This window comes from Aphis gossypii, chromosome 2, assembly GCF_020184175.1.
Source record: "Aphis gossypii isolate Hap1 chromosome 2, ASM2018417v2, whole genome shotgun sequence".
Taxonomy (NCBI): Eukaryota; Metazoa; Arthropoda; class Insecta; order Hemiptera; family Aphididae; genus Aphis; species Aphis gossypii.
The window spans coordinates 23,737,880-23,804,003 of NC_065531.1; the positions used below are offsets into that span (position 1 = coordinate 23,737,880).

A 66,124-nucleotide genomic window follows, 5' to 3' on the forward strand; every position below is an offset into this window, starting at 1 on the left:
CAAGATTTTGTTTAAATTCACTTAATAAAGTATGTTTTTTAATTCTCATAATTATTATTATATCTTAATGGATACTAAATTTAAAATGTTCAAGACCATAAAAATAAATTAATAACAAATATAATGTTAAAACAAATAAAATACAGATTATACAACCAGTTTATAATATTTTATTATTGGTCAATATATATATATATTTAGTAGTACTATGAATTGTCTGTTATAAACCTAATATTATTTTAGTTAAAAAACTTGCGATATATATTTATATATAATTATAATAACTATTGATACTAAATATTTTGAAATTGCATAAATCAAACATTGAAAAAATATTGCATTACAATATTGTGAAAATATATAGGTAAAATAGTTTGAAAATATATGGCTAAAATGTTGTGAAAACATATAGCTACAATTTTGTTAAAATAAATAGCCAACATTTTGTGAAAATATATCTCAAAAATATTATAAAAATAATTAGTTACAATATTGTGATAATATACAGCTACAATATTGTGACAATTTTTGATCTCCTGCCAAAAAATGTTTCTAAAATTTTTTGAAAATATTTTAAAATATTATGACAGTTTATATCAAATATTTTAATTTGTATTGACAATATTTCCAGAATATTTTGAAAATATAATTTTGCTGTGTGGGATCTTGAGGAACTCTGTCAGCATGAATAATTAACTTAACATTTTGCAACTCATCAAAAGACCTCGACTCCAGATTAGATCTGAAGCTCTGTATGAGGTGATTATTTTCATGCAAAACTGTTTGCAATGATTCAATATTTCAATGAGACCTCTTTTTAAATTTGGAATCATATTTGTTCGAATAGATATTTGATCCGACTCTGACATAAAATATATTTGTAAAAATTTAGCATTATTTCCAATTTCGGGTAATAAACTACCTATTAAATGATGTACTCTACCCTGAATTTTAAAAGAGGGCATGAAGTTCCCTTCAGCTATTTCGTTTGTTCCAAACAATGTCTTTTGAAACAGAGTATTATACCGTCTAGAATTATCAAATAAATGTTTTGATAGAGGGTGAGAATTATCAATTAAAATTTTAATTAGGTCTGGAAGATCCTCAAATTGGTGTAAAACAACTTTACCGTCAGCGCAGACAAGTCCATGGGTTTCATCTTTCCATTTTTTTTGCATGGCACTTAGGACATAATATAGTCATTCGTCCAATTTGAAGCGCTTTAATATTTAAATAATCAATCTCGGATTGATAATTAAACGCTGATTTCATACTCAAAGCTTTACGTTGCTCCTGTGCAAGTGTTTGAGAACGTTCTGGTGTGTTATTTTGTTGCCTTCTGTTATACATTCGAGTTGCATTTGCAGTTCTTCTGCCAATGCATGCTCTTTGCGCTCTCGGCATTTTTTATGCGTAAAATATTCTAAGTGTAAATATTAAAATTATTTAATCGTTGTTTTTCTTTTTTTTTTTTTTTTAATTCTTGCTTCGTTAATTTTTACTTAAATTATTTCTTTAATTTTTTTTTTATTCAAATTATTTTATTTAATTTTCAATGGGAAATATATATATACACCTTCACAATTAAAAGTAGCTTATACGATGGAGTTTTTAATTCCAAAGGAGACGCGAACAGAGTTAGAAGCTTGAAATTATTCTACATTAGAAAAAAAAAATTATGCTTACACAACGATGGTTTGAGACGATGAGTCCATTCTTCTTGATTGCTGAGCCGTGGTGTTACTTGTTGATTCCTTCTCTTTCGGAGTCGCTGAAGTTGACGTTCTGCAGTTGTCCTCTTCAACAGTGATTCGTTGCCGAATGTGCCTCCGTGAATTCATGATGTCGATGTATTTAAACTTCGAAAAATTTTCTAAGTTTGAAAAATAAAATTGTTCGACTAATGAATTCTTATTTGAAAGAATCCTACCGACTACGCCAAAATTTGTAACGTGCCACGTACAAGCAATTGAATGATGTAGTATCGAATGGAATAATTGTAAAAAATGAAGACTGTTGAATTATTTCTAAGTGTTTTATTTTGAAAAAAATATTCTAAGTCCAAATAATTAAATAAATTAAACTGTGAAAATTATTTTAAGTCCAGGAGACATAAATATTGAACTGAGTGCTCGCTCTAACTCTGGTAAATCACGTCTGAAATGTACCTAATCTGGGCCCCCTTATATACCATCTAGGGCAGTGTTTCCCAAAGGGTGTGCCGCGACAACTTGAACTTTTTTTTATAATATTACCTAATAACGATATTATTCGATAAGTAGATAATATTTATCCAAAGTGTGCCGTGACTTATAAAAACTAATAATAATGTGCCGCGATAGGAAAAAGTTTGGGAACCACTGATCTAGGGACTCCCGTGGTACCTGATGGTCAGCGTCACCTACTCCGCTTCTTCCCACGCCTCTGCGTTATCCGCGCGACAGTGTGCGTCGATTGTGTGTCTATAATATTCTACCGGGTGACAATTATGCATCCACACATGTCACCAGATAACAACCATATAGTCATTATTTTTTAGCGGGTGGAAAGCACACGTGTGATGATACTTGATACTTTCCAATTACAACTTCTCTTTTTAGGTCCCAACTTGCTGGTTGTCTAGACTCGATTATTGCTGTCTAGACTCAATCATTGCTTTGCTTGGCTGCCCACCCTTAGCATAATCATAAGGATGTTTGTTATGCCCCTAGTTTTATGGTTATTGTTGGCTACAGTATGTATTCATTTATATATTATATTTAATATAAGTATCAGATGTAGTAAACCCAAAGCTAATATTAAGATACAAATATAATTTAAAATAATAAATTATACATGAAGTATAACAAGACAATGTAGGTATTAATATGTAAGGTGTGTAAAAGCCTACATAACAGGAAATATAGAGCAAAGGTGAAAACAACAAGTTATTTTCACCTAAATTGCATATTAATGCAATTCAACAGAACTAGGGAGTAAAATTAGAATATTATAATATCATACCACTATACGTCATTAGTAGAACCTATATGTATAAATACGGGTAGAGCACTTCCTAGCATTTAGAAGATAGTCAGCACTGATCAATGGCGTAATACGCTTACGATAGTTTATTTTATGTAATAATTGTTTTTTTTTTACTTAAACAATAAATTGTTTTACTTTATGTTATAATAATACGTGTGAAGTGTTCAATTATTACCTATCTTTCTCAACTCAACATCTCAAGACTGACGACAAACGTGCTACGTCGTTTAAATAATTAATTGTAATTGTGTTCAACGTGTCCTGCACGGTGATTACTACACAGATCACGTTGTAAATAAACTAAACACTACAGTCTAACCAACTACTCAGTTGTGTCCACTGTCCATCACTAAAAATTAAATTTAAATTATATTAGGCTTAATCGATTGATAAGAAAATTTTGTATCATGGACTAATCAACGAATAGTATAAATTTCTCCATGATTGCCCCCAACACTATATTGGCGACAATTATTGATACATCATTGCTATGGAAAGAACATTCCATTTGTAAATAGGTCTATGGTAGAGACCAAGCCTGAAACAGCCGGCGAATTGATAAAATAAAAAAAGTTTTAAAATTAAAAATTGAAATTGTAAGTATAAATGTAATAATTATATAATAATATAATATAATTGTATTTTCATACTATTATGTAAAAGTTTAACACACAAATTAAAAAGAAATTACCTAGTCATTTGATTGTTTTTATTTTATTTTATTTATTTATTTTTATTTTATTTGTAAATACGTCAAACGGCTTTTTACATATAACAATAACGATATTACATAAATTAACGTAACTGATAAGAATAGTATACATAAATGATAATGATAACAGTATACTAAGAAATAAGAATAATTATAATTATAATAAGAAAATTACACACGTTAGGTAAAAACAAGATTTAAGGCCATAAATCAAAATCGTTATTATTTAAACTGCGCATAACTCTAACCAAAGAATCGTTAGATAAAAAGTTTGAACGGAAAGTTGGAATGTGAAAGGAGTCGGTTGATCTGTTATTGGCGGAAGGGACTCTAAGGCTAACACGCTCAAGGAGACGCGGAGCATCAAATTTACCCTGGATTAATTTTAAAAGGAAGATACGATCCACAATTAATCGCCTGTCCTCGAGGGAGAGTAGATTAAGCACCTCTATGACAAGTTGGTAAGAATGGTGGGGGTGTTCAATTTTTAATAAGAAACCTGCATAGCTAAGGAAGCGATTCTGAACTCGTTCAATAAGTTTTGTTTCCGTTTTAAGATAAGGATTCCAAATAGCTGACCTATAGTCGAGAATTGAACGTATAAGAGCAGACAAGGTGCTGAGTTGAATTGTTTAATGTGGTGGCGCATGAATCCCAGAAGACGTAAGGCCTTACAAGTGACATAATCAATATGAGGTCTGAAGGAAAGTAAGGAAGTATATATTATACCTAAAAAAGAAGAGATTTGAAAGCGGGGGAAACCCATGATGGGAAGGTTGATCTACGGAATGATTTAAGCGGAACGAACCGTTGAATGGCGTCAAGAATAGATACCTGTAACCTTAATTTATATTAAATAATATATTTATATTTTAATAAACAATTTTTATTACAAATTACCTATTTACTAGTACAAGTAAATATTATTTAGTATGTATTATATTATAGTAGTATAATGTAGTATTATATTTTTACAACATTTTAAAATTATTATTTACAATAAAAATAGCGCATTAATTTAAAATAATTTATTTGGTATATCATGGGTAGAGTCTGGATATATTTGTTTTTATATATTGTTTTTGAGTATATACAGTCTTATAAAAGTAAAAATGTAGATAGTACAGTATAAAGTAGTATAGCCGGCACAGTTCAACGGATAAAAGTCCGTAGTCCGTACTACAGAGTTTGGTCTGCGTAGATAAATTCCCTACTACAATCCAAGTGTGTAAATATATTTGTGCAATCAGAAAAATTCTTTAAAAAAAACCCTGGAGTATGCATTATATATTTTTAACTATTCATATTATTATTTATTAAGTACAGGTAGACAACTCTTATATTTATTAATAAATAAAGCAAAATCATTTACATATTGAAAAGTTTAATAGCTACAATAAAAAATATTATAAATACTACTTAATTTGAACATTATATATCTAATAAAAATTGTTATTTATGTGCATATAATAGAATGCAATTAAAAAAAAATAACAATAACTGTAAAAAATTTACATATAATATTAATTAAAAAAAATAATTAATCTACCTATAGAGTTAATAATTATGAATAATACAAGTATACCTATATAAATGCTTTAAAGTATTAAAAATGAAACCCATTTACTCATTATATACAAAATAAAAAAAATTTGTTTCTATAGATTTTGCTATAAAAAATATAATTTCTTATTTCTTATTAATTTTTCCTTATTTTATTTTCCAAATAATAAAATTATAATAAGTTAGGTATAATTCATAAAATAACTAGATTTCTTCTAGAGACTTCTTAAAGTCACATATGTACCTCCATTGGGCATAACACTAATATTGTTGGGAATATTAGAATAAAACATATGATGATACACAAACACTATCTTATTCTTATGTTTAATTCCATAAGGAAAATAATGTTCATAAAAAAATATTATGGTTTTTATAGACAAATATCAAAACATTATAATTTTATTGTTACAAAAATAAATATACCAAATTTAGGTAAATTATTTTCATCAATGTTAAGTGTAAGAACCATTTTAGACTGATAAATGGTACATTAAATACAAATCTAGATACATTGTTTTAGGAGCTCTAATTAATCTATTTCCATAAATTCTTCTAATTTTTTAAAAATCAGAATAACTAACCTAAATTACATAATTACATAACCTAAAGTTCCTTTAAGGAACAAGTTGTTAAGTTGTAATTGATGCTTGATGGCTAAAGTCTTACAAATATTACATCTATTGCTAGAAGTATTAGCTGATATTTTTGATAGTCTATGTTTGGCTTAGAATCTCATATTCCATGAACTAACAAGAGAGCCTAACTTTTGAATAATAGTATGGTAATATAGCATAAAATGTAATTTTTGTTTCAATTTTTGATGACTATATTTAATGTATAAATCATCGTTTTCTGAAACAAAAGTTTGTAGTAGTTCACAACAACCAACTTTTAATGATATAGAAGTAATTATATCTATAATTTGTCTCAGTATATATAGGCACCATACGGGATCATTGAGAGGTACAAAATGACCAATCAATATGCCAAAATAGCGAATTAAAGACATTGTTTCAGATGCAAAAGTCTTATATTTATTTTTCTTAAATGTTCTATATGATCTATCTATCTATCAGGTAGAGTAAAAATTTTCAAATTTTCAACATAATAAGAAATTAAAAAAAGCCAAATCATACTTACCAACCCCTTTTAATATATCATGCATTATGTCCATTCCAACCTGTTCTAACACATTAAATCCCAAAACCTTATGCCAAAGACAAGCTTCTTTAATTCCAATACTTGAGACATCTACTTCACTTACATCTAAATTATATTGTTCTACAGTCCTTATTAAATTATTATTAATAGAACACTGTTTTTGTATATCTTCTTTCCTCATTTTACATACTCAGCATAAATAATTTAAAGAAAAGCTTTCTACAAATCCAGTTATGCTATGAACTCCCAAATTATCACCCACTATAACACCTAATTCAAATGTGATTGTTCCTTTGAAGTCATCAGTACTAATATAAACACTAGTATTTCTTAAATAATGCAGTTCATCAATAAGCGGTTTAAAAATTATATTGTTCCCAAATTAAACTCAATCAGATGAATGAAACTCTAAAGCCAAGAAAATGGTGTTCAAAGAAGATTGGCGATGAGGAGGTATACAAGGAATTGATATATGCATTGTTCCAAGCTTGTGAATACCAAAATGACTACCTAATGTATTTCCAACTTCGTAATCATCAAAAAATAAGAAAATAAGAAATACAATTTGAGTACCATGATCTATTTCTTTTTTTCCATACAGAGCATTTTTCACAAAGTTTATTTATAAACTGAGCTATGAACTTTTAATTTATAATTTATTAACATTTTCTAATGTATTTAATAGCACATTTTTTATTTAGAAAAAGTTTTTTAAAATATATCTTAATGGTATAAATTGTTCTGTACAATTAACAAGCACAGCAAAGAGTGAGAATTATTTTTTTTAATTTGTGCATTTAACCGCTCACCAATAACATATTCACGGGGAGCAATATATGTTCAAAGGTCTGTCAAATATTTGATTCTTTTATACTCTGTGCCAAAAGTCAGTAAAAGGTTCCTAAAGTACTTAAAAAATATTGTAAAAATGATTAAACGGCTCATTAGAAATATTTTCTTCTAAAAGCAATTTGATCACTAAATATGTTTTTCATATCTTTGACAACTGTTTGCAAAACATTTCGTGGAACTTGGGGGTTTGCATATAATGAAGCCAAGATATTGCCTAAATTTATAAAAAAAACAATTGTCAGTAACCGGTATAGATTCAGGCAACATTGAACTCGTATTGTCTAAGAAAGTATTTATAATATTGTTATCACTTTTTCTGGTAAATTATTCATAACACAATTTGAATTAATATGCTTAGTTTGAGTAGATATTTCTTCTATTAATATGTGAGAGGCAAAATGCTTCTTAAAAGAATTTAGTAAATGAAATGACCTAAGACAATTAACTTTTGCACAATCGAAAAAAGTAAAGTTATGATCGTAGTGTTTAGTTTGAAAATGTTACATAATAATGAGAGAAATAGAGAAGAATGAGTAGGATGAGAAAATTGAATTTACAAGTAAAACAATTAGGCATATTTGAAAAATTGAATACTTATAATTTATTAAATGATAACAGCTTACAATTTTTAAGTATAACTTTAGTAACAAACAAGTATAATCATTATTAACTAATAAATTTTTATAACTTTACATAACTTAATTTATGTGCGAATCGCTTAAAAGGAATTTACAGAAACATACTCGGTATCCCATATAGTTTTAATTTTGTAAAATACTCCTTAAATGAATGTCCAAATTAACATACATTCAATTGGATACTGAAGGTTTAAAGAGTGAATTATTTTGAAATAACAATCAACAAAATAAACTATTGAGTATAACATATAACACGTTCCATCAACGAGAACAAAATATTGCAAAATTTCATTTATGTTAGGTTCAACAATAAGGGGCTGTAATGTAACGCCTAACTAAGCATACTTTTTTTGCGTCTTGTTATATTCTCCTAAAGCTCCGAGTGAGACACCGTAAATGAGAGATGAAACCGTCTTTAGCTTCCAATTTTAAAGGCTTCCAGGTAGATTTACCTTTTTTCCTTTTTGTTGTGACAGCAAAGAAAAGAAATGGAAGAATAAAAAATGCTACCAAGGAAGAAAATTCTTCACTTTCTATAACATAAAAAAATAACAAAAGACTATATTTTATAGAAATTTTAAGTATAAAAGTATGAATTATAATTACGTTGTGCTAAATCTCGGTATTCATCTATAATGCACTTTAAAGTAGTCCTTCAGAGTTTTTGATATATTTTTTCTAAAATTCATTTATCCTTAAATACATTCCATATTTTTGTACAGAATAACAGAATAAATAGAGTTAGTCTTCAATCAATTATTACAAAACAATAACAAAAAAACAAAAATTTTATTTTAACATCATAAAAATTTTTTAATACACTTTCATAAGTACTAAACTCTACTTCAAACCACCTTAAGCAATTAACTAATGGTTAGAGGGTAGATACTATTAATTTTAACTTACAAATATTATGACGGGATGGCTTTTTTAAAGCAGGAAATTTCTTCATATAATCACAGAGTTCATCTTTAACATTTGAACCCGATATATTTTTGACATTTGTCTCTAGTAATGGCCCAGTACTTTTCTATTAAGCTCCAAAGATCCGATGAATAATTCAGCTGTAACGATTGTTACATAATTATTTATAAACATAATAATATGCAACTTTAGTTACATATTATATACTTACACATATAATATATTATATATAGATTGATTTTTTTATCAAAATTAAATTAATTAATTTGATTTTCAATTGCTAATAAAAAAAGTTAGACCTATGTATTCTTATAATTTTTTAATCACTATAAGAATATCATATGAGGAACTTTGTATACAATTTTCAAGTATTTTTATTGGGCCAAAAAAATGTTATCGATACTTCAAAAAAAAAATTTGCATAAAAATCGAAATTTTCATTGGTCTATAAATAACTCAAAAAAAGTCAAAAATGTTTGAAAATTTAATATAGATAACACTAACATAAACATTTGGTGAAAATGTCAAGTATTTACAGTGATTAGTTTTTGAATTACAACCATATAAAAAAATCGATTCGGTCGAAAACTGGTTTTGCGTAAAAATTTCCATTTTTCCGTCATTTTTTTTTTTTTTGGTTTTCTCGATTTTTTTGAAAACTGTTGGAAAATGTTTACTTTTTACCTCTATAATGCACGAAGGATATTCACTTTTCCATCGGAAACCACCTCTGAAGTTTGAAATTGAAGCATTATTTCGACTAATTATGCTGTACACGACACACACACACACACACACACACAAAAAAAAACATACATCATTGTAAAATTAATACATTCATCACTCCGTTCAGAATCTTAAGTATAAAAATTAAAATTAATCCTTAAGATACGTTTATTTAGAACAAATTTTAAAAAATGTACCAAAAATGCCCAAAAAACCATAAATATACAAAAAACGCAAAATAAAATGTTGTGCATGGCAATCTAAATCGAATTTGTAGCTGACATAACTTCGTTTTAGAGCAATAGAAAATAAAGGTAAATTATGCCTTCAAAATCTGTACTTTAGTTATCATACTCAAATAAAATATTTAAATTTATTTTATTGTACACTTTTATAATTTTAAAGAATTGTTTTCACTGATGGTGGACCATAACTATGTATTGGCCCCTGGGCCCCTGAAGATTTTAATCCGGGCTTGAATGTAAAAGGCTTTAAATAAAAATATACCTATATAAATGGCTACTTATTGTAAACTATATATTTTAGGCACCAAGTTTCCGCCGGCCTATACCCGTGGTCAACTGTAGAGAATTTATAGCATTTTTCTAGTAGATTCTCGCTATCTTCTTTTCCCCATAAATTACACGAGTTATCCATAAAATTTGATAATGGGAAGTTATTAAGATACTCATGGTGTGGTTCTTCCATATTTAGTGGATGTGTGCAAGATCCTGAAGGTAAAATAATAGTATTAGTTTATAGTTACATCAATAAATCTTAAAATATTTAAAATTTAGGCTTTTATAACAAATACCTATTATCGTATATGTCACCATCATAGATTAAGCCATATTAAATTAGTGAAAATTATTCATTGCAACAAGGCCATATACTTAAAATCGTAAAGGAGGATTTATAAATTGATGATTAAGTATTATTAACACTTGATCACACGGTATTTTAGTATTTAATATATTTTTATATTTAAGTTAAATAATGTTAGTATATAAAATAATAACAAATTTTTAATAACTTTAGTAATAATAATTGAAAAATGTAATTGGATTTTTAGCTTGCATTGATGAAATGTAATGTTGAACAGTTGAAGACTGAAGAGTGTATATTGTAAACAAATAATACATTAAATAAAAATAAAATAATCAGGCTCAAATAAGATATATTTACAGGATGGGTTATGGAGATATATAATTATCATTAAATATAATTGAAAAAAAATATTTTAATTATTAACAGATATATGCATTTGTTACGGATCTATACTGTCCGTACTAATAATTACATACACATAAGATTGTGCAATGTCACAATTTTCATATTTTATAATTAATACTGCAGGCATACGAATACAAGACACAAAAGTGTGGATTATTATATTAATATATTAATTTAACGATTAAAGTAAAACCCACGTCTCCTTACAAAAATCAAAACTCGATGTCACTGCGATTCGATAAGAATCATGTCTTAGAATACACAAGCAGTCTTTTCGGACCCCTCGTATGACGGAGTCACTACCCACTCTTCGTAAGAAATCATATACAGTCGAGTCTCGATAACTCGAATTTTTTTTTTTGTCCTTAGGAAATTCCTATACACTCAATGCAATATTTGTCGTGATAAGTCAAATATAAAAATAGTTGAGCATAGATAACTCGAAGTCATTTCTTACATTTTATCGTTAGAATAACCGGTTTACAATCACAAATGTACAAATGAAATTATCCTATGTACAACTGTTGTGCTGTAAAATAATCGGCAGTTGCCGTATATCTTCGCTGTGTAGCGTGTACAATTTGTAATTATGTCTCTTAAACGTAAATTGGTTACATTAACAATTGCTGAAAAAGTGAACATTATAAGTGAGGTGACAAAAAGTTGTAAACAGAAAAATGAAATTGCCAATTAATTTAATATTCCACCCAGTACACTTTCAACTATTCTGAAAAATAAAGACGATATTTTACAAAAATACGAAACTTATAAAGGGTCCATGAAAAGAATGAAGATTTGTGAGTATCCCGATATAGAGGTTAGTTTACTCAATTGGTTTATTCAATGTAGAGATTTAAACATTCCAATAAATGGACCAATTTTAAAGGAGAAGACCGAATTTTTTGCTACTAAACTCGGCCATAAACAATTTAAAGCTAGTCAAGGTTGGTTAAGCAACTGGAAAATTAGGAATAACGTCGTTTTTCGTAAAATATGTGGTGAAAACGCTTCAGTTGACCAATCAATACGTTCTGACTGGTTAGTAAAATACCTACCAATTATAAATCAATATTCCCCCGATGACGTTTATAATGTTGACGAAACAGGTTTATTTTATAAATGTTTACCGAGTCAAAAATTTGTATTAAAAGGAGAGAACTGTGCAGGGGGAAAAGACAGTAAAGAAAGAGTTACAATTCTTTTAGGATCAAATATGACTGGCACAGATAAAATTAAACCACTATTAATTGGAAAATCGGCAAGGTTAGCATTTGCCATTATTACAAAAAACTGCGGCACCGATGAAGAAGGCCAAGACGACGTCGACAGCATTTGCCAATATTCCGCTGCTACAAATTCAGGCTGCTATGGAGATAGAGAAGTTGAGTGTGGACAATCTGGTTCACGTCACACAGCTGTTGACGGATTTCAAACTGAAGGTGGGATCGCAATTTCACATTTCAGTTTGGATAGTTTTGATATCAATATGGCACCCGGAACATTTTTCCACACTGATGAACCCAAAGAAATGGACGACTACGAATCTGGCCCGCGACGAGCTACTGGAGGAATGCAATATGGAGGATACTCCAATGAGAGACAGAATCAAGGCCTTGTTGCTCGTGGCTCGCCAATTTATGAGCACATGCTTAGAAGAATTGTCGATAGAATTTGTGACATCGATTTTCGAGGAAATGATCGATACATCAGCGACGTTATTGTCCCCCGTGGACCTAACGGAGTTGATGAAGTTACTAAAGAGTTACAAAATATGTTGCGACAATACCCATCAAAGCTCCCAGCCATCGTCACAGCCCATGGCGACCATGTCCATTGCGTCCACGTCTGCCGACAGTCAAACTCGACTTGTCGGTGTTTATGGTTGCAACGATCCGTCCTCTATCGCCAACATGGACGACGACGCCTTCGAAGACGCGTTTGGGCGATACGCCTCACGTCATCGGACTGGGAAAGTATCGTGCGATATTTTTCTACAGACGGCCGGGAACCCCAACAAATTGACGGCGTCGGTTCCTATGGAGGATTACGTGGTGGACGCAATTTTATACAAGTATGTAGTACAAAATTATTTGCAATATGTTCGTAAATCGTATCTAAAAGAAGTGTTCATATCAAGCATGAGAAAAAAATACGGGCCATCGTATCAATTTAACGTCGTTCACTATAAAAAATATAAATTTCAAACTACAGAAGTTGACATTTTGTACAACAGACATTTGCCCAGTGTACGCAATTACGAAAATAAAACTAAATTTAGGAATCATAAAAACTATTATGAACCGTTTGAACCTAAACCATTCAGTATTCATTTAAACCAACTCATTTATAATATGTCTGAAAAATTAAAAATATATAATGGCACTAGAAAAATGATTGCTCCGGAAAAATGTCAATTTTGTTTGTATCAGCACTTTAGGGAAAATACACATCGTAATAGAAATTTGGTAAAATTATCCTATCCGTTTTTAAATCAAGCCACTTATGATGATATATTCGACCACATGTACGATCCTAATTATATGGATAATATTGACTTTTCGTAAATTTAGGAAGTCAGATCTCGAAGGACTCAGGGAAATGAAGGAAATGTGGAAGTATGCGTCAATGAAATGCCGAACGACGTTCCCAGAGAGCTCGGTGCATTTGCAGAATATCAAGACGGCAATGCGATCCACTCTTCCTTTGATGAAGACTTCGGACACGTTGAGGGAGGTTCCAGTGTCAAACCAGTATGCGTGTACCCAACGTCGCTGAAAAATTTGTTGTACCACTATCCTTGTTGCCCACCCGACGCGTTCACGAATATCAAAGAATTTTATTTGAATAGTTAATTAAATAGTATATTGGAAGAGGATAAAAAGTGTAAAGTAGCTCTTAGGAATTGGTGCGCTATTATACGGGACTGGAGTATCAACGAATTTGTAGAATACTATAATAAACCCAATGTAAAACCGTATTTCAACGCATATGCTAGGGGGCTTGGAACAGTTTATTATGATATCGAAAAATCCGTTTCAATAGCTTCCGAATTATTGATGTATCAATTTGAAAATAACGACGGTCTTGTTTGTCGATTTTTGCAAACTCTAGTCAATATATTGGATACAAAAATTCCAAAAAGAAATAGCATGCTAATACATTCTCCTCCGAGCGCGGGCAAAAATTTTTTTTTCGACGCCGTAGCCGCCTTTTTTTTGAATTACGGTATGTTCGGAACTGCCAACAAAACGAATAATTTTAGTTTTTCCGATGGCGACGGCAAACGTCTCGTCATATGGAACGAACCCAATTACGAGGTGTATCATTTGGAAAAAATGAAGGAGCTATTAGGAGGGGATATTACCAGAGTGCATGTTAAATATAAAAACGATGTCCCCCTACAAGGCCCCCCGATAATATTATTGACCAATCACTATTTGTCAATAATCAATGACCCGTCATTCGAAAGGTGTTTCAAAAGTATTAAAACATATCCATTAGATTATGAATCAAATAAAAAAGCGTGGATGACGAGTGCATGGTTTGAAAAATGACTGTCTAATTTTGATAAAAAAATGAGTTTAAAAAGGAAAAAAGTACTCCTCTTAATTGACAATTGTACTGCTCATAATACAAAAAAGAAATTCAATTCTATTAAAGTAGAATTTCTTCCACCAAATACGACATCACTACTTCAGCCAATGGACCAAGGCAGGGCCGGACCGAGAGCCTGGCAAGGTGGGCGCTTGCCAGGGGCGCAAAATATCGAGTAGAAATGGGAGTGCAAAATTTGATATCATCAAATTAGAATTTTAAAATCCAAACCAAAATATTTTAATGTGTTAATATCTATAGATATGTTAGTTGCGACCTGATTAATACTGCGATAATTGTGTTGTAAATATAAATTTATATTTTTATGATTAAACAACACATTTATTATTGAAAAAAAATAGTTTTAATTTACGACGATCGACGATAACTGTTACCGAATGATATCGTATAGGCCATAGGGAATATAGTTTATTTGTAATAATGTATATATTTCTACATATTGTATTGAAATCAGTAAGACATATTAATACGTTTCCCTCGGCCGACAATAATGAAAATAGAACAACTATGATAATATTATGTGTATCTATGTGAAATGGTAATCAGTTTTAAATTGACCAAACTAATATTATTAAAGACTAAAATAAACTATATACAACAATACCCACACACTGTAACGTAAAAAATCTTATTATTATAATACGATTATGATTATACTGTTATTTTAATAATATCGACAGTCGATTGAGTGAGTTATACTAAATCTACGCTCTAAAGCAGTGAAGTCTTAAAAAGAACAAGGTAAATATTTTTAATATCTAATAGAATATATTGAAAATTTAACGATTCTGAATATTTTTTAGTATTAAAAAATTGATCATTTTTCTTGTTAGATTTTATTATTTTATTTTTATTTATGCAGAATTGCTCAAATTTGTATACTTTAAATTTAAGAACATAAATAATATAATTACACATTTTATTGATTTAATTAGTAAAACAAATATACAAAATTACAAACTAATAGTTGAGTTCTTGAGTTTAAATAGAAAATATAAAACTGACATAGTATTTAATTATCTAATTTTATTAGTTGAGCTATTGTCGTATTGACTGTTTTTATTATTTTAACATTAGGTTACCTATTAAATATGCCCCCCACAAAAAAAATCCTTCTGGAGCGTGGTTTGAGAAAAAAAGGCAAGAAAGAGAGAAAAACAATATCAAATCATCCGTAATGTTAAGTAGCTGGATAAATAAAAATACCAAACAAAAAAAAGACAATGCACCGTCAACTAGTTTATTAATTCACAATGTTGAAAAAGACGAATATTTAAATGATAATTTGAAAAGTATTGAAATTGAAAGTTTAATTGATGACTGTTTTAATTTAACTGAAGATAGTACACAGAATAATGATAATAATGAACCTATAACTAACCAAGAAAATAATGAACTTGACGTAAATTTTAATGATCCTGGATGTTGGCCGACTATGACTTCTAGATTTAGAGATTTCATTGTCGAAAGAGGACCATATCTTATGGATCAAAATAATTATTTTCCAGTAAATGATGATGGCAGACATTTTGACGGTAAATGGTTTTATAAATTTTTAAATAACGGAGAAAAAGTTCGAAGACAATGGCTATTATACACATAGGCGAATCTAGGAATTCATAGCAGGGTGTGCCTTTACCTCAAAAAGGCCCTCTGTAGTTCAAAATACCTCTCAGTTATCACACGTTTAAAATATGTTTCCCATTTGAAATCACAATATTAATAATATTAAATAATATTAAGATGAATTTTTATTATCTAGTTTAGATGCTATTTTTCGTGCTGTAAAATATACATGTTATGTTTCAAAATTATTCAATTTAATAAACTACAACTATTGCAAAGTTCAATATATGTTACTCAGTTATTTTTTTTGGACATATGTCTACCAACAATTAAATTGTTAATCAATTATGAAATTCTTTGAAGTTTAATACCTATAACATCTTAATTTTATTATCATTAATAACAAAGAAATGCATTAATATATAACTTAATTTTATTATAATTTAAAAAAGAATTGTATCAAATATATAATATAACTGGTAGTAATTAACAACTATTTTTATAGGTACATTTTATAAAATTAGTCTTCTTTGGTTAGGAGTCATAACTTTGAACTCTTCAATTACATTATTTATGTCCACTGAGTTAGTTAATTCCTGCTCCACAAATAAAAATAAGAGAGATTCTAAGCGATCTTGAGACATAGTGGACCTTAACTTAGACTTAACAATAGTCATTTTTGAAAAAATACGCTCACATCCACAACTAGTTACGGGTATCACTACAAACATTGATAATAAGTAGTATATATTTGTATGTTCTGAGCACTTTTTTTACAGGGAGATTTCTTCATTTCAAGGGGGCATTTCTACATGCTCCACCGTGTAACAAAAATCTCAAAAAACCTTAATGTATGTTCTGAGCACTTTTTCACGGTAGTCAATTTTTTTTTTAGATGGAATAATATCGCTAACTCAGATTTAATGTGTAACATAATACGGTGTTAACACAATACGGTACCTATAACAATCTGACTACTAAAAGTAACAATTTACAATTTATTTATTACTTATACATGTTGGCTACACTGAGCTGTAATTCTTTAGTAACAAAATTATTTTTTCTTTACATTTTAATAACTAATTAACCATCGTTAAACCAAGTTGTGTTTTATGTTTATTTTTTCTATCTCTTAAGAATATATTTTTTATAGTAATACATTTTGATTTTCAATGCCATTTAAAAAAATGAACTTACAAAAAACTAGCAATGACATTTCTTCATTAGTTTCTTTAGTACGAAACAAATCATTCCCAACATATCCGGAATACATTACATTTACATCCAGATTAAAAACGTATGATATATTACCATCAAAAATACCTCAAAATAAATATTTATTGGCTGATTGTGGTTTCATATACAGAGGAGTAAAAGACGTTGTAGAATGTTTTTCCTGCGGACTTGTCTTACACGATTGGAAAAAAGATGATATACCATGGATTGAACACTCGAGACATAATCCGGAATGTGTATATGTATTATTATCAAAAGGAAATCACTTTGTTGAATATGTAAAAACCAAATGCGGAAAAGCTAAATGTAATTGTGAAATTGAATCATATGATACCACTTGTTAGTATATTAAGATTTATAAAAAAAAAAAATGTTATATAATAGGTATCGAATAAATTATCGAATTCTATTAAACAACTTAAATGTGTTATTATTCAATCCTTTATCTTGTAAATACGTGACCTAATGGATAAGGCGTGAAGTTCTGTTTAAATAATATAAGGTTTAATTTCAGGTTTGATGCAAATTAATGTAAGTATATAATAATTAATAATTCTTCTCACCCACCCTCCACACTTATCAATTAGGTCACGTATTTACTTTACATTTTTTTTTTTTTTTTTTTTTTTTTAAATTTTAGTCATAGAGTATAATTTATAGGGGGGACGTCTCTATATACTCTATGATTTTAGTATAAAATGTTGTTATATTTAGCAATATTATCAGTATATGATAAACACTCTAACAATCATAACACTACTTCAACAAACGTAATTCATTAGAATAAAAAAAAAAAAAAATCTATAAGAATTTAAAGACCGCTAGCTACAATATGATTTCACCAGTTGTTTCAAAGTCAGTATTCGAAATTCGACTGTATGGTAAAAAAAGTGTAACAGTTGGATTGCTTGTTAACAAAAAGATTTCAATCGTTATATTATTAGAATGTAAAATAACTAAAAAGATTTTAAACCTTGATCTTGAACAATGGCTTACATTAATGTGTGAAAATAATTACAATACAATTATCGATAATCTGCAAACTCGATGTAAAGTGTAAGAATAACTGACAATTTAAGTTATTCTGTTAATGTGAAACAGTCTTCAATTATATTACATTCTAATGAAAATTATATTACTTTATCACATACCGATTTACACCGTTTGAAACAATTGCAACACTGTATTGATTTATATATTATTGAAAAACAAAAAAAAATTGTTAAGTTATCAAAAGACTTTTGACACGGCATATTCACTAATTATGGCAGATGTAAATGGGTTACCTTTTTCTTGTCGTCGGAATGAATTTACAAACCAATATATTCAGAATTATGACTTAAGTTATAGTAATATGGAGTCTAACGATATTTCTTTTATGTATGAATTATTACAGTATCATTATAACTCACTATCAGATATGATATTACAAGACTTAGTAGTCTAATTTTTTTTTTTTTTTTTCAATCAGCTGTTAACCAGTAATTATATATAGTTTTTGTTTTATATACATAAATAAAATATAATATAATATAATATTTAATTGATATACGATGTGAGATGATGGTATAAAAAAAATAAAACAAGTATATTTAAACTGAAAATTTTTTTTTTTATTTTACATAGTACCACCTATTATATATTCAAATTTTTTTTCTACTGTCATTAATAAATACATTATTATGTCTTTGATAATTTAGATCTTGTTATCTTCCTCTTTGGATCAGTCATAAAGCGCGTGAATTTTTTGTACAACCTCTGTTAAATTATTCTTAAGTTCTTGATCTTTTGTTTGATCGGTTATCGTTACTTTAAGGCTACATTCAGCATGTTTCCATCTATAAAAAAAAAAATAAAAAAAAAAAAAATAAATAATTTTTTTTTATTTTTTTAATCTTACTGTAATATGATTATTAAAAAAAAAATGTATTACAAGTATATTATATTAGACTCTGGGTAAAGCGGATAACTGTACATAGTGAATAATGTTAATACATTTTTGAATATTGGTGATTAAATAATAAAGAGCATATAAGTTGTCAACAATGTGTACCGTCTTTGTATGGATAATGATTTAATATCATTCACTAGTTTACATTCGTTATAAAAGCGTTTATCCGAAAATAGTCCTGGTCTCTCCGTATATAAATAATATAATATATTATATTACCTGTTCTTGCTATCAACATTCTTAATATTTTTGATCTTATAGTGACTGATGGTCCAGTACTCGGAACTTCTTTCATCAGTTGGGATTTAACATTTATCAGATCATCATCTTGTTTTACCGTAATAGTATTTATGATATCAGTTTCAATCTTTTCATTTTGTAGTAATTTTTCAATATTATCCAAATATGAAATATTCAAAAAAAAAAAAAAAAAAAAAAATGTAAAATTTACTTTACTGTAAATGTTTTGTTTTACTTACTTTTTTAGCCATTGTTTTATTCTTATTTGATTTGACTTGTTTTATATTTTTATTACGTATGTCTTTTTTCGTCGATTTAAATGATTTAACCTCATCATTTATACTCATATTGTTATAATCGTTCTGAAATAAAATAAAATTTGGTAACTAAAAATCTAATAAAATATATACGCTACACCTATTTATTTATATCTTTAAGTACGAGTATAATACCTCGAACCAACATAGTTCAGTATTATACAAATAAAAAAAAATTGTACTTAGTCATCTTAAAATTTTACCAATAATTATAAATTATATAAAAAACATATTATTTTGTACTTACATCACTATCGTTCATCGATTCTTCGTTACTACTATTTACTGAGCTAACAAATGACATTTTTTTTTTTTATTTTTTTTTATTCAGTTATAACTTGTAGCTATTAAATGGACTTACGTACTTTCTCTAAAAGTGACTTGCTATTTGTATTTAGTGATATATTTTATACATTTCAGTTGAAGCATACTGAAACGGAAAGGGTAAAATTATATTGTTTGATAGAGATGGTAAATTATGTGCGACTATATTTTTTTATTATTTGACACCGAATATAATATTTTTATAAATATGCTAATTATTATAATGAAATCACACCGTTCTAAATCAAATCAAAATTATGATTATTATTTCATAAGACGGAAATAATATGTAGATTATTATAATGAGATCACACCACTCTAAATCAAACCTAAATTATAATAATTATTATTTCGAAAAGTACCGAGAGTAAATGTGCCGTATCATATCATTCACCTCACACTGCTCAGCACATAGACGACACACGGAAATTTTTTAATATTTCAACTTTTCAAAGAACATTGTAAGTATATATCATTAAACGTAAAATATAAAATAGGTAGTTATAAATCTAAGTTAACTTTTTTTTTTTTTTTTTTTTTTTTTTTACTTATATAATATCAACAGTTTTATCGTAAACATTGAACAACGGTCTCACAAACTTATAATATATCATACCACATCACGACGCTCAACACAAACACACACGGAAAAAGTTCATTTTTTTTTTCAAATATTTCAACTTCACAAAATATCAATGTAAGTATATATCATTAGTATAGATATTATTTTTAAAAAAAAATATAGACAGATAGGTGTACGTTACATATAGAATGATTCAAACGAATACATGCACATTATTATTGTAGGTATACGTGTACAATATTCAATTAAAAACTGTTTTTTAAAAATATAAATTACAGTATGTCTTCAATCGTTTCAAACAATACACGGGATAGAAAAATCAACAATATTCTAGAATCTTTAGAATATTATCTTACTAACCCAGAAATCACCTTTAGATATGTAGGAGATTATTACCCATTTATGGTAAAGGATCATATATTAAATATTTTAACCGATCCACTTCGAATTTACATTAGTTGAACTGTGTATACAAAATGTAGAACCCAAAAGTGGTGTAGCAGTGCATGTTATCATGATGAAAGATCTGGCGGTTTTCAAACTTATTACAATTCTATATACCAGTTTGTTCGATTTAAAGATATAGAAGCGTTTAAAGATTATTGTTATTATACAAAATGTATATTATGTGGTCGGTTTTTAACAAAAGGAGTTTGTTTAGAAAGTAACCCATTCCCTGCTAGTATTGACGTCGTACCTGTACCCGTAACATATTCAAGTTTTTTTGTTTTAGATATGATGAGAAATATATCTCATCATTAAAATTTTAACTAACGATAAAACAATTTTTTCTAAGATGTATACATTTTAAAACGTTAATTATATTGTTATTTAGTTTATTGTAAAAACGCTGTTGAATAATGATAGTAAAATAAATATTAAAATCGCTACTATTCTTTTAACGATAAACATTATACACAGTTTAAAATAACATTTATTATTATTATTATTATTATTTTTTTTTTCCTTAATCGAAACCATATTTATCTACCCCTATTATATTTAAACACTTTTAAGGTTATTATTATTATTATAATTATACGCTTTATATATACGAACATTGTTAATATAATTCTTACAAGATATTATATTTTAATTACTACCTACAAAATGTTGTATAAATTTCAAATAATGTATTATATTTCGTAAAAAAAGAATGAAATGACAACTATTAAAACTTATTATGTTTACAAAAACTATGAATTCATATGATTATATTATTAACGTTGAAATCTATAATGTGAAAGATACAATTAATGTTGAACGTGATTATACATTTAATCACATAAGTTTGAAAAAATACTATGTAGGTACTTGTATCTATGTTTACGTTCAACATTCTTTATTAATATTTTAACTGTGCTGTAAAAATTTATCGCATAATACGAGTTGAATATAACATATAAAGGAAGAAAATAATATCGTATCGTTTACCATTATTATCGTTCAACAAGCGTTCGTATAAACCAAATCCGATCACGTTTGATGACTGTGATTTATCGTTGAATTACAAAAGTACAGTAGAAGCCGCTTATTTTAAATAAATAAAAATAAATATTAGAAAGAAACACTTTGAGACCAAAGTGAAATGTGTCAATTAACCGATTGTTTCTAATAAGCGATTTGTTAGATTTGTAGTAAACCTCCAATGCACCTGCATTATATTTTATTACATTATATTATTAATCAGGTAGAAAATGTGTATTAATTTAAGTATATACACCTGCATTGTAAGCAATAGACCAGAGATCAGAAAAACATGTTCTTTCCGCCAAATGTTAGCTTTGATTCAGCGGAAACACCTGGTTATATTTACATAGTTCAAAGATCACCAGAGATACATGTTTTCCGCATGTTTTAGCCACACGCAGCGGAAACAACATGTTAACTAACCTTCGTCTAATTGATTCAAATAACCGATGTACTGTTTCAATAATTCGATTTATTTTAAATGTTCTAATATACGGATGATCCGTCCCGGTATATTTTGTTTCAATAACGTGATTGTATCAATAATCCGTGTTTCTAATAATAGGCTTCTACTGTATATTAATTATTGAATAAAATATTACCATTTACAGTTTCAAAAATAAAAATAATAAAATGGAATCATCTACGTTCATCAAACTACGAATTGAAGAAATGTATGAACGGCGTGAAACAAATTTTACCGATGCAGAAGAGGAAGAAAAGATACACAAAGAAAAAATAAGAATAATAAACCAAATTATTAAAAAATTAAAAGATGAAAAAAAACAACTTAAACTTAACTATGAAAAATCACAATATGCATTATTTAAATCTGAATTAAATATACGCAATTGTTTAAATTCGCTGCACAAACAATTAGAATCTTTGAATCTAGACTAAAACTATTCTAAAACTTTGCTATATTTATCATATAATAATATACATTAAATAATATAATGAAATGAATATGAATATGAATATGAATATGAACAATTAATGTATTATTATTATTATTATTTTTTTTTTTTAATATAAATTTATTTACAGTTACATAATGAAAAAGAAATACAATTACTAAACGTAGACGGATGGAATCAGCTGTTAAGGGTGAACTTGTTGAAATTGAACGATTTAAAAACTGTTCGAGAACGTTTATTGTTAAAAACAAGGAAGAAATAATAGACTACTATGTATTTTTTAGTTATGTTTCTGAAATGTTAATTTCTAGGTTAACACAATCAAGCCAGCAGTCGACAATTAAATTTAATTTACATGTTGATAGCATGTATGAACAACTATTAACGAATGAAGTACAAGATATGTCATTTAAAACAACAAACGTATTAGCATGCAAATCATCCAATTTTAATAGCTTATTATAAAAAATGTTTAACAAACTATTATCTGAGGAAGAACAGTTTATATCAAAAAAATCAGGCTGGTCACTTAAATCTATAGATTGTATACAATTACGAATTAATACAGTTAATCCTCTTAAAGGAGGAAAAACATATTTAGATTTACCTAGTCATATTAAAAAAAAAAAGCAGTTATTAATGTAAAAAATAACGATAACGAATGTTTCAAGTATTCAATACTAAGTAAGTACGATAATCGTTTGAATAAATCTCGGTTTAACAAAAAATATTTTGGTATGTTAGAAAAAAAAAGTGGGTTTAATTTTAAATGCATCGATTTTCCAACACCTATAACTCAGTTAAAAAAATTTGAAAAAATAAACAATGTATCAATAAATATTTACAGCTTAGATGATAATAATGTAATTTACCCATTACGTATAACTAATATGAAAAAAAAAAAATCATTTTGATCTTTTTCTATTTGGTGATAATAATACAGCTCATTATTGTTATATTAACAACTTCTCGAGGTTTATTAGAAGCCAAAGAACTAAAAATGTTCAAAATTGATTATATGTAAGAGATGTTTTACAAGTTTTGGAAATAAACCGTGTAAAAGCAAACTTTGGGGTGAAACAGGATTAATTAGACATAAAGAAATGTGTATTAAAAATAAATTAGGAAAACCTATAATGTTTGAAAAAGGAGATGACGATTTCATATATTTCAAAAACTATAAAAATACTCAACGAATCCCAATTGTTATATACGCTGACTTCGAATGTATTTTAAACCCTAAACAACCTGATAAATTCTTTCAAAATAGTAAAAAAAAAAAAAACTCATATCACACATTTACATAAACTTATGAGTTACGGGTTTTATGTAAAAGTTGACTATAATATTATTTCGAAAAAATTAATAAAAAAGTTTGAAATTCCTAGAAAAGTAGTAATATACAGAGGTAAAAATGCCGCAAAAAAAATTTATGAATAGTATGATAATTATAGGAAATAAAATTAATGATATTTATAAAACTAATTTACCAATTAACGAATTGACTTTAAAAGAAGAAAAAAATTTTCAAAAAGCTAAGGTTTGTGAAAAATGTTTATTAACTTTTAAAGATAATAATTTGTTAAAAGTTCGAGATCACTGTCATATAACTGGAAATTATAGACGATGTATTTGTGTAAAATGTAATTTTCAGCTAACTAATCCATCATTGTACCAATCTTCTTTCATAATCTAGCATATGACAGTCACTTTATAATTCGAGAACTTGGATGTAACGATAAAGATATTCATGTTATACCTAATTCATCTGAAAAATATATATCATTTAGTAAAGCAATCGCACCAAAATTTAACATAAAGTTTGTTGATACATACCGTTTTATGGCTGAAAAATAAGTAAACTAGCAAAAAATTTATCGGAAGATAAGTCGAGGTTTAGAGAACTATTAAAATATTTTCTATTGAAGTGTTAGATTTAGTTACACGAAAAGGAGTCTTCCCTTATGAATATGTTGATAGTTGGAGTAAACTTAATGATTCTTTTTTACCTTCAAAGCTTAAATTTTATAGCACTCTAACCGATGAAAATATTACTGATGACGATTATATACATGCGAAAAATGTATGGAACGTGTTTAATATAAAGACATTAGGTGAATACAGTGATCATTATTTAAAAACTGATGTTGCTATACTAGCTGATGTGTTTGAAAATTTCAGAGACTTATGTTTATCTACTCTTGAGCTAGATCCTGCTTATTATATGACTGCTCCAGGATTTGCGTATGACTGTATGCTTAAATATACTAAGATCGAATTAGAAAGGTTAAAATGTCCTAACATGCTTTTGTTTATCGAGAACTCAATTCGTGGGGGAATAACTCAATCAACTAAAAGGTATGCTAAAGCAAATATACCAAATATTGAAGGATTGAATTATAATTCTAACGAACCGATTACATGGTTAACATATCTTGATTGTGTAAATTTATATGGAAAGTCTATGTTAACAGAATTACCTTTTAAAGATTTTGAATGGGTTGATGACTTAAATATAGACGTAACTAAAATTGCTGATGATTCTGAAGTTGGATATATATTAGAAGTTGATGTCGACTACCCTAAAATTTGCATAAAACTCATAATGATTTCCCGTTTTTACCGTTAAACGAATGTCCACAAATTCTAATGTTAAGAAATTGTTAACTACACTATTACCGAAAAAAAACTATATTGTTCATTACAAAAATTTAAAACAAGCGATTTCTCACGGTCTTAAACTTGTAAAAATTCATCGAGCTATCCGATTTTCTCAAAAGAAATGATGGCATCGTACATTGAATTATGTACTAAAATGAGAACAGAAGCTAAAAACGAGTTTGAAAAAGAATTCTGGAAGCTTTTAATTAATAGTGTTTTTGGAAAATGTATGGAGAATGTTCGAACAAGAATTTCTATAAAACTGATTTCGTCAGAAAAAAAGCTAATAAATTAATGGCAAAAACTAATTTTAAAGAGTAGAACTATATACTCTAGGAATCTTATGGCTATTCATCAACATAAGGAAACTATTAAATTCGATAAGGCGATTTATGTAGGATCTGCAATTTTAGACGTTTCAAAAACTTTTATGTATGATTTTCATTATAATGTAATGAAAAAGAAATATGGTAGAAAAATTAGTTCTTTATATTCGGATACAGATTCCTTGGTATATAGCATTCAAACGAAAAATTTTTTCGATGATTTAAAAAATGATTTATTGCCATATTTTGACACATCTAATTATCCTAAAGACCATTATTGCTTTAGTGAAATTCATAAAAGCCAACCAGGATTCTTCAAAGACGAACTTAAATCAATAATTCTTAAAGAATTCATTTCATTGAGACCGAAATTATACGCTTATAAAACCATAGATGATACTGTAGAAAAAAAAGCAAAAGGGTAAAAAAAAATATGTAATAAAAAATCATATGAAATTTGATTACATAGAGATATTAAATGCTTTTATCAACCATAGACCTGTTGAGAAAAAACAATCTCACAGAAAATGAATTTCATTCAATCGAATAAACATGTTGTTCATTCAAAAACATGAACAAGCTTGTTCTCAGTGCTAATGACGATAAAAGATATATAATGAATGATGGGATAAATACATTGGCGTATGGTCATTACAAACTCACAAGATAATTTAATTAAAAACTTAATGATTCAACAATCAGTAGGTATATACAGCGTTATTTAGCGAAATATTATACAAAATTCAACAGCTTTATTATTTTTATTGAATAAATTTAGCACTAGGAGCGGTATTACACAACAGCTTTATTATTTTTTCATTGAATAAATTTATTACTATATAGCGCTTTCTGTTTATATCAATTGTGGATATATTAAGTTTTTTAAAAATAGACTACGGAGTACTAGGAGAGCATGTGAAATAATTAATTTTACTTGATAAAAAAATTTGTATAATATAATATTTTTTTATTATAAAAATGTGTCATACATTAAAAAAAAAAAAAAAAAAAAAAAAAAAATCTTTATTTTAAAATATCTGATGATGTTATCCATGAATTTTGACTCGAATCGAAACCTAGCCATTTAACAAACATTTTATTACCAACTTTTTTTATAATACGTTCAACGAGGAAAGTGTCTGGAAAATCAGTTAATTTAATTTCCTGCTCGTAAAAACCACCTAAGATTATATTGTCTGATCCATCTTTTAGTTGATAAGTTACTGGATTTGTCTGTAAAACTTTTGAAACTGTAAATATTTCCGTTGTCCAATTTGGTGTATATCCTTTACTAAATATATGTTTATACTTAGATATTCTTACTTTGTCATTAACTTTTAATTTTGGTTTGTATAATGTATCATTAAATTGTGTATTAAATTTAATTTTGTTTGTATCCGCTCGAGCTTCATTCGGTGTACATTTGATTGTTCTATGTTTTGTGTTATTATAGTTATACATAATTTTCGATATTGTATTATACCAATTCCATGTACCTGTTGCAGTAAAATGTTTATATATATTATTTTTAAGAGTTTGTATGACACGTTCAGCCATCGAACACTTAATAACACTGTATGAACTGTAATGTTTAATTTTATATTTTTTCATTAAATTTTGAAATTGAATATTATAAAATTCTGTACCATTATCTGTTTGTAACAATTTTGGATGAGCTTTTTTCAATATATTAAACATACCATTTGTACATTCCTTTGATGTTTTATTTTTCAACGCTTCCACCCAAACGTACTTACTATATGTGTCTATGACAACTAAAATATATTTAAAACCATAATTCTGTCTAGAATGAGATTGCATATCCATTAAATCAGCTTGCCAGAGGTCGTCAATAAACCGCGTTACTACACTACGTCTAGGAAATATTTTTCTCGCTGGTCGATGAAGCTCATTAGCTATACTCTCTAAGGTTGTCATTAAACTATAATATTTCTTTCGCGTAATTCTTCTAAAATAGATATTATTTCATTATTAACACCAGTATTACCAACACTTGTGATGATGTTAAAAGATTTAATCTAGTTACTAGTTCATTTGGGTCGTCATATAAACTATTGTGTTTGCGGTATTACATCTTTATATAAACCTGAACCTTTCTTAGGCTGCGGTGTTAAAGTAAAATTAAACATATTTTCAACTGCGGGATCTGTAACCATAGAACTGTTTGCTTCTGGATTAAATAAAATGGTTCGTTTTTCATAGTCGTATCATCATTAACATTACTACGTTTAGCGTTCGAACTAGATAAATGATCCTTAATTGGTGTTAAGTTAATTTGAGGAGATCTAAGGTTATTAATTTTAGCTATATGTTCGTTTAACTGTTTTTCTTCATGTTTCATTCGATCATACAGAGGTTTTACAACGACTGACCATTTATGATACCTTGAGGTTTTAGGTTTCCCATCTTCTTTTAAATGAACTCCAGTAGTTTTAAAATGTTGTAATAGTTTTCTATATCTTCTATAGTTGTTTTTTTCGGTTTCTTCTCACTAATAAGACCATAGTCCTATAGTCTCATGGATAGTATATCGATTCAGCAGCGAGCTGTAAGAAGCTAGTAGTTATAGTATGTTTCAATATTAATCACTGACTTTATCATAATACATACCGTAGGATTTATCGTATCGTTTATTGTAGAACGTTTGTTATTGAAAAAATGTTCAAATGATGAATTTAATTCATCGTCATCATCTTCGTTACTAGAGCATATGGTTTCTATTTTTTTTAATTTAGTTGGTTGTGAGTTACATAAAGTATTTTTTTCTGTCCGTGTGTACTTAATGGTTCGATTATTGGCTTAAATACATCACGGTAATAGTTGTCAGAATCTATAACACCACGTTTCATTTCCATTATTTTCCGTTTAATATTTTTTTTGATGCTATTAAATTTTCTAACAAAGCTTTTTCTTTGTTCATTGTAAATTATAAACCCAATACAACTGTATCGGATGACTATTGATAGCACTATGTACGGAATAACAGTACTACACTGTATATATATATATATATATATATATAAAAATTATTTTATTTTAATAAACGTATGGAAACCGCATCTATATCTTCCTTCATTCATTTCCCGAGTTTTATCGATAACCAAAAACCCATAATCACTGTGATTCCAACAGAAATGGGACATTTTCCGATATCATTTCTCCGTGATATCTGTAGTAGGTTCACTATAATCGCAGGTATGGTAGCCCGGGATACTTTCTACGATGTGTGTAAGTTTCAAAACGATCGGTAAAAGGGTTGATTTTATACGATTTTTGGAATTTTTAAAACACGATTATACGTAATTTAGCATAAAAGGTACCGTACGCGGATTGCTGTACCAACAATACACAATGAGAACGCCGTCTCCGTGATATTTGTAGTTGTTTACGCACCACGGTCTACCTATATGATGGAATTTTCTCCGTATAGTTATTCAACTATTTTACAATTATTATACCTGTACATCGATCGGCATATTCAGTACCGGTACGGTATATACTTTTGTTCTAATTAATATTTTAAAAAAAATTGCTTTTAAATATAATTCACAGACAATGGAGCTACATTTTTAGAATACATTTTTTATTTTTTTTAAATATTAAATAAAACAAAAGTTATTTTATTTGTCAGATACCCGTGGGATACGATGTATACCTAATTGGTTACACATTTTTATTGGATAATTGCATTTTCATACATTAAAATTTTTTTCCTTATATATGTCTTTGTAGTTTTGGTACTAATTTTATTGATTTGAATATCCCATTTTCGAATTGTGATCGAAAAGGTATAATATTTGTTTTTTCGTATATGTATGATCCTTTCCCTGGAAATTGTACTGTCACCACTTCCCCTTCAACACTGGTTACTAGACCAGCTAGGTAAGGTTCTCCTCTTGATGTTGCTAGAAATGGAATTCCAACTGTTGGCTGCTACAAAAAAGAAAAAAAACAACATTTACTTTATATGTTGATAGAAGTTATCGTTTGTATTAGAAACCCAATTTTCCATTATGCCATGAGAGTAGTTCGAACAGGATGGTACATTTTTGTGGTCCACTGCAGGTTCAGGCTATGAAAAATTAAATCATACATATTATGGATTTTAATTTTTATTATTTTTTTTTTTTCATAAAATTAACGTTCCAAACACATCTAGTCTCGAGAAACTATTGAGTTCTATTTAAAACGTGTTCTATAATTTCAACTCACCAAATCTATTGACGACGGTACTCCACAGGCAGCCGAATAAGAACAACATGGCTGTAAATGGAAATCTTCTGCTGTGGGCTGATGTGGAATGTACTTTGACGGCTGCGATTCCACAACATCATTTTCGCGTCGACGTTTAGGGGTCATTATTTTGGACATAAGGTTTATGGGGTTGTGATATACTTCGAAAATAGAGTAAATATCAGCTAACGTCTGTTGTGAGGGCGTGAAAGGGTCATAGCTGGAAGTATCTGTTAATGTTATACATATGATTGGAAATCATTCTCCGTAAAATTTGGCAATTTATTGTTTATCCTATGCGTTGAAATATTTAAAACCTACAAAAAATGTCATATAATGTTAAATAATACCATTTTAAATCGTCCATTAAGACCGTTAGCTACAAACTCACCCCGATCAATGGTTCACAGTTTCGGATGCACGTTGCGACGTAAGTCGCTACCTCTTGGTACACTGGATTCGTCTGAAATAACGCCTGAAAAATGCATTTCACTGTGTCTGCTTGCCTATTTCTTTTAAGTCTCAATGACGCCGAGTATACCAATATCTCTTCGCTCGTCACCACAATGAGGTGAGATATTCAATAAGTGTGCTACGAACTCTCGGTAAACGATCACCACCAGTTTTCGAAAATGCATGTAGAGTGTAAAATTCGTGTTAATATTGTGTTATTCAAATAGTGGAAAAAATAAATAATGCATGTATTAAGTAACTAAGAAAAATTTAATTAGCCAGATATAAGGTATAAAACGTCTTGATGTGTACAAAAACACTTCAGAACGATAGTAAATGCACCCAGGAATGCACTCATTTCACTTACAAAGCTCTAAGTCCAAAGCCTGATTTTACACGATTTTCCAAGTACGAGTACTATCGTTTAACCAATAAATTATATATCCCCCCCAGAACAAAATCATAACTACGGCACCGAGGCTAACCATACCTACGAGTTTGATGAACCTACTACAAATATCACGGAGATGGCGATCTCATTGTGCATTGTTGGTACAGCAATCCGCGTACTGTATCCGTGATATTTGTATTAGGCTCCCCAAACTGGCAATCACTCTGTAAATATATTTTTAATTTGCCTTTTATTTACATAATATTAAATTAATATATTCTTATTTTTTAGTTAATTTGGTTGCAATAAACGAAACTAAATAACTAATAAATTACGTGTGTGAAGTTGGGTGACCAAAGCTAGGTGACTGTTTTTCAGACGAATAGTGATAAGAAACCTTGTATGTGTTGCTGCATTATGTTTAATTCCAGGCGCCAAACATTTATATTGCCATTTCTAAGTTACTTCACCGTTATAAAACACAAGATGTCGCACTATGTCATGTAATAATTATCTGTTTTAAAAGTATATTATAAATAAATATTACCACGATAATTATACCGAACATATTGTCATCATACCATTATGATTTGTAACAAACCAATAATAATAGAAACTAGAAAGTTAGGTTATAACTTATTAATCTCTCCATAGTCCATAATATAATACACGTACTAAGTTCTAACAAATATACGTTGACACGTTGTTTAAAAGTTTAAAGATACTGTGGTATAACCATTATTTGAAAATGTAAGTATTTTCTTAGTTATTTAATTATCTAGTTGTATTTTATTTAAGTGCATTGTAATATTTCGTTTAACTATCCACTAGTGATGGGTCGAACTGTTCGAATGTCGAACCGAACCGAACCGAACCCTTGATGTTCGGTTCTGTTCGAAATTTGAACTCGGCATGAAAAAAATTCGAACCGAACTATCAAGCATCTCTTACTGTTCGAAAATCGAACTTGGAAATATTTGTCTCGAACCAGACTTATTGGCCATAATAGTTCAAACTTAAAAATAAATAAAAATTGATAATTATTATTTAGAAATAATCAGACTATAAATTGGCGATAGAAAGTTATAGCTGTAATAGCACGACATGTATTATTTATAATAATAATGTTATTGTTCCTCGCCCGTTACACGTCCACCCTCCTCCCCCCGCTGACCCATGGCTAAGTTGTTTATCACCCATAGAGGCCGGGTGCCTACATTCATAATAATAATATGAAATGCTATTTTTATTTTTATCATATTTATTGTAAAAGTTAAAATCTATTTTGTGTAGACCCATGGTAATTATAGCCAGTTAATAAAAACATGTTTACAACTTCATTCTAAATTCTAATCATTCTATATTTGTGAATTATAGTTAATATTATTTATTTTATTTATAATTATAATGTACTGATTGCATCGTCATATTGTACTCAGTCAGTACTCATTTATTATTTTATAAGCTACGAGACAACAAAACACTGGTTCAAAGGTTTTGATTTTCGACATTCAACGTTAAAAGTGAGTATTCATAGTATATAAGCTATATTTTCAATATTATTTATTAATTATTATTTATTATTTATTATTAATAAATTAATATAATGTAGGAGAATATTGATGCATTTAAAACAATATTGAACAGATTTCATTAATTATCTTTGCAATACATGTTAATAATAATATAACACCATAAAGTTGCATCAAAATTAAATAATATTTAAATTTTAAATCATTGTTGATCAAATCATTATTGTTATTAATTTATTATAAATGGTATACTGACTATACTGTTTTAACAATAAAAAATAAATTAGATAGGTAATTGACTAATGTCAGTGTGATTTCTTAGAGCTCAAGGCAAAGATTTTTTTTAATTATAGCTACATGTACACCCGTACACCCTCTTATTAAAATACATTAATTTACTTTCATATTATATAACATAATACAATATATTTTGCCTATGTACAGGTATTAATAAATAATAATTCAGTTACCTATTTCATTAAATTATCAAAAAAAAAGTGTAATTATAAGTGTGATTTACTTAATGGTTAACAATTATTTAGGTGTATTATTTTATTAATTTATTATTTGTTTAATACTTTATGAAACTGTAAAGAACATTTAATTATTAAAAATTGATTACTAAAATGTCTTTAGTTTTTGAGATAATATCAAATTAGTTATTACTAAAAAGAACAAAGCACAAATCAATGGTGAGTAAATACTAAATACTAAATAGCAAAATATTAATTAATAATTAAAACTCACTGTACCTATATTACTTTTAATTTTAAATTTAATATAATAATATCATTATTTTTCTGAAGTTTAGTCTATAACAAACTATAAAAGTTAATACATTGTTAAAAACTTAAAAGTTAAAACTAATAATATTGTATATTGTATAATAACAATAAGCAATTATTAATAAATAATTATATATACATATATATTTTATATATTAATTATTATACTCATGTTTTAGGATGACCAATACACCTAATGCGTTTGATTACCTGATGAAAACCAGGTCCAGTACCACTAGTACTAGTAACACTGATAGTGAGGATATTGACAATCCTGATGACAGATCTATAATAAATCATGGCCAAGAAGAAGAAACACCACATTATTTTCAACAAAATCTTCTTTATAATTTTTTTATAAAAGTTAGTCCGGATACATCTAAGTGTGTTACTTGTAATAAAATCTTACAAACTCCGAAATCCACTACTACAACATTAAAAAGGCACCTTAAAACACATTCAAAACAATTTTTAATGTACCAAAAATCTTTGGAAGAAAAATTATTGAAGAAAAAAGAAACTGAAGTTATAAAAAGAAAAATTGAAGAGACACAACTCAATATTGAAAATGCATTTAAGAAAAAATCATTTTTTCCACCAAATAGTTCTAATGCTTCTAAAATTACAAAAAAAATTGCAGAAATGATTGCCATAGACTATCAACCATATTCAATAGTGGAAGATCGTGGATTTAAAAATTTGATGGAAACTATTGAATGCAGATACCAACTTCCAACAAGAAAATATTTGTCTACAAAAGAGATCCCTCAACTTTATTTAAATCAAGTAGCCACACTTAAAACAGAAATTGATACAGATTTAATTGATGTTCAATCAATTTCGTTTACCTTTGACATTTGGACAAGTTTGTCTCAGCAACCTTATATGTCACTCACCATGCATTATCTCATTAAACATTTTGAGCTGAAAAACAAAACTTTGGGCTGTACATATTTCCCAGGAGAACACACTGGGCAAACAATATTTCTCAAAATTAAAAATATGGTTTCAAAATGGGGCATAGATGCTGAAAACTCTAATACTCCAATCTACATTGTGACTGATAATGCTAGAAATATTGGTAATGGATTTACACACTTCAATGAAAACCAACATTTGCATCACATTCTGTGTACAGCGCACACATTACAGTTAGCAATTAATGATGCAGTAAAAGAAAATAATATGGGAGATGTTTTGAAGAAATGTCGTTCTTTGGTCTCACATTATAACCACAGTGCCAAATCATATGAACGATTGTATGACATCCAAACAAGATTAAATTTACCTCAGCATAAACTTATTCAATCTATTGATATCAGGTGGAACAGTATATATTTAATGCTTGATCGTATACTAGAACAAAAAAGTGCAATAACATTAGATTTACAAAATATTAAAAAAAATGGATTTGTACCTAGAGATTGGAAATTAATTGAAGGTTACGTAGAAGTGCTAAAGCCCATTTTTGAAGCCACCAAGGAACTTTGTCAAGAAAAAATTCCTACTTTATCTATGGTTAACCCAATCTTATGTACTATAGAAACCAAATTGAAAAATTTCATTTCCAAAAATAATGACTTAATCAGTGGAATATCATTTGCAAGAAGTGTGCACAAATCAATGAATACAAGATTTCAAGTATGTAAAACTAATACTGTATACATGTTGGCTACAATTATAGATCCAAGATTCAAAATTGTTATGTTGGAACCACATGAAGTAGATACAGCAAAAGAAATACTTAAAACAGAAGTTGAAGCTCTTAGAACACCACCATCCAATTTACAAATTACAAATGAAACAACAGAGCATACATTAGAGCCAAGTAAATCTTCATTATGGGATATTCTTAATGAGCGATCAGCCACTATAAAACATATGGAGGGCCAGATAGATTATGTTTTGAGAGAAGTGAGCTTAATTATTTATTTTTATGATAACTTAAATGAGACTAATTTAAAATTAAAATATTTTTTTTTAGATTCAGGAATATTTAAAACTACCACTGATTTCTCCAACTTCAAATCCCTTAACTTGGTGGAGCTCTAACCAAACTACATTCCCAAATTTAGTACCAGTTGCTATGAAATATCTAGGTATTCCTGCCACGTCTGTTTGCTCTGAGCGCATGTTCTCTAAAGCAGGACAAATTGTTAGCAAGAGGAGACAGAGACTTAGTCCTGAATCAGTAGAAAAATTAGTATTTCTACATGATAATTTATAATTATCATGATATTTTATATACATATATTTTAAAAATAAATAATAAATATGTATTATGTATATTTCAATTTTCAATTTTATTTTTTTTCTTAATAATTAATAAAATTATTATTATTTATTGCGTACTTGTGTAAAAAAAAATAATAAGAAATCATCTAAACAGTAAATTTATTATAAATACAATTACATAAACTTTAAAAGTTTAAATGTAAAATAGGTAATACAAACATTTTAAATACAATAGTAATTACTAATTAATAATTGTGGTTGATTTAATTTGAAGTCTGGTACAATGTACACGATAAAAAGTATTGAGTTCGAGTTCGAGTTCGACTTAAAATGATTCTAAGTTCGGTTCGGTTCGGTTCGGTAGAAAATATTACTGTTCGGTTCGGTTCGAGTTCGAAAAAATAATTTAAAGTTCGGTTCAAGTTCGGTTCGATTTAAAAAATCAGGGTTCGACCCATCACTACTATCCACATAATGATTGTTAGTGCAAACGAAAAATATCCACAACTACATTATCTGTTTGATACCAATTATTTGAGCCTCCCTCAATATTTTACACAGATATATGTAGTTATTAGATATATTGTAGGCACATTAAGAAGATGGATGGACATTTTGAGCTTAGAAAACTAATGTATTACATATTCAAGTTATATTCTATAAACTTAAAAAAATAATCTTAATGATTTTAACAGGTTTAAAAATAACAGAACCTGTTTCTTTATGTTTTAAGGTAATATTGTATTTGATTTATATTTTTCAATATTAATTACTAATTATATTAGATACACTCAAACAATTAAAAATATTATAATAAATTATTTTTAAAATCAATACCTACATTATTTAAATAGTTAATGCATTTAATTATTAAGATTGATTCTGGATTTTAATTGGCTTCAATATTAACATCTCATATAAAAGTACTTATGTATTTCTCTGTCAATAAATAGCTATAGAAATAATAAAATTAATATTTTATACATATAAACATTATTGTAGGTGCTGATAAATTTTTATATAATATAATAAAATAATGCTTAAGTGTATGTCGTCATATCCAGACGTATGATTGTTTATATTTGAAATACCTTTGTTATTGTAAAAAAAATTGGTACTGCCGAGTACCAGAAGTAATGACAAAAATATTTATATAAAGTTTATTATTTGATAGGTATGAATCATAATATCTAGTCACAGTTCTAATCATTGAAGGAGTGTTTATGTTTTGAGTATTTCAATCCACAAAGCTGTTGCAAAATAAGTTGAATGACAAGATTTCCATTTATGAAGGGTCTAGAAACAAGTAAATATAATCTGTTCTCTTAGAATATAATTTCTCAATATATTTATTTTTCTCATCTGTTTTCAGGTGGCATGCAGTCTACTGTCTACATTCACTATTATACACAAGATAGCAATATTTAATTTATCATCACTCAGTGTTATTGGATCCTTTTTAGGCTTAAATCCTTATTTTAATTATTAAAATCATACCTGTCTAATATTTTTTGTTTAAATATGCAATATTTGAAAAAGTGACAATCGTCAGCACATGTATTACAATATTTGTACAATATAAAGATTTTTATTAAAATTAGTGTTTGTTTTTTCCTAGTAATAATAATTTGTTAACGATTCATACTTTTTTTCAATTTAAAATAATCATGTCTTTAATATGTTTGTATTTTTATAATATTGTGTTTTATTTGTACATGTGTGTCAGTGTCGCATTGTCACAAGTTTAATGATGATTTCTTAAAGTGTAAAATATTATTGTATGCAGTAATATTTATTGTTAATAACATTAATTAAAATGTATGTATTTTCAGGCGCAAGTGATCCAGGTTTTTATTCAAGTTTTCTATTCTGTATTTCTCCGATTTTTTCCTCTCGCTTTCAATTTGGTTTTCCGCAGTTTTTTCCTTGCGAATTCACTTCGGTGTTTCTGCGGTATTCTTCAAGTGTTAATTCTAAACATTTAATTGTTATAAATATATAATATTGTTAATTTTTTATTGTGTTTTATTTTTAACATTGTTTTTATTTCATTTAATTTTAATTTTTTTATTTCATTTAATTTTAATTTTTTAATTTCGTTTAATTTTAATTTTTTAGTTTTAGTTGTAGTTTGTTGTAGCTGTCCAAGGAGTATAGACTCTGACAGCTTTAAGTGTCGACGAATTACTGTTTCAGACACAAAACTGTCGACGAATTACTGTTTCAGACAATTAAAAGTGTCTAAGAATTACTGTTTCAGACAATCAAAAGTGTCTAAGAATTACTGTTTCAGACAATCAAAAGTGTCTAAGAATTACTGTTTCAGACACTGTAAGTAATTACAACTAATTACACAACTCTATCTAACATATTATGTAGACACATTAAAGTTACAATAAATAAAGTTAACAGATATAAAGTGTACAAACAATGTAAAAAGTATTTCAATCTGTCATCGTGTTTACAAATGGATAACGCAGACAATATAATTGATACAAATAGTTTTTGTTTTAATGAAAACTCTGATAATGATGATGATATTTTTAAAAATTGTACTTCTTATACTGTGCACACAGAGTCTGAACTTTTGCATAATGACAATGATATATCATTTGAATATACAAATTCATCGGCAGAAATTGATTTCATTCAAACTAAGAGAGATCCATTAATACCTAGTAGTACTCCAATTCTACCAGAAAACATGAATGATGAATCTGTGTTTGTTACCCCAAGTAAAATAACAAACGGAAAACATCATGTACCAAGCCCCCTCAGGAATGCTTATTATAAGAAAACACCTGTAAAGTCTGGCATTGTTCTACCTTTAAAAACAAAAAATCAATTTCCTAAACAGTATGAAAACCATGATTTTGTGTTTTTTGAAGGATCTTTCAAATTTTCATTTGAAGAATGGTCCCTTATGAATTATACAAACTTCAAAAGTCAAACCCGTTTGGACAAAACAAAATATCCTATTATGTTCAGAAAGCGCATTAGAACTGTGAACAATACATGTGTTATTAATGCGAAAATGGTCAGATATTTTAAAAGTCATTGCAATGTGTACATGTATTGTAGCCATGAGGGGTGTAAGACTTTTAGGATTAAAGTCCAGCTTGCAAATGGAACGTTCGTAGCAAATGTCTATAGTTCTGGTTTGAATTATCATCACAATCCAGATGATGATGGTCTCACAAATCACGTAAAAGGGTTTCAGCGAGATTTGAACAAAGAAGTGCTAAAAAAGACTAAAGCGTTTTCCTTCAGGTCAGACACTGTTGACTTGGCATCACCCACTCAATTGAGTTGTGGCAATTTGCAAGGTATTAAATCAGATGATGTCATTAGAAAAATCAGATCAGAGGCCTTGACTGCTGATGATTATGATAAAGATGATTTTCATGATATTCTATTGATGTGTAACGATAAAGAAAGCAACTTTGTACAGCATGTAGGTATACCGTCTGTACACTGCTATAGTAAAGAACAGTTGGACATACTAAAAAAACTAATTAAAAATCAAAAATCAGTAACTGGTTATTTGGATGCAACTAGTACATTGGTCAGGAAAATTGACAAGAACACCAAAAGAGTACTTTACTATGTTCTAGTGGTAAATGTACCTTTACCTAGGAATTCGAGTGTAACGTGTCCCGTTGTAGAGATGATTAGTTCAGCACACGATATAGTTGCAATTTCACAATGGTTGAACGCTTTCAAAGCATTTGTTTTGAAACAAAAACTGCCTTGGCCTGTATTCACAAACATAGTGACAGATTTCAGTTATGCACAAATGAATGCATTGTGTATAGGATGGAATGGTTTTACTTCCATATTTGATTATCTTAACTGGTGTTACAGAGTATTGGTTGAAAATTTTGATGGGTCTAATGTCACTATCATTAACATCTGTGTAAATCATTACACAAAAATCATAGTAAACCATGTATATACATACTTTCAATCTGAGACAAATCACAATAAGACTGTAGAAAAGATGAAAAGAAATAATGTTATAGATTGGATATGTTTACTGTTTAATGCAAAGAGTTTGGAGGATATTGAAAATTGGTTTAAAATATTTTCATTAATATTGTTGTCTCCATGTAGCAGAGAGAAACTAAAAATGCTATTAATACAATGAGAGACAAGTGTAATGTTAACCACCAACTGTTGAATGAATCAAACAACGAAGGCAAAGATTATTCAGATGAAATAAATAAATTTCTATGCGAATCCGACACAAATAAGTCTATGATGTACTGCAGATTTCAGTCTATCAAAGAACATGTAAAATCTAGCGTCTTGCCCCATTGTTCTGTAAATAATGAAAATATAAGCAATGAATATTACGATGAATCATATTTACACGAGTTTATATTCAAGTGTGTACCTTTCTTAGCACTGTGGACACCTATTATGAATAATAAACTCAACAATGGCATTGAAATCCGCCAGAGTAATGCTACCGTTGAATCTTGGTTTAAAACTGTAAAAGTTGACATACTTGATGGTGACCGAAGGTGGAAGTGCGGTCGGTTTTTAAGACTTATGAGAGAGCGTGTGATGAATGCACACAAACAAATAAAGTATAATATTAGAAAAAAACTTGTACGCGTGCATTAGATTTTGACAATGAATCTAGGCAGATAAATACCAAAGTGAATAGGAAAAGAAAAATCTCAGAAATTTCTAGCCATAACCATTTGGACGCAATAGAAAGTTGGGGAAAAAAAGAGAAACAACACAAACATCTCCAACCCACTAAGTACCGTCCTTTCACAGCCTTGTCGTTAAAAATCCCAAGGTCTTCGATCTCTGTAGCTGATGAAAATAACCTTTCACCCAAAGTGGTCGATGGTATTGAAAGCATTGTGGTCATCAAATGTGACAATGAGACTAGGTTCACTGTTGATGAGCCTTTTAACAACGACGTGGTTGTACATGATTTAAGTAAGCCATTCGACGAAAGATTTTCACCAAAATATGCTCCCTAAAGATTTGACATACTATAAACGAATAAAGATGCCAAAAAATAAAGACTATCTAGTTGGAAAATATAGTTATTTATTATCTAGTGATAAAAATTGTAACATCATGACCGATCTGCACATCTCAGATTTTGATTCATTATCTGGAAAAAATTGGTTGTGTAACTTTGTTATAGATATTTGTTTGTTGTCGTATGCTTTTAAGCTGGATTTAAAAAACACTCATATTTTATCGTGCAATGATGTGACATGGCTGATGGAAAAAAAAGAAATTGGAGAAGAGTATAACAAAATTACTTTCACTAAGGATAGTATGGTTATTCTGCCATGGTTAGTTAAAAATTCTCACTGGATTATAGTCTTTATAAATTTTAAAGTCAGACAGTGTTATATCATGGACCCGATTAATCCATATGACACAGATGGTCGAATATCTAAAGGTCGTTTCAATAGGGTATTTGAAATATTGAAATCAGATGTTATCTACGGTGATGATACACAACAATGTCCTTTATTAACACCTATTCCATGCCCTGTTGAAAACGTTCCAAAACAAGAAGATGCATTTAATTGTGGAGTTTATATTATATATTATGCATTTAAAATTATGGACAGTTCTAAGTTCAGTTTAGAGTTTGATCCTAACCTTCACAGAGAATATTTAAAAACTTATCTCTTAGAGAATTCTGAAGATATGACAAATATATGTTTATACTGTAACTGGCACTCTGTCAACCGGATGATGAATATGTAGAATGGGTATCATGTTCTCTGTGTTGTCGCTGGATAGCCATTAATTGCATTCCTAAAGAAAACAGAATTGTTGATTATGCAATTAATGATTTCTTTTGTTTATTGTGTCAAAAATGATGTAACATAAAACAAAAAAAAATAGATAAAATGGATTGAAAAATTATATACAACATATAGACTATAGAGTAATAGCATGTTACAAATTGCTTATGAATATTATAACTAAATTACTAATTTTGATTAGCTTGACTATTAAGAAAAATTACCTTGTTAAGAACATTAGCTAAATCATAATAAGATAAATAATGATAATGACAAATGTCTGGTACAGTATTGTCTTAATCGCTCGAATCTCAAAGGAAATAAAAATGTATATTTTGAGTATTATACGACACAATTATTATACACAGAATATAATATAAATAATATTATATAGACTTCAAGGGGTAAACAAAAATTTCAGTATTCAGTTATCGAGATTTGACTGCACTAGAAAAATTATATAACAGATAGCGTAATAAGTAATATTATACGCGTTAAGAAAAAAAAAAACATGGTTTTGTCAAAAACTCAATTTGTTATTACAACATTTTAAATTGGTTCTAAGATTTAATGTGGAAAAAAAACTAATCATTTGACGAAATTAGCACCAAAAGTTTCTTAAACTAGATATCAAACTAATTTTATTTCAGGTACTTTTAATATAAGGTGAGTCAAACCTAAACAGTAATTTGTATGTCTTTTGATCACAGTCAACAGATATAGCTTTAAAACACAATTTGTAACCACACCAGTCATGCATTTAATTGTTTATGCATAACTGACAGTCCGCAGTCTGATATTTTAAAGTGGGACGGCATTTAGTGTTTTAATTATTAATTTATAATTTATTAATATGTAAGAAGAATTAGTTATTAAAAAAGAACAAAATACCTATATGTTCATATGAAAAAGATAACCTATGGAGAATAACTAAGACCAAGTACTAGACTACAAACTCACTTATAATTAAAAGCTATGGACATCCATTAAATAATTAATTACTTTCTACAGGCCATGACTGTGTATTTAACAAAAATACTTATTGCTCCTCTGAATTTTCATGAATGTGAGGCCTTCTACAATTGTGGGTCAGTAGACTTTTACAGGCTCCAGGGCTCCTTTTACCTTAAACCAATACATCATTAACTAATCAAACGGTTTTGAACACATGCATTTTAAGCACATACAACTTCTGTAAAAGATGGGTAATATAATATCAATACTCAATAATTTAAACTGCATAATGACTAGTTTGTTCTGATGAACACCAACCAGAAGTTTGATAAAAAAAATAACTCAAGTTGTGGGTTACAAATAGCAGGTCTTGTATGCAATTAAGCGTTGATTTTCTTTGTTGTTCAGGCCCAAGCAATTTTTTAGCTTATTTTATTTTAGAAGTCATCAGTTATAGGTTTAACATATAAATATTAATAAACATTGTAACTGCTATTAAAATAATAATAGTATTCATAAGTAAATTAACTTGCCTATGATTATTTGATTTAGAATTTAGAATTTGCGTTGTCATCATACATGTTACAGAATGGTTCAACATATGGTCGATTTAGCACAACTGTTTTGACTATAGGATCAGCTATAATTGTTTTGGTTTACCTCCTCCTGTAAAAACGACACATTTGTTTACATCGATATGTTCATAGTGTATGTACCTGTGTCATATAGGTTATCCGTTTTCGCAGCAATTGCCACCTCATCCTTCCTCTTAAGGTTCTCCCACAGCGTTTTTAAACTCAGAGAGTCTACATGACAGATTGAGGATGCTGCGGCAAATTACCCTGCAACATTTATCAACTTCTGGTTTTTTAGTCTAATATTTACCCTGTCAGTCTTTGGAATCAATTGTACTGAAGTGTCGAGTGATGATCTCTAAAAGTACACATTTTTCGGAGTACTCAAAACTAAGTTTATTCGCTTTAAAATGTTTAGTTTCCATATTTAAAACAAATAAAGAAAAGTAAATATGTGCGGACTGATTCAAATCTCAAACAAAACAATTGATAACCGAAATTGATAAATAAAAATGTTGATTGTTGGCGTCACTGTTATCACACTATCGTAGGCCATCAAGGTTTATAGATTATACTATAATCTATAAATCTATAAACCTTGGTAGGCCATAGCTGTTTGATAGTACCTCTAATAAATAACGGATATTCACATTGAACTATGTAGTAGATAATAATATTATTATATAGTTCAACGGTGGAACCGTGTTTAGCATGAAAATCCAATCGGGAACGGATTCAAATACACTTAAAGCCATACAAATAAGCTCTTAAAAATAGCCTAAAATATCCTTAAAAAAAATTCATTTTACCATAAAAATGCCATTAACAATATTTTTTTTTATACAATTTGGTATTTTAATTTGTAATTAAAAAATAAAATATATTTATTATTTTATTAAAAAAAAAAAAAATGAAAATTGGAAAAATTGAATTGATGCAGCTACAATATCGACACGCATATGTTTTAGGTCAATATTATTCATTTTTAACATAAATAGGTACTTAAATTACATTAATAAATACGCTAAATTTGTTTAATATTTACTATTTTGAACAAATATGTATTAAATCCATAAAAATGACCCAATAATGCTACAAATACTCTGAAAATTAAAAAACGTCAATATATGCAAAATAAAATATTTCTTTGAAACAATCGTTATATGAAACGAATCATGTAATTGGAAAGCATTGTCTCTATGATCAACCAAAAAAAGTATACCCTTTGCATTGAAATCAGGGCCCTACTAATAACCATAACCATAAATAAAAGCATTTATTATTTTAAAAGTTACTCTTTGATATTGATGAATGTTGGTTATGACTATTTTGATTATCATATAATGATTAATGATTATATTAACCATGACAAACACTAATGTTAAATTTAAATTTATGACCAGGAAATAAAAACATATATTTTATATTAAAATTTTTTTTTTTTATTTTTTTTTTTTATTAAAAATAAAAAACAAAAATTAATTTATTTGTTGTTGTTGTGGTAGTGGTGCTGGTGGTGCTGCTGCTGCCAGCAGAGACAGCAGAGGCAGCATTAGCCTCGGCTTCAAGCTTTGCAGCCTCAGATTGAAGCTTTTCAGCCAAGGCTAAAGCTGCCTCTGCTGCCTTTTTTGCCCTCTCTGCCTTTTTTGCAGCCACATTGGCAGCATCTTCTTTTGTTGTTGCTGCTGCTGCTGGCCGATTATGCCAGCAGTCAGCAGCTTTGTGTCCAACTTTTTGGCAAAAATTGCATTCTAGAAGATCAAAAGATTTGAAATTAAAACATATCCATGATAAATTTAAATACCTAATTTCAGGAAGCCCATATTTTGCTGGGAGACATAATTTTGCTCAGTAGATTTTGAGCAATAAAGTTATTTTAAAACAAGACATTATATCTAATATATTAAAGCTATGTAACTAAATCCTAAAATAACATCACTAACTGTTTAATTTATAATACGAGTAATAAGTATGAAAAACAAACAAAATCAGTAGTTTTTTAAATTGAAATTAATACAAAGTGAACGCAATAAATGGTATATACCAAATGAAAATGTTGAACAAGTTCTTTTCTATAGGTGGACTGAAAAATGGACAATCACAAATAGACACACCCCTAATATCTTTGTCTGGTTACATTGATTACACATTAATAGGTATAAATTATATATTAAGTTAAAAAAAGAGCTTTATCATTATTGGTTCAAATCAATAAAGTACTTAAAGAGTATTTTAATAGCGAAGTATAAAAGAAAAAATGTATACACTTGCGTTTTAGTTAATTTGTTGTTATTACACGAGTAAGGTTTGATACACTTGACACAAATATTGACTTGATACAACCATTACATTTACAATACAATATATTAAGATAGAACTAAATCAAAACCATAAAAAGAGAGTAAGTGAATTAGAGCTGTGTAGTAGGTTATAAGTGAATTACCCTAATGGATGGTATTAAATTTGAACAAAGAAGTAAACAACCAGCATATATGTATATCTACCACTGTATACGCCAATATATTATATATTATTATTTGTTAGCGGCGGTGTTGGGCAATTGTGGCTCTGTGGGTGTCGCGCATTTTAAACATGATACGTGAAGTTTGCGTGGTGGCTGTTGGTCTGTAAGGAACACGCCTTTGCCTACGCGTGTTTTTAGTGTTACCGGTCCCCACCACTTGGGTGCGAAGCCGGCGTTTAACTTGGCGTGCGCTCTCGACAGGTGGTGCGCTTTGTAGTACACTTTGTCACCTGTTTTATAGGCCGTGCACGTCTGGTCACCTGTCACAGGTGTTGTTTCCAGTACGTGTTTCTCGCGGCTTTCCCTACCCACATTGATCTGTTCGTTCGGGCTGTCCGTTATCCGAGTCAGTGCCCATTCGCCCGGCCGCTTCATCTCTCTGCCGAGGACGAGTACCGAGGGAGGGAATCCTGTCTGGTCGTTCCGTCGGTTCCTAATCGAAAATATCATGGGGGGGGGGGGGGTATTTTGGCGTCCCACGTGTTGTGGTTGCCGCCGGCGAGTAGTTTCGCGCAAACCTTTTTTTATGTCCTGGTTGCGCCGTTCGACGGGGTTGGCCCTCGGGTGGTATGTCGGGGTTGTCCACTAGTTTTTCGTCCAAACAATACATTATTATTATAAAACATTAAAATTATATAAAAAGTACATATTAAATTATTTACTATACGAAAAGATCATTTTTATAAATATCACATTTTAAACATCACTAGTTTTTCGTCCAAACAATACATTATTATTATAAAACATTAAAATTATATACCCCGGTATAGACCCCGACGTGTCCGGAATGCCGTGTATTTTCGCGAGTTTGGGTTAAGTGGTACTTGCCAGTATCCCGACTTAAGGTCCAAAATGCTAAAAATTTTCGCGCCTCGCATTTGCCGTATGTAATAAAATAAAAGGCTTAAACTAAGGTATAGGGAATGAGGTAACTGTAATTATTAATTAGACCTCCTAGAATGCCTGCACCTTATGTTGGTATACCTATATTTATTTTATTACCTTTTCCTATTAGAGGAAGTATTGTTATTGGGGTCGTGAGTCCTATTACAATAAACTATAAAATTACCTATGAAGAACACAACTGTTCTTCTGTGAAACCTGGCTAATTACATATATAAATATAATATAACACCTTACAAAACTCATCAATATATATGATTGAATTTTGCTAAATTACCAATATAGAGAGATTGGATCTGTAAGTAATATAACCTTTTACCTTTTGTGAAGATGGATGCGCATTTGCTTCGCGTTGCACCGATGATGAAGATTGACAAAGTAAGTATTTTAATAGCGAAGTATAAAAGAAAAAATGTATACACTTGCGTTTTAGTTAATTTGTTGTTATTACACGAGTAAGGTTTGATACACTTGACACAGATATTGACTTGATACAACCATTACATTTACAATACAATATATTAAGATAGAACTAAATCAAAACCATAAAAAGAGAGTAAGTGAATTAGAGCTGTGTAGTAGGTTATAAGTGAATTACCCTAATGGATGGTATTAAATTTGAAATCAATGATAATATAATTGTATACCTACGAAAAGCGATTCTGAGTGAAGACGATTTGTCAGTGAAGGATATTTTAACTAAATAATCTGAAAATTTTCAATTTAGTGCGTTTTGTCAAAATTTGAACTTAAACAGTTCTAAAAAAAAAACCATGCATATATTTTTAATATTTTCCAACCGCTATTATATCAATTTATAGTGAACCGTGTATTAAATACATTTTCAAACTTTTTGACCCAAAGAATAGAATTGTATTGACAGCTTGAAGTAACTAAAACATTTGGAAAATTTTAAGATTTGTAGCAAACGCTAATATAAACATTCAGTGAAAATGTTATGAATCAACAGTGATTTGATTTAGGTTACAAAATCCAAAATCAATTATGCTAAAAGTTACCGATTATCCTGAATTTTTTTTTTTTGGCACCTAAGAAAATTACAGAGAATTTTAATTTTGACCTCCCCAATACATTAATTTCACCTTTCTATCGAAAAAGCTACTGAAGTTGGAAATCAAAGTGTCTACTATTTTGAAAGAATAAAAATAAAATTTTGCTATTTATCATGTACACGGACAAAAAAAAATTTAAAAATACATATTGTAAAATCAATACATTCAGTGGCGTCATTTCAGGTTTTGAAAGGGGGGGGGGGCAAAAGTTTTGACCGGCCCATAATTAAAAAAAAAAACCGCTAGCTAATAATTACATTTTTATCTCAATATAAACAGCCTTCTTACATAGTTATATACATACAAGTTGGTTATCTGAGATAACTGTGGTTCCTCTAGGCATAAATAACACACATTTTTGAAAGATAACAATGACTAATTAATACATAGGTATATAAAATATAATATGTAGAGGGATACCCAATATTACCTATTAGTATTTAGTATTAAGCATTGAGTAAACAATATATACCCATTGCTATCAGCTACTATATGATGACATATTTTAAGGGGAATTTTACCCCAATTTATGTCCTATTTGCACCAAATATGAGTTTAATGGTATTAACAAAAAATAAAACAAAACATATAGATACAATACATTATTATATATTTATCATTAATTATAGCTTTTTAAAAGTTGCTTAAAATTTAAATGCTAGGCAGTGACAGGATATCTTCTTGTTTTCATAGCTCCAAACATATCAACAGCTTGATTTAAATTTATCAGTGAAGCTGTTTCCTTCTCCACAGCTATCACTAATAAATCACTCAGTCGTTCATCGCCCATTGTTAAGCTTAAATGCGTTTTAACAAGCTTAAGCGAAGAAAAGAAACGTTCATTTGAAGCAGTTGAAACGAGTAAAGTTAAGAGGATAGTTATGATTTTTAAAGTTTCTGGAAAAGCATTAGGAATTTTGTTTAAAATTTTGGAAATAGAAAAAATATCGTTGTTACTTTGGTTTGTGTTAGAATTTTGTATAAGGGCTTTAGCAGATTTAAATTCAGATTCAAGTAAGAGACTATTAATGTTAAAATGTTTATAGTGTTTAAGGAAAGTATTTAAAAAAGAACAATTGTGATTAAAGTAATTAGGACTAGAGGAAAGAAAAACGGAACAAGTTAAAACAATAGCATTATTACAGTCACTGAAGCGTTGATTCAACTCATTTACAAATCTAAAAACAAAAATAAGTGTAAAATTATCACTAACTGCCATACATTACTGTGTAATTTTAGTTTAAAATAACTTAAAACAGTTAAAATTACAAAAATGTTGATACGGTTGAATGTGTTAAAAGTTAATGCTTATTAAATAATGCTTTATAAAGTACAAATTACCTGTCAATTGCAGTATAAAACAAATATTTTGGATTGTTTGATTGTAAATTTTCATCAGTATCAATGCACCGTTTAGAATTATGTCCTATTGTTGATTGCACAAAAAAGTCATTAAGATTTTTATTCAAAGTCAGTGGTCTTCGATTTCTTCTACTATTTTCTATAGCTATTCCATTTTTTTCAGCAATTAATTTTGCTGAATTATTAATATTTTCCCAAAAAGTATCATTGTGCATTTGTTCAATAGACTATTTTGTACTATTTATTAAATTAACTGCCACGGATTGTATCACATTGGAATTTTGGAGTCCTAAAGAGGCACAATGAACTGTTTGTAAAAGAGCTTCCATGGAGAGTGAAGTTAATATGAAGGGTAAAGTAGACATTTCATTTGAAATTCCAATAGCTCTTGCAGTTTGATCACCTGCATTACTTAGAACTGAAAGAACTTCTAACAATTCAGAAAAACGCATATTAATTTTTTTAATTGATGTGTACCAATACGCCCATCTTGTGTCTATCAATCTTTCTAAATGGATAACATCAAGATTTTTATCTTTTTGAGCCTTAACAAAAAGTTCATACCTTATCTTGCTGTTCATTATAAATTTATATAAATCTTGTATAGTGTTAAAAAAATTACTAATATAAGGTATATTTTGAAGTGTTTGAACTAAACATAAGTTCAATCGATGTGCATAACAGTGAATATATATGGCATGAGGAACTTCTGAACGTATTCTTTCTTGAACCCCTGAAAATTCCCCACTCATCACGGAAGCACCATCATAACATTGGCCAATACAATTCATTTTGTCTAGTTTATTTGTTGATAATATTTTAAATATTTCATTTGCTAAACTCTCAGCATTTGAATTTTTCATGTGATAGCACCCAATTGATTTTTCACAAATGTTAAAGTCATTATCCACAAATCTTAACAAAAAACTCATTTGTTCTTTTTTGGATAAATCCTTTGTTTCATCAACCATAATAGTGTAAAAACCAAATGTATTCATTGAACCTAGTATATGTTGTCTTGTTAATGTAGCAATAATTTGAATAAAATCATTTTGATATGATGGACTAGTATAGTAACCATACCGGGACTGTAACCGTAACTTCATCTCATCAGTTGCAAACATTTCTAATATTTCAATAAAATTGCCTTTATTTTTTGATGACACAGACTCAATGTGGCCACGAAAGGCTAAACCTTGTTTAGATAAATAAAGTGCTGCCTTCAGTAAAAAGTGTACATGATTTCTATTTTCATTAATGTTTTGTTGTCTAAAATTAATTAATTGGTTTGCTACCGAATGATTACTATTTGTTTAAACTAATTGATAATCACACCAACGCTGTGTAGAAATAATATGCCTTTCATACCTGCTATGCTTAGCTAAACATTTCGTTATTTCTTTCCAGTTTTTGCATTTAGAACCATAGTTGACAAAACATTTTTGAGCTGTAGTTTGTCCAGATGCTGAAAGGTTAGCAGCAAAGTGACGACATGGGAAACAAAATAACGCATCATTTGACACTGAATACTCTATCCAATTGTACTTTTCATAGAATTTACAAGAAAACCTTCGACCATTGATGGCAGGAAATATCATTTCAGGCTGTACTAGTTTATCACTTTTAGTTAATGATATGTCTTTGGGATTTTCAGGTCTTTGTAGAATACTTGAAGGTAATTGAACCTTTGTATACAAAAATAAAAATAAAACCATAAATTATGATTCATTGTAAGAATAGTATTTAGCCTTAACAATAAATTGAAGTAAACTATAAATTTTAATTTATAAATTTAATATACATTATAATTTAATAAATAAGTATATACTATAATATACCTATAATGGTTATGACCAAAAATTATATTGTAAAATAAAACATGATTTATAATAAGAATAATAAAAAAAATTATATCACATCTAATGATTACATAAAATAGTTCTTGTGCATGTTAAAAATTTACTCACAATATTATCAACGACATTTTCTTGTTTTTCCTTTTCATGAAGTATAGGAATATGAATACTATTTGAAATATTTGAATGCAATTCAACCTGAGCTGATATTAACTCCTCTTCAGCCTCATCCTTAAATATACTTTATGATCAGTGATTTGTCTTATATAATATAACATAATAAACAAATTTTTTTTTAACATTTACATACAGGCTTAGGATCATCAACTAAATATTCTTGATGATCTTCATCTGGCTGCAATTGGCTATTAGGTAATGTAAGCCTACTAGCCTATAAAAAACATTCCAGATTGTTTTATGTATTGTTTACATTAAAAATTAATTATTCTCTATGAGTTACAATAATATCAATGAGATTGGACAATTAATGTCCAATTGTCCTATAAATAATAAATTTATTAATATTACCTGAGGTTCAACTGGTTCAAGTTTTGAAGATTTTTTTGTTATGGCATTAAACATGTTAGAAATGTTTTGTGAACAATTATGAGCAACTTGTTCCAGTTTTATTTTCTTCCTCTCCCTAGCCTTGGCTGCACCACCAAGAGATTTATTCATTTTCAGTCAAAACCTTATTAGGTTGTAAAAATTAATGCGGAATGTATAAATTATAAAATTATAAGGAACGTCAAGCTTGAATGACTAGTCGAACAGTGAACCAATAAACAATAAACAAGGAAGGTTCTTATTACTCTGTTAAATACCCACTTTGATAACATAAAATAATTATTTTCAATTCTATTTTTAAACTTATAACAATGAGTTGTCAACAAGCCCGGACCGGACGAACACAAGCTGGTCACGCATTTTAAATTAATCAGAAATCTGGGTTTTTATGCTGAATAATATTATATACTTATTACATATTAGTTATTCGATAACATTTTAATTACCTAAATATTTCACAATAATATTAATAAATATATATTTTATACGAGCAGCGGCCCACAGGGAAGGCGGGAAACCCGGTATCCCGCTCGAACAGTCCACCACTGCACATACAGAATACAGATGTCAGATACCTTATAATTATTTACGTAATTAGTACAAGCCACGAATCATGTTTATATTTTATTTAGCAATGCCGTGATTGTTATGAATCATGTTTGCGGGCTTGCGGGCCAAAACTAGCACCATATACCCGGCCCTGGCCGGCCGGGTCGACCGACCAGTTAGTAGGCCGCCAGCGGCCCGCTGATGACAAGGGGGGGGGGGCAAATGCCCACCTTGCCCCCCCACAAATGACGCCACTGAATACATTCATCACTTCATTCAGAAATTCAGAATCTAAAACTAATTAGTAGGTGTATTCATTGGTAACTTACTAATCCTGTTGTTGGGCCATTTGCCCCCGCCTCTGCCGCCTCTGCCACCCCTCTGGCCACCGCTATAGTTATAGATATAAGTGGACATCTAAACATAAGTTAAATTTTAGCCTAAAGTTTAAATTATACATATGAAACATCAGTTGAAAATGGCCGTTCTCATTCATTATTCATAATTTAATAAATGTGACAAAATGATTTTAAAAGTTATGCACTAAACAGAATGGGTAGGTAGTAACGTAATGCAAATTACTAATTACTTTTTCAGTAGGTATGTAACGCAGTAGTAATTTCATTACATTTTACTTAAAGTAACGCAATTACTTTTTAAAAGTAATTTCTACGAAGTAACACATAATCGCGTTATCTTCCATGTTAATTATTTATTTATTTGAATGTATTACTAAAACAAGCCGTTAAGATATTCCAGAAAAATTAAAAAAAGACTAATTAATTATTTTCAATTCCGATAATAGTTAACAATACCCAGTGCTAAAAATGGAAAATTTTACGAACTGGAACGTTTATAAAATTAATATGCAGACTATAATATTAATTTTTAATTTTAGTTATTTTAATTCGTGTTTACTTTACAATACAATATAATAATTAGTTAAATATATAATAATAATAAATAATATAAGTAATTTTAAGCTTAAAAAAGTGGGGAAGTGGGTATCGCTCCGTTGTACATTAGGCGCCGCGTGCATCACAATTATATATTATTATAGGAGGGTTAAATTTGAATCCAATGATAATTATCATTGTATACGAAAAACAATTCTGAACGAAGATGATTTGTCAGCCTAGGATATAATTTTCAGTAGTTGGTGAAAAAGGTGGTTTATGTTTTAATGGCCTGAATACATCAAAATTTAAGTTCTTTTATAATTATTATAAGCTTAACTTATGGAAAATATTGTATTGAATTTTCAACTCTTAGCTACTTATACAAACATTTTTATGAATTACACCTACAAAATAATTTAATAATAATGTAACGTGATAAAAATAATTTTAAGTACCTAACCCAAATGTAATTTAAATAAAAATATTTGAAGAAACGATTTTTTTCACTGATTTAAAATACAGCATGTCCCACGAGAAATATTGAAGCAATCAAATAAACTTATAGAAATATAGAATAGTGGAAAAATTATTTAAATTTTGATTTTTAGAACATGTGTTTCGTGAAATTGTAATTTTTTTAACTATAAATAAATCATATTCAAAAATTGTAATTGATGTAACCAAATTAATTATAACCATTAAATTAATTTAATATTGAACATACGTGCAAAGAAACATAAAACATTAAATAAATTAAATACTAGAAGTATTGTACTTACAGTCTTTATTTAAGAATTTTTTTTCTCGTGTCGGTGTGCGAATGTGCGATGCGCCCAGGTCGCAAGCTGATTGAGTAATGAAGGCAGCTGGCAGAAGGCAATAAGGCATTGATTGAGGCTAACGCTATAGCAACATTCTCAACGTTTACGCAGGCACGCGGCATAATGTTTTACTACCACGTACTATTATAAATATTATAATATTATAAATAATCTAAATTTAAAATAAAAATATGGATCAAGTTATTAAATTTATTTAAGCTTTATTATAAATAACATATGTTTTACTGTAGATGTTATTCTGCTTATGCGATAAAGTATAACCATTGATTATAAATACTATAGATTGCTCACTGGCCGTATTTTCCGCGGCGTACAATTAACTCTCGGTAGATGGCGATAAGAACCAATTATACTAATAAATTCGTATTTTATTCCAGCCGCTGTAATATTGGTGGAGTGAGGTGCGGGGATAACTGGTTTTTATACGCTTATCGTCGTAAGTTGTGATGTCCCGCACTCACGCCGCACCAGCGCACAAGCTGGCCGCCTTTTAACCATTGCTCCGTCGTGTTTATATTATAGGATTTTTTATAGGAATTAAAAGATTTAGCCATTTAGGAATGAATTTTGCCGAGTGCGGTGCTGGAGAAAACAGGTGTACATACAGCCCGTATGTAATATAGCCAAATAATTTTTTTTCTATACAGAAAAAATGTGAAATTTTCTAAGTTATAAGCAAATAAACAACATTTACTTTACTCCAACAGTTCAATAGTTTAAACTACACAAAATGTTTCGATAATTTCCGATTGCACATAGGTACCTTTATAAATTCGTGTTATTTAACCATACTGCAGTGGCGGCGTGAACTTTTTTTCCTATGAAGCCAGATTTAAATTCGAAACAGACGAAACATGAAAGTAAACTTGCCATTTATTATTTATTATATTTATATTATATAATTATTATTATACTTTATACTAGGTACTCGTATACATTTCTTAAAATTATTTAAATATTTAGAATACTCACTGCGATTTAATACAAGTTGTGAAATACTAAAATAAACAATTAACATTAATTAATTAATAGTAAACAAAAAATTATCATTTATTCTCTAATATACGTAATTTGTCCATGTTCTGCACTACTCGCTTTCTTATATTAGTATTTTCCATTTTACATTCTTTGTATAATTTTGTTCTAAACAACAACTCAATTATATACATATAGTGATTATGACAAGTTGAGTTCTCGACATCAGAATATTTTTTGTATATTATTGGTAGAGCCTTTTCCTTAAATAAAAATATAATTTTTTTTTCAGTCTTGATTTTTGGAAACAAATTTTGAAATACATCTAAACAAATTTCAACTATTCCTAGAAGTTTATCCGATGGAATTTTGAGACCTTGTGCCAGTCCAACGTTGTCGAATGTTTTTTTTAGGATTAAAATTTGATGTGGTTCGTTTAAATAGTCATTATTGTTTTTAGTCAAATCACAATCTTTACATAAGAACAGGTCCACACACTTTTTTGCTAAATAGCCTGAAAAATAAACTACGGAACAAGATTCTAACGATGATTTTTCGCGGTACACTTTTGAATTGTGTAAAGCTTCCCCGGACGAAGTACTTAAATCAACTTCTGTTTCTTCTTTATTCGTAACTAATTCATCAACAGGATCGATCGAAACATCTTTTAAAACGTCTACCGTAAGAAATTCGGCTTCATCAGTTTCACAATTTTTACACATTGAGGTACATTGCATCAAACTATATGAACATATATGTCCAAAACAGCATCGGAACGTTCTAGCGGTAGGATTCCTATTATAGCTGTAAGAATTTAAATATTGTTATAATCACAATTAATTTTTAACTAAAATATGATTTTTAATACGAATAATATAACTATACACATTGTATAATGACGAATAAGAATGTATTAAATTAAAGTAATAATTTTAAATTTAAATAATTAACAATAATTTATTATATAAATATTATATAATTATTATTATTTATTAATTATTAGGTATAATTACAAATTATATTTTCTACATACCCATTCTTCTGACGCATTATTGAAAAAAAATTTTCTAGAGCATCTTGCGTTAAGCGATTGGTCAACAGAAAGTACTCTGTATTTGTGGAAGGGACTACTGCAGACATTTCTAATTTTTCAGATTCATATAGCTGCTGAATAGCTGTTGTTGTCCAAACAATTCCAATAAAACATGGCGGAATGCTTGTTTTTTTCGTTCTGTGACAAATTTTGATTGTGTTTTTAAATAATTCTTTTGCTTTTTCTAAATTCTCAAATATTTTTGGGTTACGGTTAGACATTGCTCTTCTATTTGGATTTGGATCACACACATTTTTACTGTTAGCTGAATCAAACATTTTGTTAACTACGTCAATGAAATTAGCTGTATTAATAGCTGTTGATGACTTAATCTCACCAGTGGCAATGCAAGTTTTTATTGCTGCAGAAACTGAGTTACTCAATAATTGTATAGCTAATTTGCAATTCATTTTTTGAAAAGGATTTGGATTTAAGTGAGTTGGTGTAATTTTAATCATTGCCCTCACGCAATTATTTGCATCTATTTCATACGCTTTTCTTATATCGTTCATTGACACTTTTCTACTAATGTTTATCTCAAAATCGCCATTTAATAAATTATTTCTCACACTCTTAATAAGGTGTGGCATGTCAAAAATTAAAAATATTTTCTTACCACATATTGTGGTCTAAGGTTGATCTTGGTTTCCTCCGAGTAAAGTATACATACGACGGTTTTGTGCGCCCTGATCGCAAATAATGCATGTTGGTGAGAGACCAAGATCTAAAATTTGTTGAACACAGTCTTTGATTATGTTGACCAAATTATCTCCTTTTACACCACTCCCAGTGAAAAAGTAACATAAAGGAAACTTCCAGTTTAAATAAAGACCGCGAACCATAACAACTAATGCTTGAGAACCTATTTTATTTGTTCTCCCCAAAGTACCCAAGTCTTCATATCCTTCAATTTCATCCAACACCTTATTATACTCCGACGTTTTCATAATAGCTACTTCATCAAGTAAAATTGTACATTTTTTTCATTTTCACTCATTCCGGAAATCTTTAATCTTATTTGATCCATATATGCTTTTGGAAACCCAGTAGAAAAACTTATTGAGTTAAGCCAACGTCTAACAGTAGTCTCACCTGGTAAAATTATACCATTTTTACGCATAAATTTGTAGGTAGACGGTGACTTGTAGTATAATGATAGAGCGATATTTTTTTCAGTTTTTGACCATGGTTTGCGTCTTTTATGTAACAATTGCATTGATATTAGAGCCTTAGAATTAATTGATGGAAACTTTGTCGCTTCAAAAAAACGGTGCACATTAATTTGTTTAAGTTTATTTTTTTCATTGGTTTTTTTTAGTGCAGTAATAATAGCGCGTTTATGCTTGATTAATTTTTTCAAGTTTTGTAACTTATTTTGTAAAATTTTATTTTTTGCAGCGATTTTTTTCGGACTATTTATTATTTCATTATTAGATCTATCTGATGGTTTTTGAGGACTTGGTAGGTCAATTAATTGCGATATCCATTTTTTCGTTGAAGGAGATGTTGCTAATAATTCAGGGCTTTGATTAAAGATTGGAATGTTTGGAGTAGACGTTTTTGGATGTAATCTATTGTATGTATAATTAGGCGTTAATACTTTAAGGTTTTCAGGTGTAGATAATACATTTTCTAAAAACAAAAATACATTTATAATAGTATAGGTAGGTACCCAAGAAATGTTTTTGAATTATAACAATAAATGACTAATAGCCTAACATCATTATTAGGGCCCGGAACTTAATGATCTAAAAATATATAAAATCCACGAAAAAATCCATTAAATGACATAAAAATGTTAAAAAATGAGATGAAAAAAATGATATTAAAAATGTATATTTTACTGTAAAAATTGATAAATATTGTTTTGATACAAATTATAATTATAAATTAATTAAATAAAGCTATACTCCAATTAATCTTTTTTTATATTAGGTACCTAGTTTTTAGTTAAAAAATTTACCTTAAAAATTAATAAAAATGACAACACAGAACTTTACACTCTATACTAAATATTTATTTAAGCATTTGATTCTATAATTTATTGGCTCCATAAGTTTTATCGGTTAATATTATTGATAGATAAATATTAAAAATCGTTGCACAAACCATTATTTATGTTATTATATTGATAATATGAATATGTTGATAACAGCGTTAACAGAAGATATTATTATACAGGGTGATTTTTTTATCGTTGAACACTTTGTATACAAAAAAAATCACCTAGTATAATATATATATATATTATTATTTTCATTAATTTAATTTTATTGAACCAATAATAAAACTTTTTTACCAAAATCCAGCTTATATATAAGTTTAATGAATCAATAGTGGTTTACGAGTAACGATAGATAACTTATTGGTTCCTAAGGTATTATGGCTTTGTGCTACGTATTTTAATTTTTATCGATACAGTGACAATTTTTTTTGATAACCATTCAAGTTCAAATTTTGACAAAATACATAAAAATCGTACAAATAGGTAGAATATATGCCATCTCACCGTATCCCCTTTGATCAATGCAGATTATTTATTTTTGAATTACAACAAAATAGGATATGTAATAAAATTTTATATGTTATTAGACGAATATCTACAACTAAATACATACATTCCTAATATGTGTATTGATTATTTATGTAAATAAAAAATATGTTCTCTTCGTTTTATTATAAAATAAATTTGAATAAATCATACCTTCGTCAGTTTTATTAGTGTGCCTTCGTGGTTTCGTTGGTGTCGTGTTAATTGTCTCATTAACATATACATCTTCGGATAATATTCGTGTGTTACCTCCTTCTTTCGATACACTCCAAGTCCAAGCTCTTGGAGATTTAATTACATCCGTTTCATCTATATATACAATATTAGGTACAATTCAAACAATCATTATATTATTCAAGTATTAGACATTTATTTGATAAAACATAATATTCTTATACTATAAATATTTACCATCGACGGAGTGTATTGGCTTTGGTTGTAGACTGTTTTGTATATTATCCGTACCTATAATTGATGGTATCAATATTAATTCTATATTATATACGAAACATTTTTTTTTTGTTATACATTAATTTGCATTAAATACCCTATATTTTTTATATTATTTATTATGTTTATTTATATAAACCTGAAAATTTTACTGGAACAGCATTTGACATTAGACGGGATTTCGGATCATTAGGATTCATATACATTTGTTTTTCGAAATGATCCGAACAAATGAATCTTTTTTTCAATGTTTTCGGACTTAACCCTTCTAATCGTATATTTCCTTAAAAATGTTTAATACATGAAATATTACTAGCGTATACCATGTTGTAGGTAACAATATATGCTTAGGTTTAGGTACATTATACTTTTTTTTTAGTAATTATTTAGTTTCAAAAATTACTTACCTGAGTTTATTATCCATTTTCTATATACTTCTTGATTAGATGATGGGATTAAATGAAAAACATTATTACTCGTTTTTCGAGTTTTATTACAATTAAAGTAATAACATTTATCACCACCAGACATAGTTAAATATTCACTTTAAATATTAAATTTAAAACAAACGTTAATCAACACAGAAAATAATATTATGCACTAGTCGACAATAGTCAATAATAACTATGTAATAGTCGATTTGATATTTGAATTTAATTAAAATAACAACAGTGCAAGACCCACAAATTCTGCTTGTAAAGTTGTAAATAATACGATATTATTTAGAATCAAGACGTTGATGTGTTCACTGCGACACATAAACGTATACAATTCTACATTTCTACTTTATAAATTTATAATAATAATTATTGTTATTAAATTGTTAAAAATAAATTTTTCTACAACCCATGTCTCATATGAGTGCAGTGTAAGTAAGAAATATCCAAAATAACACTTATAAGTTATAAATAATATATAATTATAATATCATTGACTGCGATAATTCAAAATAATTATTACCATTGATTATAAATACTATATTTATAATCAATGTTATTACTATTTAATACGTCTATACGTATATTATTTTATTTAAGAGGATGTCAGTGCACTATTTATTTTCTCTCTCTGGCCAAAGCACAACATTGACAAATTGCATTTACACAGAATCAGTTTTTCTGTTTTTAAGTACCTTATTTTAAGAGTAAAATCACCCATCACAAAAAAAGATAGAAAATAATATTTTTAATGGAATGACATCGATTTTATATTTTATTGTAATTTGACTTTGTATTCGAGTTTCAAAATCAACAAAAAATTTTTGAAAATTTAAATGTTTAAATTTTTTTGGTATAATATTTAGACAAATCGATATAGGTATCATTGATATATTATTATCTATCAGTTTTTCTGGTTTTCTTTTAGATGGATACCTATTTTAAAGGACCTTCAAAATTTTCCAATGCTTATGTTAACATCATAATATTCTAATATCATATCAAATTATAATTTGTAGATATATCAATAATATAATGATTCTACAAAATTCAGTCATATTTATTAATTTCTGATAGGTTAGGTTAGGTAACTGCCATTAGATATTTGGCGTATTGTAAATTGCGAGTCGCGACTTTCAACTTCATGAAATAACTCGTAAAATAAGTAATTAGTAATTACTAATTAGTAATAAACTATAAACATATTAACATAATAATATTCAATATTGTGCGATAAATGACAATGCGATATATGGCACTGCGCCCGCCCTGCGGTCTGCAGACCACCGCCTAGACTACTACTAGCGATCACAACGTTATCCGATCTAACTAGCCAAGCGTCCGCAGCGCCTTATAGCGGCACCCGATTATTACCACGCCGCCGAAAATACGGCCAGTGAGCAATCTATAGTATTTATAATCAATGGTATAACATTAGGTAACATCTCAAACAGTTTCTTCGAGGTTCTTTTTTATTTACATTACATACATTGTTCACAACAGACTTCTATAGTTCAGCACAGTCCATCTCTATAAAACCATAAAATAGGTATCAAAATGGTTTTTACTTTTTTAGCTTTCAATCAAATAATATTGAAAATTTACTATTTAGTATTTATTAGTTTTCCATAATTAAAAAAAAAAAAACCATTTATTGTTGTCTCCGTCTTACAAGTGGGTAACATAGAAAATTTACGCTCTATAGATCACGTTTAATTCCATTTATATTTAATGTTTCGAAGATAATATGTAGTTATATTAGATTACAACATTGAACATATTTTGTCATGAGGTCAACAATCATAGGCGTACGCAGACTTTTTTTGCAGGGGAGGCCTATATATTTAAAAATATCTCAATTTTTAGTATCTCCCTTCGAAAAACATAAATCAGAATTTTTTTTAAAAAAATATATTATATAACTACAAAGTTTTCAGAATAATAGTATAATAGTAAATATATATAGTATAAAACTATATAAGTAATATAAGTTAAAATATATATTTAAACTTTGCATTTTATTACTAATATATTAATATGAATTTAAGTTAGTTTATTATAATTCTAATCTTCTGTCAAAAGGATGCAAATGTTTAAACTCATCAATTACATCTTCATAATTTACCTGTGATGATAGTTCTTGTTCTACAAATATCAACATCATTGCATCCAATCTTTTTTGCAACACGAGGCTTCTTAATTTTGTTTTTACCAAACTTAGTTTGGAAAAAGCTCTTTCACAAGAGCAACTTGTGACGGGAATGGTAGTAAAAAGTTTCAACACTTTATTTACATTAACAAAATTTTTACTAGTTGATAATTTTTCTAACCACTGATGAATTGTTTTGTTTGATGGTTCTGCTACAAAATCGGGTAAACAACGTAGGAGTCTTAATTCACCTCTTAATTCTTCACTACTAAGTACAAACTTCCGTGAAAGTAATTCTATGTCAAATTCTTCAGTTTTTAGTTCTATTAAACGACCAATTGCACTAATTAAATTTGCATCAGGTTGCAATTGCATCTTATTATTATACGTATTTTCCGTGTCTATGATATTGGTGTTTGATTATTTGTTCTTAATACTTCCCAAACATAATATATGTATTAAAGGGGTTCAATGAGGTATCGGTAAAAATAAAATCGAAATCTCTCTTTTTTTTTAATGTTTAATAACAATTGCATTTCATCGGTGTGCAAAAACTCGAGATAAACCTGTACGTATATAATACAAACACGAAAAACACGTCGAAAATCGGTATTGAATAACCAATCCGCCTAAATTATATAATTACCCATGTATACAATATTGCCGAGTTCAAAAAATAATAAATATACATAAATAGCGTATAGGTAGTAAATATATGGGAAACTATAAAATATATAATATTCCAGTAATATACGTAGGTATGTATAATAATATATTATTAAACGGTGTTTAACTCTCGACAATCAAACGAAAAAACGAAAAAAAAAAATCGGAAAAAAATGCAAAAAATCGAGAGCGTCCGGTCGGCCGTGCGTTTTAAAGCGCCGCCGTCGGATCGACGACGTAACTGCCGGAGCGGGATTCGAACCTGACTACCCTAGCACGGGGACCTAACGCCTAAACCTATCGACTACAGTTTGAGATGGACGGTTAGCTCTTAAGCTCTTAAGCTCTTAAGCCGTTTCCGAACCGCAGAGAACACCGCATTAATCGCATCGATTCGCAGTCTCCGTCCTTAACGATCGTAAAAGAAGAATCGCCGTCGTTATCGTACGTACGACGACTATTTAACAGACGCGCGCGCTATTCCGACGTACCTCTCGCGGTTCGAAAATCAAACACAAACGCCTGTCGTAAAGACCTATAACGTTTATGTCGCGGAAACCGAAACGCGTGCATGAGAATCTCCGTATACGTACGTGTATTTTAAGCGCGGTCGATCAAATATCGAGTCTCCGTATTATATTACGCACAGGTACGATGTACAGTATTATATTTTACGCGTACACCCGCTCCGAGCTCACAAGAGCGCGCGTCGTTATAGACCAATACATAAGACAACAGCATTAAGATAATATTATTATCGCTGTCGAGAACGTTTTAAAGACGTTCACTGTCGAGCTACAATAATAATATATACGTATTAAAGGCGGGAAAAGGTCGAGAAACGGAAAAAAGGTAGAAAAAAACGTTTTCGAAAATAGCGCGGCTGAACGGAATTTTGTGATTGGTAATTGTCTATAATACGGGTGGCGCCGCGCCGGCGGAAGAACGAACGAGAAAGAAAGAACGTTTTATTATATAAGGAGAAGTAGAAGTAGATTTTTGTTGGCTACGTAAGAATGGAAAAAATTATTTTGTTGAATCACTGCCATAATTTTATTGTAATGTGATTGATGTAAAAATTTGATTTTTGATGTGTCATTAATATAATTTGGAATTTGAATATTGCTATTGTTCAAATGCATTTGTATTTTAACATTATAAACACCTTATTTTTGTTAATATTATGCATTTATATTATCAATATTTATAACGGTAGATCCCATGGCATGCAGTTCTTTAACAACTTTGTAAATAATATGTACAACTTTCTAAAAATAATATAATAATTTATTACGTGTGTGAAGTTGGGTGACCAAAGCTAGGTGACTGTTTTTCAGACGAATAGTGATAAGAACCTTGTATGTGTTGCTGCATTATGTTTAATTCCAGGCGCCAAACATTTATATTGCCATTTCTAAGTTACTTCACCGTTATAAAACACAAGATAGCGCAGCTATGTTGCTAATTTTTATAGCACAGTAAATCGCCAGGTGTTCCCCGTGAAGTCGCCAGTAGCTTTAAAGGAGGGCCGATATGTTCAATTGATAATATATATATATAAGTATAACACTTTTGACCCACCTACATATCCTACATATAAACCTACATATCCGGATAATTGTTTTCCGTAGGACGCGTATCGGGTAGTCGTGCGTAGTTTTTAATTTTTTTCGTCGAGTTCCCGGGAGAGTCGAAGAACTTAACCTACATTAGACGACAGCTTTGGTTTTGTTTGTGGGTTTTGTAATTACTTTGTTGCATTCATTTATATTAGCCGCCATTGATTTGCGGCTTCCAAAAATTATTAATGATGATTTACTTAAAGTGCAAATATTATTGAAATATTATACTTACACTTTACGAGAAGTGAATTTGATTATCGTCTATTTTATGTTTAGTTGTATTGGACTGTTCATGTGAGAATTACATTTTAATTGTTTTTGTTTGTTAAGTTTGTTGATGTTTGATATTTGTTCATATTATTTCTTTAGTGTTTGATTTATGTTTAATTCAATTTTGTTTCTTTTGAATTTGTTGGATTTCAGTTTCAGCCTAGGAGGTGTTAATTTATGATGTATGTTTAATGCTTTTATATGACGTCTTTAGTAAGTGCCATCTTTTGTAGAATTATTAAATGCCAGTATTGTAAATACCATATTTTTAACGAAGTCTATTGATGGTTCAGAATCAGTAGATGGCGTCTCACATATCGTTTAAAATTCGAATTTATTTAACCCTTTTGTCGATACTTATTACTCATTGCAGTTATTAGTCATATTATATTTCTGTTAGACTGTTATACTATTTGAATTAGTAGCTTAATTTTATATTGTCGATGACTGACGAGTTTCTGCATCCCCTGCATAGAACATATATAATATCATTATTCATTGTAGAAACTATAAATATATTTGATTATAAAGTTATAACTTGTATAAATAATATTTTAATCTTCTAGATTAAATTCTATTATTATAGACGATAACATTCAGTATAATATTATATATATTAGTATCAAATTATAATTAAAAGTTTTTACATAGAATTCTTGACCTTGTAGGCCAACGGACATATTTTTATAACATATAACGTTTATTTTTAGTTGATTAATGATTTCCCATTAAGTCCATTAGAGGACCCTATACCCGCATTTGGTGTTGTCCGCCTTACACACGCGTAACATAGTAAAAACTGTTTTGCGCGGGACAATTTTACTCCTTGATATTTATATCTAAATTACCAAAATTTTAAATAATTGTATTGAGAATAATTTTATCTGTGTTGTAGTTTTATTTTTTTTTTTTTTTTTGGTAGTGGCAATCAAAGTTTTGAGACTTGTCATAAATTAAGTTATTATGTATGCATAAAAAATAAACATATAACTGCATAAAAATATAAAATAGTCAAGTACAGAGGTTAAAATTTCAGTCACAATATCATTTGCAGCTTGCTTCTGTTAAAATACTGACACGGTCGTGTCGCACGAATACCGCGATCTCACCCGCTAGACCCCCTTGCCTAGGTATCACCACTCGTTCGATAATCAATCGGGACACCCGAGCGATTAATCGAACCAGTTTCTGAGTCGGCAATGAGCCCCGAAGCTCCCGCGGCGTGGGTGACGACCACCGAGAGCTTCGGCGGCGTTTTTGTCTGTCGTTAACCGTTGTTACGATCGATCACCGCCCGCCGCCTTTCTATCATAAGTCCGTGCGTTTTCCGCGACTTATTGTGTATTTCACTTGTTGTTTTTTTTTTATTTACTTCGTTTTTCACACGAACGTGATTTTCTTGTATTATACATATACATATTATTATATATATATCTATTCTTTCGTTCGTCTACGTCGACTTTGTCCCGTCGGGATACTGACGTGTGTGGACTGTGCCGTCGCACATTAGTTTGTTATTGTTAAAACCAAAACGTCGATTTCTCCATTATTATTTTGTTTCTGTTTACTATTACTAATATTATCATTAAATTAATCGTTCTGTAATATCATATACATTTGTTGTTGTTTCCTTCGTTTCGTTGTTGACTATTATTATATTGTGCTACGTGACAATACTAAGTCCTTCATCCACAGCGAACGTTCTTATTTACCTATCGTTTAAACATTTAAAAGTTAAGTTGTATTTTTGAATATGATTAATTTTTGTACGATGTTTTTGAAACTCGGGAATTGGACAGTTTGAAGGTCAAATATTAGGGCAAGTACATAGCTTTTGTAATTACTACCTTGCTTATTACTTTCCTTGGGTTGAAATATAAGTTACTTTTAAAGATATTCAATTTTTTTATTTCTCCACAACTATCAATTTTTAGTTTCTTATTTAGATAGTTAAATTAATAATAATTACATTTTTAATACATAAAAGGTACATGGTTATTAAGGTACATGCACCTTAATAACTAAGTTCTCTATCTAGCTATCAGGATTTGTATATCCCAGTAGCGAGTAGGTACATTACTACAATGATTATCACTATTATTATCTTGGGTTCGAACGATATTGAATTTATTACTTTAAACTTCTGGTCTTTATATGTATTTGATAAGTATTATTATGACCATTGACCAGTGCCGTGATCACCTTCAGTGGGGCCAGGCCCGGGGACTAAGGGGGGGGGGGCAGAGGGGTCGCGTCCCCAGGGCCGCCCATGTTATCTGGGCCCCCCGGACAAAAATTAAGAATTCTAAATATCATTGTCACA

At 28.9% G+C, this 66,124-nt stretch overlaps 5 protein-coding genes and 2 long non-coding RNA genes across 9 annotated transcripts; 4 read left to right on the forward strand and 3 right to left on the reverse strand.

The window, feature by feature from the left end:
- The first annotated feature begins 3,540 nt into the window (after positions 1–3,540).
- On the forward strand, positions 3,541–4,622 carry LOC126550326 (uncharacterized). The gene is made up of 3 exons (XR_007604389.1): positions 3,541–3,623; positions 4,002–4,200; positions 4,297–4,622. It is a non-coding gene; the product is annotated as an uncharacterized LOC126550326 (long non-coding RNA).
- A 6,806-nt stretch (positions 4,623–11,428) lies between these two features.
- LOC126549579 (uncharacterized) lies at positions 11,429–13,832 on the forward strand. The gene is made up of 3 exons (XM_050199132.1): positions 11,429–11,491; positions 12,108–12,910; positions 13,410–13,832. The coding sequence occupies exons 1-3, from the start codon at positions 11,429–11,431 to the stop codon at positions 13,612–13,614; spliced, it is 1,071 nt and encodes a 356-aa protein (XP_050055089.1). The 3' UTR covers positions 13,615–13,832.
- Positions 13,833–16,762: 2,930 nt separating this feature from the next.
- On the forward strand, positions 16,763–20,796 carry LOC126550257 (death-associated inhibitor of apoptosis 1-like). 3 transcript variants are annotated; one of them, XM_050201434.1, is made up of 3 exons: positions 16,763–17,595; positions 17,771–17,787; positions 20,185–20,796. In XM_050201434.1, the coding sequence occupies exons 1-3, from the start codon at positions 17,193–17,195 to the stop codon at positions 20,269–20,271; spliced, it is 507 nt and encodes a 168-aa protein (XP_050057391.1). In that variant the 5' UTR covers positions 16,763–17,192; the 3' UTR covers positions 20,272–20,796. The 3 variants fall into 3 exon arrangements, with proteins under 3 accessions (XP_050057391.1, XP_050057392.1, XP_050057393.1); XM_050201435.1 differs by lacking the exon at positions 20,185–20,796 and adding an exon at positions 18,653–18,718; XM_050201436.1 differs by lacking the exon at positions 20,185–20,796 and adding an exon at positions 18,653–18,718 and having other exon boundaries at positions 16,763–17,562.
- LOC126550258 (uncharacterized) lies at positions 18,889–20,211 on the reverse strand. The gene is made up of 3 exons (XR_007604299.1): positions 20,012–20,211; positions 19,427–19,809; positions 18,889–19,094 (listed from the first exon to the last, which is right to left on the reverse strand). It is a non-coding gene; the product is annotated as an uncharacterized LOC126550258 (long non-coding RNA).
- An 8,911-nt stretch (positions 20,797–29,707) lies between the features above and the next one.
- LOC126550270 (uncharacterized) lies at positions 29,708–30,956 on the reverse strand. The gene is made up of 4 exons (XM_050201458.1): positions 30,691–30,956; positions 30,279–30,616; positions 30,067–30,138; positions 29,708–29,999 (listed from the first exon to the last, which is right to left on the reverse strand). Exons 2-4 carry the CDS (start codon positions 30,435–30,437, stop codon positions 29,781–29,783), a joined length of 450 nt encoding a protein of 149 aa, XP_050057415.1. The 5' UTR covers positions 30,438–30,616; positions 30,691–30,956; the 3' UTR covers positions 29,708–29,780.
- Positions 30,957–32,515: 1,559 nt separating this feature from the next.
- On the forward strand, positions 32,516–36,029 carry LOC126549580 (zinc finger BED domain-containing protein 4-like). Its single transcript, XM_050199138.1, has 4 exons — positions 32,516–32,666; positions 33,640–35,374; positions 35,445–35,663; positions 35,970–36,029. Exons 2-4 carry the CDS (start codon positions 33,641–33,643, stop codon positions 36,027–36,029), a joined length of 2,013 nt encoding a protein of 670 aa, XP_050055095.1. The 5' UTR covers positions 32,516–32,666; position 33,640.
- Positions 36,030–61,150: 25,121 nt separating this feature from the next.
- LOC126549583 (uncharacterized) lies at positions 61,151–61,618 on the reverse strand. Its single transcript, XM_050199154.1, has one exon. It carries the CDS (start codon positions 61,616–61,618, stop codon positions 61,151–61,153), a length of 468 nt encoding a protein of 155 aa, XP_050055111.1.
- Between the last annotated feature and the right edge of the window lie 4,506 nt (positions 61,619–66,124).

Coding starts and splice junctions, on each gene's coding strand:
- LOC126549579 (XM_050199132.1), top strand. CDS start 11,429: ATGTCTCTTAAACGTAAATTGGTTACATTAACAATTGCTGAAAAAGTG. Junction 11,492..12,107: donor AAGTGAACATTATAAGTGAG/GTGACAAAAAGT, acceptor CGGCAAGGTTAG/CATTTGCCATTATTACAAAA. Junction 12,911..13,409: donor GTGGACGCAATTTTATACAA/GTATGTAGTACA, acceptor TCGTAAATTTAG/GAAGTCAGATCTCGAAGGAC.
- LOC126550270 (XM_050201458.1), bottom strand. CDS start 30,437: ATGTCCAAAATAATGACCCCTAAACGTCGACGCGAAAATGATGTTGTG. Junction 30,139..30,278: donor TACCGTCGTCAATAGATTTG/GTGAGTTGAAAT, acceptor AATTTTTCATAG/CCTGAACCTGCAGTGGACCA. Junction 30,000..30,066: donor ATGGCATAATGGAAAATTGG/GTTTCTAATACA, acceptor TCTTTTTTGTAG/CAGCCAACAGTTGGAATTCC.
- LOC126550257 (XM_050201434.1), top strand. CDS start 17,193: ATGCCATTTAAAAAAATGAACTTACAAAAAACTAGCAATGACATTTCT.
- LOC126549580 (XM_050199138.1), top strand. CDS start 33,641: ATGACCAATACACCTAATGCGTTTGATTACCTGATGAAAACCAGGTCC. Junction 35,375..35,444: donor TAGATTATGTTTTGAGAGAA/GTGAGCTTAATT, acceptor ATTTTTTTTTAG/ATTCAGGAATATTTAAAACT. Junction 35,664..35,969: donor CTGAATCAGTAGAAAAATTA/GTATTTCTACAT, acceptor TTTAATTTGAAG/TCTGGTACAATGTACACGAT.
- LOC126549583 (XM_050199154.1), bottom strand. CDS start 61,618: ATGCAATTGCAACCTGATGCAAATTTAATTAGTGCAATTGGTCGTTTA.